Source organism: Hyla sarda (assembly GCF_029499605.1).
Source record: "Hyla sarda isolate aHylSar1 chromosome 1 unlocalized genomic scaffold, aHylSar1.hap1 SUPER_1_unloc_13, whole genome shotgun sequence".
NCBI classification, from domain to species: domain Eukaryota; kingdom Metazoa; phylum Chordata; class Amphibia; order Anura; family Hylidae; genus Hyla; species Hyla sarda.
The window spans coordinates 2019-74107 of NW_026607574.1; the positions used below are offsets into that span (position 1 = coordinate 2019).

The window sequence follows — 72089 nt, forward strand, 5'->3', positions numbered from 1 at the left end:
GTGACAAAAAAGCAGCAATTTTGGAATTTTTTGTTTTTTTTACGTTTACGCCGTTCACCTACAGGATAATTAACAATATATTTTGAGAGTTCAATTAACTTTTTTTTTTAATACACTTTACTAGTCTCTATTGGGAACTATTTATAGCAATCATTTCATTGCTAACGATGTTCAGTGCTATACATAGGGCATAGCACTGATCAGTGTTATCGGTCATCTTCTGCTCTGGTCTGTAGAAGACCCCGGGAGAAGGACGGAGCCAGGTGAGGGGACCTCCGGCTGCCATGTTGGATGATCGGATTCCCGCGGCAGCGCTGCGTGCGATCTGATCATCCATTTAAAGTACCTCACTGCCGCAGATGCCGTGATCTGTATTGATCACGGCATCTGAGGGGTTAATGGCGGACATACAAGCGATCGCGGATGTCTGCCATTACCGGTGGGTCCCTGGCTGCTGACAGCAGCCGGGACCTGCCGCGCATGACACGAGCACCGGTCCAGTGCTCGCGGTCATGGTGGAGCATAAATGTACATTATGGAGCGTTAAGTAGCACGGCACCATGATATACATTTATGTCCATTGTCATTAAGGGGTTAAATCCACTTCAAACAACAGGAAAATTTTGAAAATTGCTGCCATACTTTGAAGCCCTCTAATGTCTTCAAAAAGTAAAATCATGTCAACTTTATGATGGAAACATAAAAGTAGACATATTGTATTTGTGAATATCCATGTTCCTTACAAGCAGAGAGTCTCAAAGTTAGAAAAATGCTAAATTTTCAATATTTTCATGAAATTTCGTGATTTTTCCCCAAGAAAGGATGCAAGTAACAACAAAAATGTACCTCTATGTTAAAGTAGAATATGTCAGGAAAAAACTATCTCGGAATCAGAATAAAAGGTAAAAACATCAGAGTTATTAACCCCTTAAGGAGTGAGCGATTTCACGTTTTTGCATTTTCGTTTTTTCCTCCTTGCCTTTAAAAAATCATAACCCTTTCAATTTTACACCTAAAAATCTGTATTATGGCTTATTTTTTGCGCCACCAATTCTACTTTGCAGTGATATTAGTCATTTTACTGAAAAATCCACAGCAAAATGGAAAAAAATTCATTGTGCAACAAACATGAAGAAAAAATGCCATTTTGTACATTTTGGGGGCTTCCGTTTCTACGTAGTACATTTTTCGGTAAAAGTGACATCTTATCATTATTCTGTAGGTCCATAAGGTTAAAATGATCCCCTACTTATATAGGTTTGATTGTGCATTACTTCCGAAAAAAATCATGACTACATGCAGGAAAATGTATGCGTTTAAAATTGTCATTTTCTGACCCCTATAACTTTTTAATTTTTTGCGGCGTGATCTGTTTTTAGCGGTACCATTTTTGTTCTCATCAGACTTTTTGATCACTTTTTATTCACTTTTTTGTGGTATAAAAAGTGATCAAAAATGCGCTATTTTGGACCTTGGAATTTTTTTGCGCGTACGCCATTGAACATGCAGTTTAAAAAGTGGTATATTTTTATAATTCGGACATTTCCGCACGCGGTGATACCACATATGTTTATTTTTATTTACACTGTTTTATTTTGTTACTAGGAAATGCTGGGTGATTTAAACTATTAATTCAGAAGGGAATAACTGAAAGGGTTAACTTTTTGTTTACACTTTTTTTTTTGCAAGCTGATAGGTGCCATAGAGACCTATGAGCTTGCAATGGCTGATTTCATTCACAGACTGCTGCCTTGCCGTTGCATGGCAACAATCAGTGAAATCGGTGATTGATTGCTCCAGCCTGTAACTCAGGCTGGGAGTAATCAATCGGAGCCCGGACAACGCCGGAGAAGGTAAGAGACCTTCTTCTCTCCGGGTAGCTGATCGGGGCCTCGCGATTTTATCGCGATGACCCCGATCAGCCCGACTGAGCAGCCGGGAAGCATTTAGTTTCACTTTCGAGCTGAGTGCCGCATCGGAAGGGTTAATAGCGCATGGCCGAACGATCGCGGCTGTGAATAGGTGCCGGGACCATCCCGCTATGATGTGGGGTCCCGCCGGGACCCCGCGTTATAGACAGGGACCGCACTTAGGACGTTTATAAATGTCAATTTGCGGGAAGGGGTTAATAAAGTGACAGTGGTCAGAAATGCAACAAAGGGCTGAGTCCCTAAGGGGTTACATTATATATATATTTATTTATAAAATTTAACCCTTTAAGGACTGAGCCCTTTTTTGCACATCTGACCACTGTCACCCAATAACTCTGATGCTTTTACCGATTATTCTGATTCTGAGAATGTTTTTTCGTGACATATTCTACTTTATGTTAGTGGTAAATTTTCTTCGTTACTTGCATCATTTCTTTGTGAAAAATCACGAAATTTCATGAAAACTTTGCATTTTTCTAACTTTGAAACTCTCTGCTTGTAAGGAAAATGGATTTTCCAAATAAATGATATATTGATTCACAAATACTCTGGCCGACATTTATCAATGAGTTTACACCTTTTTTTCTCCGTACAAAAGGCGCTATTTTGGCGCACTGTATGTTATTTTGCGCCTTTTGGTGGTAGAATATTTTAGTCATTCCAGATGTTTTGGAGTAGCAGTACATGCTTTTCAATTCAGCGTATGCCGTGGACTGAAATTTATGAACTTTCTGTATAAAAAGTTTTTGTAAAAAGGCGCAAAAAAGGCGGCAAGCCACTGAAAAGTGTCTAAAACGACACCATCCCAGACCTGGCGTAGCTTTTTGGTGTATGTGAAGAGAGAAATACATGCATGCTGAGAGTTGTAGTTTTGCAACATCAGGAGGGCTACCATTTGGGCACCACTGTATAGTGGTGTCCAAACTGTGACCTCTAGATGTTGCAAAACTCCACTAGACCACTAGAAGGCAGCAGTAAATATCGCTTTCCTGCCACCTTCCTTGATGCTCCACGCCGTCGCCTCCCTACCTCCACCGCTGATCTCCAATGATGCCACCGATGATCGCCGGTCCCCACCGCATGAAAGTCCCCAGGTACCGGCCGCCATCTTCTCCCCCCGCTCTGCCCGACATCCAGGGGTGGGCAGAGCGGGGGATTTCCATGGTAACCCCCTGTCTTCAACTGCCACTGGTCAGTAGTCATTGCTGACTAATGGCAGGAGATAGGAGGGGGTGGCACCACTGCAACCGCGCTCCTATCCCTTAGGATGATCGGGGCTGTCACTGACAGCTCCGATCATCCCTATTTTCCGGGCGATCGGGTCATCAGAGACCTGATCAGCGGCAAATGGACAATCTGAATTGATCTGCCATTTGCCATGATCACTGACATGGGGGGGTGGTCTCAGGACCCCCCTGGGCAATATGCCGGGATGCCTGCTGAACGATATCAGCAGGCATCCCAGTCCGGTCCCCGCCCGGCGAGCGTCGGGGACCGGAATTCCCACGAGCGTATCTATACGCCCTCAGTCCTTAAGGACTTTAAAACGGGGGTGTATGGATACGCACTCAGTCCTTAAGAGGTTAATAGTCTGTGATGAAAATGGCTTCTTGCCTTTGTGAGTTCTTTGATGCCTAACAAGATCTGATTTCTTAGCAAAACATTTCCCACATTCTGGACATGAAAATGGCTTCTCCCCTGTGTGAGTTCTGTGATGTTCAACAAGATTTGATTTCTTAGTAAAACATTTTCCACATTCTGAACATGAAAAGGGCTTCTTCCTTGTGTGAGTTCTTTGATGTACTACAAGATGTGATTTCTTAGTAAAACATTTTCCACATTCTGTACATGAAAATGGCTTCCCTCCTGTGTGAGTTCTTTGATGCCTAACAAGATGTGGTTGCTGAGTAAAACATTTCCCACATTCTGAACATAAAAATGGCTTCTCCCCTGTGTGAGTTCTGTGATGTTCAACAAGATGTGATTTCTTATTAAAACATTTTCCACATTCTGAACATGAAAAGGGCTTCTTCCTTGTGTGAGTTCTTTGATGTACTATAAGATGTGATTTCTTAGTAAAACATTTTTCACATTCTGTACATGAAAATGGCTTCCATCCTGTGTGAGTTCTTTGATGCCTAAAAAGATGTGATTGCTGAGTAAAACATTTCCCACATTCTGAACATAAAAATGGCTTCTCTCCTGTGTGAGTTCTGTGATGTTCAACAAGATGTGATTTCTTATTAAAACATTTTCCACATTCTGAACATGAAAATGGCTTCTTTATTGTGTGAGTTCTGTGATGTATTACAAGATCTGATTTCTTAGTAAAACCTTTTCCACATTCTGTACATAAAAATGGCTTCTTGCCTTTGTGAGTTCTTTGATGCCTAACAAGATGTGATTTCGTAATAAAACATTTCCCACATTCTGGACATGAAAATGGCTTCTCCCCTGTGTGAGTTCTGTGATGTACTACAAGATCTGATTTCTTAGTAAAACATTTTCCACATTCTGAACATGAAAATGGCTTCTCTTCTGTGTGATATCTCTGATGTGTAACAATACCTGATTTCTGAGTAAAACATTTCCCACATTCTGAGCATGAATATGGTTTCTTTCCTGTATGAGCTCGGTGATGTCCAACACCCCTTCTGTGACCTTTATTTTGCTGAACATCCTGTGATGACTGAGAAGACAGGACCTGTATATAAGGATGAGATGACAGATCTTGGCTGTGAAGGGCTGAGGGTGTATCTGGGATAATGGAATGTTCTTCATATGTATCTTGTGTGATATCATCATCTGCTTTATAATCTGAAGATATAAGATTCTCCTCTGATCTCCTGGTACAAGAATCTGCAGAGAATAACACAGATTTTATTATCAGTATTAACCTCTTAACGACCCAGGACCTTTAAACTATTGCATTTGTCATTCTTCCTCCTCTCCTTAGAGCCATAACTCTTATTGTTCCGTATACAGAGCCGCTTGAGAACTTGTTTTTTGGAGGGACAAATCTTACTTTGTAATGACACTTTTTTATTGTACCCTAAAATGTACGACAGAACCAAAATATTACTATTTGTGAGGAAAATGGAAAACAAACACTTTTGCTATTTTTGTGTGGTTTTGTCTTAGAAATGACATCTCTTTATTATGTGGTAAATATGATAAGTTTTACTATTATACTTTTTACAAAATGAGTTATTCATAAAATTGCCGTATTCCGACCCCTATAACTCTTATTTTTCCGTATACGGGGATGGATGAGGAGGATTTTTTTGCGCTGTGATTTGTAGTTTTTATCAGGACCATTACCCATCATATATCTGACTTTTTGATAACTTTTTTCAGATACCGTATATACTCGAGTATAAGCCGAGTTTTTCAGGGATTTTTCGTGCTGAAAACGCCCCCCTCGGCTTATACTCGAGTGAACAAAAAAAACTTTCTGGCTTTAGCTGTGAGGGGATGGTGCGGCCCGTCCATCTCTGCCTGTCAATACCTTCTCAGTGGTCTTCAACCTGCGGACCTCCAGATGTTGCAAAACTACAACTCCCAGCATGCTGGGAGTTGTAGTTTTGTAACATCTGGAGGTCCGCAGGTCGAAGACCACTGAGGCCTTCATCATCATCCAGACCCCCCTTTAGTTTTCTACTCACCTCCCCTCGGTGGAAAAGAAGGGTGAGCTGGTCCGGGCCATCATCTGTGCTGCAGGGACCGTCTGGTGGGGAGGGTTAGTCGTTCCGGGCTGTCCATCTTCACCGGGAGGCCCTCGGGGGGGGGATGACGGGGGGGGGGGGATGATGACGGGGGCGATGATGACGGGGGCGATGATGACGGGGGCGATGATGACACGGGTGATAATGACAAGGGGTGATAATGACGGGGGGTGATAATGACGGGGGGTGATAATGACGGGGTGTTAATTACGGGGGGATGATGTATTGGATGATGACAGGGGGGGGGATGATGACATGGGGGGGGATGATGACAGGGGGGGGGGGGATGATGTATTTCCCACCCTAAGCTTATTTATTGTCGAGTCAATAACTTTTCCTGGGTTTTTGGGGTGAAATTAGGGGCCTCGGCTTATATTCAGGACGGCTTATACATATGATGGACCCAAAAATCCGCATTTTTGGTGTTTGGTAATGTTTTACATTTATGATGTTCATCATGCGGAATCATAAACATTATGGGGGAGATTTATTAAAACCTGTGCAGAGGAAAAGTTCCCCAGTTGCCCATAGCAACCAATCAGATCGCTGCTTTCATTTTGCAGAGGTTAAAAATGAAAGAAGCGATCTGATTGGTTGCCATGGGCAACTGGGTAACTTTTCCTCTGGACAGGTTTTAAAAAAAATCGCCCCCTATATTTGAATACATAAAAATAAAGGATTCACTTAACCCCTTAAGGACCGGGGGTTTTTCCGTTTTTGCATTTTCGTTTTTTGCTCCTTGCCTTTAAAAAATCATAACTCTTTCAATTTTGCACCTAAAAATCCATATGATGGCTTATCTTTTGCGCCACCAATTCTACTTTGTAATGACGTCAGTCATTTTGCCCAAAAATCTACGGTGAAACGGGAAAAAAAATCATTGTGCGACAAAATTGAAAAAAAAATGCTGTTTTGTAACTTTTGGGGGCTTCCGTTTCTACGTAGTACATTTATCGGTAAAAATGACACCTTCTCTTTATTCTGTAGGTCCATACGATTATAATGATCCCCTACTTATATAGGTGATTTTGTCAGACTTCTGGAAAAAATCATAACTACATGCAGGAAAATTAATACGTTTAAAATTCTCATCTTCTGACCCCTATAACTTTTTTATTTTTCCGTGTATGGGGCGGTATGAGGGCTCATTTTTTGCGCCGTGATCTGAAGTTTTTAACAGTACCATTTTTGCATTGATAGGACTTATTGATCGCTTTTTATTCATTTTTAAATGATCTAAAAAGTGACCAAAAATGCACTATTTTGGACTTTGGAATTTTTTTGCGAGCACGCCATTGACCGAGCGGTTAAATTAATGATATATTTTTATAATTCGGACATTTCCGCACACGGTGATACCATATATGTTTATTTTTATTTTTATTTACACTGTGGTTTTTTTTTATTGGAAAAGGGGGGTGATTCAAACTTTTAATAGGGGAGGAGTTAAATGATCTTTATTCACTTTTTTTTTGCAGTGTTATAGGTCCCATAGGGACCTATAACACTGCACACACTGATCATTATTATCCCATAGGGACCTATAACACTGCACACACTGATCATTATTATCCCATAGGGACCTATAACACTGCACACACTGATCTCCTATGCTGATCACTGGTTTCTCATAAGAAACCAGTGATCAACGATTCTGCCGCATGACTGCTCAGGCCTGGATCTCAGGCACTGAGCAGTCATTCGGCGATCGGACAGCGAGGAGGCAGGAAGGGGCCCTCCCGCTGTCCTGTCAGCTGTTCGGGATGCCGCGATTAGCCGCGGCTATCCCGAACAGCCCGACTGAGCTAGCCGGGAACTTTCACTTTTAGCCGCGCGGCTCAGCTCTGAGCGCGCGGCTGAAGGGTTAATAGCGCGCTGCGCCGCGATCGCCGCTGCGCGCTATTAGAGGCGGGTCCCGGCTTCACTATGACGCCGGGCCCGCCGTGATATGACGTGGGGTTACTGTGTAACCCCGCGTTATATCAGAAGAGCAGGACCAAGGACGTACCGGTACGTCCTTGGTCCTTAAGGGGTTAAACAACACAATGTAACTCCAAGTCACTGACACTTCTGTGAAATCCCACTGTCCACTCAGGAAGAACACTGACAATCAATTTCACATGGAACAGACAACAGGTGGAAAATTTAGGCAATTAGCAAGACACCCTCAATGAAGGAGTGGTTCTGCAGGTGGTGACCACAGACCACTTCTCCTTTCCTATGCTTTCTGGCTGATGTTTTGGTCACTTATAACTGTTTTGGCCACTTATGTAAAAAGCGCATAAAGCTTCTTCACTCAGGTACCATAATCCCTATAATATAAATCCCTCCTCCCCCAAACAAAAAATAGAAAAGAGCATAGTCTCTCAACGTCCTTGAAAAGTGCACTAAGGCATCTTAGGAGAAATTGACATTGATCACCGCGCAGTCATCATCTGGTAAGAAATAGGTGTCATCGATGGGGAGACAGAGTTACCAAATGCCTCCCCCGGCCCCAAACCATGTAGACAAGCATAAAGTGCAGCTCCTCGCTATGGGAGCCTCACTCGGACCCTGCTGGTGCTCCTCTGACTCCCAGGGCATCCAAACCGAGAGCCATAGTGCTCAATATAAATGGTCAGCCTGTATTCAGTATTATGTATCTGGTAAACTTAGCGCCCCTAGAGAACCTCTCAGAGATTCCACATTGTACCATGTGGTTGTATCTAAATGGTCGTACAATCTCAACGATCCCCCGAGATTCAAAGTGAGCAACAAGAAAGGATTTCCATTTTTAGAAAAAACGTTTAGTGCCAGTTTCTGAATGTCTCTCGGCATCTAAGTGATCTATGTCTAGAAACTATTTCAATTGGGCAATCAGCATAGGCAAATCTGGAGTGGTAGTATCTAACCATTTAGACAATGCATGGCAACTAAATGGACAAACCGAGGAAACCTCTCCTCCCCTTCCCCTCCTCCCTCCGGTGGGCGCAATTGGTGAAATAGGAGCGATTGTGGTATAAAAGGGACCCGCACCTTCCAATGATCCCATATGTACGATTGTATGAGACGCCAGTATATCGCTTAGTGTGAGCACTCCCAGATGCCATGATACATGTTTGTAAGTGGGGTACTTCATTTAGGGCAATGAGTGATCCTATCTGGTAAGTTATGGGAGGGCAAGATGTTGAAGCCAGATGGGAGGGCAAGATGTTGAAACCATATAGGGCAGCGTGAGCGACCTTGAAGTATAACTCAAAATTAATGATCACAAGGATCAATGACCCTAGTGAGGGGTGGACTAAACATATGTTTATTTATTAACCTCAACTCAGCCCAAAAGGACTGAGCAAAAAGTCTTTTTATCCCTCACTTTGATAAAACTTAACTTTTATTTTTAAATAGTTAAACAATAATGTGAATAAACAGAGCTATAGGTGATTTTAAAAAACCCAGCATTTTAAGCACCACATGTATTGATGTAACTTGTTGTCCCTAGGGACCAACTGGAATTATAGGATCTACTCAGCACATCTGCAGAATGTGCTGATTAAGGGTGCTATGCTGATATTTAAAATACTCTCACACTGTCCCTCCTAACATGTTTCGCCAGCAAAGTGACGTCTTCAGAGGTTAGGGAACAATGGTTCCCTAACCTCTGAAGACGTCACTTTGGTGGCGAAACATGTTAAAATGCTGTTTTTTTTTAAATCATCTATAGCTCTGTTTATTCACGACCTTGAAGTAGGTCTCCCTCCACCTCTCATAGATAACATTTTTTCGTACAGATGCCCACCCGCTCAACACTACATCAGTAATGCTTGTGTCCCCTGTCCATCTTTCCCACGTCCGAAATACATGTTTAGGATCAAGTTTTAGGAAGCGTTTACAGAAGGCTGCTTACAGGTCAGAGATCGACCTTCTCTGGGGTTCATTGCCTATAATGTCATCTAAAATGTTGTTTGGGGCTTCCTTCGAGAGATTCCGATATCTAGAAGAACAAAAGACGTTACCTGATTGGCATAAAGAGTGTGGGACAGGGGAGGTCAAACACACGGAGCATTTCTCCAGGGTTGAGCCATCTATGGTCATCACTACGAATCAGTTACCCCACCGTCCGAGCCCCTCTAGAAAGCCACAATTTCAACCACAGAGAAGATTTACCCTGCAGGAATTCTGGGTGGTCAAGCAAGGGCATCCTTTTGGATACCAGAAACGGAAGGCCAAAAACTTTTCGCACTTCCTTCCAGGTCACTATGGTATCTCGCAGTAGCACTGAGCCCCTGATCCCTACCGGAAGTATAGCTTATGAAGTGTGAAGCAGTGTCGGTAGAGACCATGGGGCGGCCAGCGCTGTTTCCACCGCTAGATTGGAGAAGTAGTCAGAGGAGTGAAGCCAATCAAGTGCTTGGCGAAACAAGCCAAATTATAGCCACTGATGTTTGGGAAATGAACACCCCCCTCAACCTTGCTAAGCATGAGCTTCTGTAAAGCTATGCGCGGGCACTTGCCCTGCCATAGGAAGGATTAAAAGGCTGCGTTGAGGTGTCAAATGTCATCATGCCGAAGTAGAAGTGGGAGAGTTTGCAAGGGGTACATCAAGCGGGGGAAACTAATCATTTTAACGAGATGGCATCTACCCAGGAAAGATAAGGGCAAGGGCTCCCAGCGCTTCATCTCCACAAAAATACGCTGAAAGAGGGGTGTGTAGTTGAGTGAATAGAGCATGTCAGGAGTCTTCCCTATGCGAATGCTTAGATACATTATCGAAGAAGAGGCCACTTTAGCACCCAAGGCATTCGCATCAAGAAGCCACCTGGGAGGAGTCGCACCCAAAGGCAGTAGCATACTCTTGGCGGCATTGACCCTGTAGCCCGTGAAGCTTCCGGTATAAGATAGAAAGTTCAGAATTTTAGGGACAGCCTCAATGGGGTGGTTGGGTAAAGTAATACATCATCAGCACACATGGACAATTTGATCTCCTGGGTGCCCACGGCTATACCCCTGTAGATATCAGAGGAGATCAAATAGCGGCGATAAAGGCGATAATGGACAACCCTGACGTGTTCCTTTCGCTAACTGGAGGGGAGTGGATAAGATGCCTGGGGTATGTACCCTAGCCCTGAGACCATCACATAGGCCGTCTATAAAGGAGCTAAATCGACCTACAATCCCAAATGTTGTCAGGACCAGCCGCAGCCAGTCAAACCGAACATTGTCAAAAGCTTTTTCAGCATCCAAAGCAAACAATGCGGGTTGGGTTGCTGTCTGGGACTGGCCCCAAACACTATCCAGTACTGCCAGTACCCTCCTAATGTTCATGACCGCTGAACGGGTTTTCACGAACCCCACTTGATGGTCAACAATAAGGGAAGGTAAAAATCTAGGCAGGCGATCTGCCAGGATCTTAGATAATAACTTCCCATCCTGGTTGATCAGAGCGATAAGAACCAGGTTCTAAAGGGTCCTTGTCAGGATTGGGGAGTACCTTAATATATGCTAGTTTTGCAGCCGGAGAGTGTACGCCTGTGCCATTTTGTTAAAATATGCCATAAGGGGGAAACAACCTGATCAATCAGGGGTTTGCAAAACTTGCCAGGATAGCCGTCTGGCCCTGGCGCTTTCCCATTTGCCAAAGCGCGTATACTAGTGACTACTTCTTCCATTGGAACATCGCGTTGAGCTCCTGCTGCTGCTCATCAGATAAAGATGGTAGGGGGAGCCCCTCCAGAAACCGCGCCCCTTCCTCAGAGCGGGGGGAGAAGAATAGAGAGCAGCATAGTAGGAGTCCAAGACGCCATTAACTGAGTGCGGCTCATGCATTACTTGCTCCAATGAGTCACACAACGTCAGTACATGCGCAGGCACGCGTGACTCCTTCACTATACGCGCTAGCAAACGTCCCGCCTTATTGCCCTGCCAAAACATAACTACTTCAAAGTGAGACCTATGGATTCTCTCTTTCCTATCCAACCAGAGTTAATACAAGTATTTTGCTGCCTGCCACTTGAGTTTATGATCTATGGTGGGGGACTCTAAAAAGCAGGAGTAAGCTTCCGCTAAGGCTGCGCTTGCCATTGCATGACCCTCCAGAGTATTCCTTTTGACAGAATTACTATAACACATAATTTTATCCCCAAGTACCACCTTAGCAGTTTCCCAGTACAGAGAGGGATTGTCAATGTGGGATGCATTGTCCGTTTGAAAATCCAGCTACCACCCCCTGAGAAGAGAAAAGATTAATCTTTCGTTAAATAAGACAAAAACCGCCACAAGATGTCAGAACCCTTTGTGCATGATGGCAGGAGCTCCAAGACCACCAATGCATGATCCGAAATGACCAGGTTCCGTATGTCCACCTCTCCCAAGCGAGAGCACACAAGGGGACTGACTAGGAAATGGTGAATGCATGAACCCTGTACGTGAGAAGTGCGTGTACTCACGACCGTCCGGGTGTAAATGCCGCTAAGAGTCTATCAACCCCGTCTGTGTCAGGAAAGGTGGGAGGACCCTGTCACTCTGATGTGGGATGGTAGATATGTGAGCTGAGCGTCTATTCACTGTATTTAAGTCCCCTCCCAGGATGGTGTGTGGTCCATTAGACCTATTGACTGTATCTGCTAAAGATGCAAAGAAGGAAGAGTTATCACCACTAGGAGAATAAACATTATAAACGTGATATGTGGTACCATTATGGACTAGATGAAAATGAGAAAAACACCCCTCGTCATCCCTTTCGTGTGAGAGGATGTGGTGCGAGACTTGTGAAGCAACGTTACAACTCCCGATTTGCCGTCCGCCGCTGCGCTGCCAAACACCTTGCCCACCCACAACTTCTGCATTCTCTGGAAATCCTGCTCCGTTAGATGTGTTTCCTGGAGAGGGACTATGTCCGGACGCAGGCGTTTCAAAAAGCGCAGAATTTTCATGCATTTTTGTAGGGAGCATAAACCCTTAACATTCCACGTCACCAACTTACACATGGTGCGCTAACGTCCCCCGGGGGGCAAGAGAATGCAGCAGGGAACATATACTGAGGAGACAATAGCTATGAGGGCGAGGAGAGCATGATGGACAAGAGGACCAAAGATAGGTGAAGGCGAGGAGGAAACATTGGATGGAACCAGAAATACAAGGAAGGTAAAACAGAAAAGGATCTGACATCATGAGAAGAACATGGGGGAGGGGGAGGCACAGAAACAAACAAAGACAACCCGAAAAAGGGCAAGAACAGAAAAATAAAAATCGACAGACAGACCAATCCACAGAATAGAATAGGGGCGGCCATAAATTGGGTAAAGGACTCCACTTTTTTCGGACATGTGGGTGGCTAGAACTCCCACCCCAGACCCCCGACATAAACCAATCAACTGGGCTTAAACGAAAGGGGAAGAATATACACGTAAAGAGGGGCCTCCAGGGGAATCCTACAGCAACTATAACTAGAAGGGTACCTATAGGAAGGGGATCCCTCAGTGAAACACGGGGAAACTCATGACCGGAGGAGATTACCCAACCACTACCCTTAAACAGCAAGAATAGTACAAAACCGGGCAATCCCTAGAAGGAACCGTAGAGGTGCGGTGTAACAGAACCATTGGCACAGAAGAACAACAAATGGCATTACATATGTTACAGTGAATAATAAATGACAATAAACCCCTAAACCACAGTGTAAAATGATCCCCTGGGACAGTTAAAGAGGTGCCTCATGGGCCAACAGGAATTAAAACGATTCAAGAGTGGCATATCCCCCACATTAAGTCTATGGGAGCGGGTGTGATGGCCTCGTACACATAGGGATATTTCTTCTCCATATTCCAGCTGTAGTATCATATTAGTTTGCATTTTGGCTAAATAGAAGAATATACAGAAGAGACAGGACAGAGAGATTAAAGAATTCTACACAATTATTACAGCAGAAGAATCTGTGACTCTGCTCTATATTAAGTTGTTACTACTCACCTGGGCGGTTACCTGTAGGAACGTCCTCCTTATACTGCTCATCACCACTCACATCTGTCTCTTCTTCTTCCTCCCTATCTGTAGCATTAATCTTGTTCAGATCTTTCCCTGTAGGAATGTCCTCCTTATACTGCTCATCACCGCTCACATCTGTCTCTTCTTCCTTCATATCTGTCGCATTAATATTGTTCAGATCTTTTCCTGTCAGAATGTCCTCCTTATACTGCTCATCACAGCTTACATATGTCTCTTCTTCCTTCATATCTGTAGCCTTAATATTGTTCAAATCTTTTCCTGTTGAAATGTCCTCCTTATACTGCTCATTACCGCTCACATCTGTCTCTTCTTCTTCCTTCATATCTGTAGCATTAATATTGTTCAGATCTTTTCCTGTCAGAATGTCCTCCTTATACTGCTCATCACAGCTCACATCTGTCTCTTCTTCCTTCATATCTGTAGCCTTAATATTGTTCAGATCTTTCCCTGTTGGAATGTCCTCCCTATACTGCTCATCCCCGCTCACATCTGTCTCTGGAGCATTAATATTGTTCAGATCTTCACCCTGATTCATAAGATGTGGAAGAAATATAGTAAACGTCATTAGACAGTAGGAGAAGTCACGTGGGATGTTATAGATGAGCAGGAGATGAGGAGTCATGGAGGGTGAGGGGACTGACCACAAGAGCTTCACAGCCCTTCTACAGATCATAGGGAATATCTCCATCTACCTGATCATCCTGTGGAAGAAGAGGACGGGGACACCTCTCTGGTGCTGTTCTCTTACTGGATCTGACTGTAGGGAACACATACAGAGACTGAATTCATTCTTTACATACAAATAATGAGAGGACGTGTGTATATAGTCATGTCTATTACCTGGTGATGTGAGGGGCTGCTGATCCTCCATCATGACCTGATCCTTGTACTGATCCTTGTGTCCTTCTACATACTCCCACTCCTCCATGGAGAAATAGACCGCCACGTCCTGACACCTTATAGGAACCTGACACATAATGATACAGTCATCACCCCGACCCCTCCAGTGGTGTTACTGTATAATGTCCCAGCATTCCCAGCAGTGTCACCTCTCCAGTCATCACCAGACCCCTCCATTCCTGTATAATGTCCCAGCATTCCCAGCAGTGTCACCTCTCCAGTCATCACCAGACCCCTCCATTACTGTATAATGTCCCAGCAGTGTCACCTCTCCAGTCATCACCAGACCCCTCCATTACTGTATAATGTCCCAGCAGTGTCACCTCTCCAGTCATCACCAGACCCCTCCATTACTGTATAATGTCCCAGCAGTGTCACCTCTCCAGTCATCACCAGACTCCTCCATTACTGTATAATGTCCCAGCAGTGTCACCTCTCCAGTCATCACCAGACCCCTCCATTACTGTATAATGTCCCAGCATTCCCAGCAGTGTCACCTCTCCAGTCATCACCAGACCCCTCCATTACTGTATAATGTCCCAGCAGTGTCACCTCTCCAGTCATCACCAGACCCCTCCATTACTGTATAATGTCCCAGCATTCCCAGCAGGGTCACCTCTCCAGTCATCACCAGAACCCTCCATTACTGTATAATGTCCCAGCAGTGTCACCTCTCCAGACATCACCAGACCCCTCCATTACTGTATAAAGTCCCAGCAGTGTCACCTCTCCAGTCATCACCAGACCCCTCCATTACTGTATAATGTCCCAGCAGTGTCACCTCTCCAGTCATCACCAGACCCCTCCATTACTGTATAATGTCCCAGCAGTGTCACCTCTCCAGTCATCACCAGACCCCTCCATTACTGTATAATGTCCCAGCAGTGTCACCTCTCCAGTCATCACCAGACCCCTCCATTACTGTATAATGTCCCAGCATTCCCAGCAGTGTCACCTCTCCAGTCATCACCAGACCCCTCCATTACTGTATAATGTCCCAGCAGTGTCACCTCTCCAATCATCACCAGACCCCTCCATTACTGTATAATGTCCCAGCATTCCCAGCAGTGTCACCTCTCCAGTCATCACCAGACCCCTCCATTACTGTATAATGTCCCAGCAGTGTCACCTCTCCAGTCATCACCAGACCCCTCCATTACTGTATAATGTCCCAGCAGGGTCACCTCTCCAGTCATCACCAGACCCCTCCATTACTGTATAATGTCCCAGCAGTGTCCTCTCCAGTCATCACCAGACCTCTCCATTACTATATAATGTCCCAGCAGTGTCACCTCTCCAGTCATCACCAGACCCCTCCATTACTGTATAATGTCCCAGCATTCCCAGCAGGGTCACCTCTCCAGTCATCCCCAGACCCCTCCATTACTGTATAATGTCCCAGCAGTGTCACCTCTCCAGTCATCCCCAGACCCCTCCATTACTGTATAATGTCCCAGCAGTGTCACCTCTCCAGTCATCACCAGACCCTACATTACTGTATAATGTCCCAGCAGTGTCACCTCTCCAGTCATCACCAGACCCCTCCATTACTATATAATGTCCCAGCAGGGTCACCTCTCCAGTCATCACCAGACCCCTCCATTACTGTATAATGTCCCAGCAGTGTCACCTCTCCAGTCATCACCAGACCCCTCCATTACTGTATAATGTCCCAGCAGTGTCACCTCTCCAGTCATCACCAGACCCCTCCATTACTGTATAATGTCCCAGCAGTGTCACCTCTCCAGTCATCACCAGACCCCTCCATTACTGTATAATGTCCCAGCAGTGTCACCTCTCCAGTCATCACCAGACCCCTCCATTACTGTATAATGTCCCAGCAGGGTCACCTCTCCAGTCATCACCAGACCCCTCCATTACTGTATAATGTCCCAGCAGGGTCACCTCTCCAGTCAGCAGCTCCATCATCTTGTTGATGAGTTCTAGGATCTTCTGTTCATCCATTTCCTCATGTATCAGGGAGTGAGGTGGGGGCCCCGGGATTGGGCTCAGGGTTCTTCCCCATCCTTCACACACAGGGGCCCGACAGCGCCCACTAGAGGACTTCTTCACTACTGTGTAATCCTGTGTATGGAGAGACACATTAATATCACTACATAAATTCCCAGAATCCCTCACCTCTCCAGTCATATCCATCTGTTATTACATAGATAAGAATGAGGTCATGTGACATCACTCCCAGAATCCCTCACCTCTCCAGTCATATCCATCTGTTATTACATAGATAAGAATGAGGTCATGTGACATCACTCCCAGAATCCCTCACCTCTCCAGTCATATCCATCTGTTATTACATAGATAAGAATGAGGTCATGTGACATCACTCCCAGAATCCCTCACCTCTCCAGTCATATCCATCTGTAATTACATAGATAAGAATGAGGTCATGTGACATCACTCCCAGAATCCCTCACCTCTCCAGTCATATCCATCTGTTATTCCATAGATAAGAATGAGGTCATGTGACATCACTCCCAGAATCCCTCACCTCTCCAGTCATATCCATCTGTTATTACATAGATAAGAATGAGGTCATGTGACATCACTCCCAGAATCCCTCACCTCTCCAGTCATATCCATCTGTTATTACATAGATAAGAATGAGGTCATGTGACATCACTCCCAGAATCCCTCACCTCTCCAGTCATATCCATCTGTTATTACATAGATAAGAATGAGGTCATGTGACATCACTCCCAGAATCCCTCACCTCTCCAGTCATATCCCTCTGTTATTACATAGATAAGAATGAGGTCATGTGACATCACTCCCAGAATCCCTCACCTCTCCAGTCATATCCATCTGTTATTACATAGATAAGAATGAGGTCATGTGACATCACTCCCAGCATCCCTCACCTCTCCAGTCATATCAATCTGTTATTACATAGATAAGAATGAGGTCATGTGACATCACTCCCAGAATCTCTAACCTCTCCAGTCATATCTGTTATTACATAGATAAGAATGAGGTCATGTGATATCACTCCCAGAATCCCTCACCTCTCCAGTAAGCCGGAAGAGTATCTGTAGGGTGAGGTTTATGATCCTGTCGGCCATCTTGTTCCTGTCTCTCTCCATGGTTGATGGGTCATCCAGGAGATTTCTCTTATATAGAAGATATCAGCAGAGGATCCTGGATTGGAGAAACCTAAAGGGAAGAAGAGGAGACGATGATAAACCGCACCAGATTCTATGGAGAAATAAAATCCATTTCCTGGAGATAATCTGGGGAAACATCTGAGGAGACATTATAGGAGTTTTCAGATTTCTCTATAAAACAAAATCCATTGTCCGAGGGCTGTAAAATAAGAGACTAGAGCGCACTCCCCTCTCCCGTCCAGTGGTGGCGCTCTGGTCCTCCAGGTCTTCTGAGGTCGCTCTCCCTGCTCTGCTGAAGACGTTGTGAATCCATTTCTCCTAATCTCTGAGGCTGCGGTGTATTCAGAACGTCTTCATCAGAGCAGGGAGAAGAATAGAGGGATCAATATGACATTGTCCAATGAAGAATAGTGAAATGTGTCCACTAGGGGGCACAATATACATCACAATTACATCAGGATTTTATGTGAATTGTGATATGTCCCCCGGAAGAACCTGCTATTACCTGCAGCAGAGGCCGAGCATCATATACCGTTACACCCGCAGGGTCTGGGCCACCACCGGAGTCAGTGTTTCCCAAGCAGGGTGCCTCCAGCTGTTACAGCATTTGGCTGTCAGGGCATGCTGGGAGTTGTAGTTTTACAACAGCTGGAGGCACGCTGGTTTGGAAACACTGTCTATAGTAATAATAGGGGAGCGGGAGAAACTTAAAAAACCTGATGCTTACATAGTCCTGTATGGAAGAAGTGGCTGATACCCGGAGAAAAGAGACTGACCAGGTGACAGGATGGGCGGGTAAGTGACCTGATACCTTCACCATCCAGACATCCCCTGGGGGGCAGTATAGGCAGGAAATCAGGCAAACAACCGCTGGTCGGCACGGCGCTCCCTAGAAAAACAACCGTACAGCGCCATGTCTAAGCCACGCCCACCTACATTATTTTATTACAGAAATGGGATATAAACTTATTAGGGGAGGGGCTTATATTACAAACCCTGAATAACGCTCTGCCATAGTGATCAGTGTTATCGGTGCTCGGCTTATACAGGCTGTGGAGGTGTCTGTATACTTAGAGCACCGATCTGATCACAGAGCACGGTAAGGGGCCCTCCGGCCGTCATCTCAGCTGATCTAGACTCCGCCCCCCAACAATTGCATTTTACTAATATTAGATCCTGCAATCGATGTTGATCATGGAATCTAACGGGTTAATGATGATGAGCGTCATTAGTGATGAGTCCTGGCTGCTTATAGCTCCTGAGCTCACCTCAAAGTCCCATATGGGGCACAGAATGTAAATATACATCGTGTCCTTAAGGGTTAATAATAAACATCCCCAATAATCCTGATCTGATGGTGACCGCACACACATACCTGTATCTGTAAAGGAGCCGTGTGCTTACAGGACCTGCGATGATGTCACCGTCATGTGATCAGTCACATGGAGGAGGAGGAGTCACATGATCGGGGCTGCTGCTCTGAGAGATCTCCACACACAACACAACAGCAGTGACTGCCCCACCAGGACCTGCTCTGTATCTGCTACATGCTGGAGGTGTAGGACCTGTGATGATGTCACAATCATGTGACCAGTACATTTTGGGGCGAAGTTTAGCAGTAGAGATGTGACTGTGGCTGAAGGACCTGTGGGGAGGATCATGTGACAGGAGTGGGCGGAGCTCAGCAGTGCAGGATAGAAGAGATTGTGAGTGAAGGACCTGTGACAATGGTCATGTGACAGCAGAGTCCTGCATACACTGAGCAGATGAGCCTAGAGCTGCAGCCCCTGATCATGTGACTCCTCCTCCTCCATGTGACTGATCACATGACGGTGACATCATGCAGGTCCTATAAGTGGCTCCTGTACAGCTCTGCAGGTGGAGGTATGTGTGTGGTCACATGTGGAGGCTGTCAGATGGGTTTTTGAACTATTAACCCCTTCAGGACTCGGTAGTTTTGAGTTTTAACCCCTTAAGGACACAGTGATTTCTCTTTTTAAATTTTTTTCCTTCTAATAGCCATAATGATTGCAAATTCCTCTTTACAAACCCATATGAGGCTTCTTGTTCTTGTTGTTTTTTTCACCACCGATTTGTACTTTGTAATGACATCACTCATTTTACCTCAAAATCTACAAGGGCCAAAAAAATATGAATTGTTGGGTGAAAGTAATTTTTTTAATTTGGGGTCTTCTGTTTGGACGCAGTGCACATTACGGTAATAATTCCCTTTATTCTTTAGGTCCAAACGATTACAATGATAAATGATTTATATAGGTTTTATTTTAACACTTTTAAAATATAAAAAAATTCGAACTTTTTGTACAATAATGAGTCTGTATCAGATTGTCCTACCTTGTCCCCTATAACTCTCTTATTATTCCGTATACGGGGATGTATGAAAGTCAATTTTTGCGCCGTGATCTGTAATTTTTATCGGAACCACTTTAATTTTGATGAGACTCTTTGATCGCTTTTTAAGAATTTTTTTCTGGTCCATGAAGTTGTATTTTTTTACGTTTACGCCATTGACCGTGCGGTTACACATATGTTTAGGTTTATTTTTGTTTACATTATTTTATTTTAAAACAAATTGGTAAATGGGGAAGATTAATAGTATATTAGGGGAGGGGCTTATTCACATTAAGTTAATGTTCTTTTTACCTTATTCCCAGTTTTTTAGTCCCTGTAGTAGACTATTACATGGAATCTATAGATTACATACACTGATCAATGCTGTGATGCTGAGGCTGCCTGCAGGATTGGAGCGTCGTTCAGACAGCATGGAGCGAGGTTAGGGACCTCCACCCGTTCTCTCAGCTGACCGGGACCCCGCTATTTCACTGTGGGTGTCCTTATCAGCTCCACTGAGCTACCGGAAATAGATTTTTGGCATTGGTGATGTCCGGCATTAGCAATGAGTCCCAGATGCTGATAGCAGGTAGGACCTAGGGACTATGAATCGTGCTGAATTCCTGACTGTGCGTCATAGACTGGCAGCAGCCTACCTCCCCTCCAAATCTTATCACTTTAATGACAGGAGTCCCTGCTCTGAAAGGGGTTTCCTGCACAAGAGCAGAAGATATGCCAGATTTGATGCGTCTCCTGCTCCGGAGCTGGACCCATGGCTATACATTATATACCTCCTGCCCAGTCAGCCATGAAGGAGTTAAATGGTGGTGATGCATTGCCACTTAACTTTTTTGGGGCCACACACTATACAGATAGCTGCTTATTGTCCCTTTACTCACTGGGATAAGAACAACCAGTCTATCTAGGGTTAAGTGGCGCACAGCACTGCCAATTCTATCCTTAGGGGCCAGACAGTAAGCAGCCATCTATATAGTCCCGGGGGAGGGGAGCAGTGATACTATGAAATATCACTTAAATGGGCTCTGTCATGAAAAAAATGTTTTATATGTTGTAGTACTTAAGTACTACAACATATCTCTAATATACTTTAATTTAAAAAAGTGATTTTAAACCAGTTTAAAATCACTTTTAAATTCGGCCACTAGGGGTCGCCCTCCTAGTGGCCGAATGCATTCGGCAGTGACATCACTACAGAATTTCGACTCATTTAATCCTGGCAATGAGTCGAAATTCAGTGCGGTGCTCGCTCCCGCCTGTCAATCAAACAGAGAGCGAGCACGCTGATAGCTGGGGCTGCGCGCATTGGCCAGCTCCACTGGCTTCGCGCGCAACCCCACACGCCCCCGTTACCCTGTCCGGAGGTAGCGCGCGCACTCATTGCTGCGCTGATCCTCCGGATGGGTAAGTCTGATCTGAGGTCTTATATTACTTTACAAACTTTACAAATTACGGCCGGAAATAGTTTTGTTTGGGATCTGGCATCAATTAAAATATTTACAAAGATTCTTCTTGTAGTTTGCCAACTACAACTCCCAGCATGCCATGATTGCCATTAGCTGTCAGGCCATGCTGAGAATTGTAGTTGTGAAACAGCTGGAGGCCCCCTATTAGATAACACTCATGCCAGATGTATATATAGTATATCATTACATACATACATATATATATATTTGGATATATTTGTATGTAATGATATACTATATATACATCTGGCATGAGTGTTATCTAATAGGGGGCCTCCAGCTGTTTCACAACTACAATTCTCAGCATGGCCTGACAGCTAATGGCAATCATGGCATGCTGGGAGTTGTAGTTGGGAAATATTAGGAAATGTATCATGGCAGGAATATATAGTAGAATACACATATATATATATATATGTATATATGCATGGGTGTTTGTATATATGTGTGTTTGTATGTCTATGTATTTTCCTATATATTATTGCCATTATATATTTCCTAATAGGACGCCTAATGATGTTTCCCAACTACAACTCCCAGCATTCAGGGATAGCCAATAGTTTAGCCAATGCAGAATTTTTTTTATTGTGAAACAGCTGGAGACACACTTTAAGTAAAACACTCTGGGCATAGATATAAAACATAGTATATATCCATGACATGAGTGTTTTCAAAACCGTGTGCCTCCAGCTGTTTGACATTACAACTTCATGCATGACATCACAGCTTTTGTCTATCACCGAATGCTGGGAGTTGTAGTTGTGAAACAGCCTTAGGCGCAGTATTAGGAAATATATAATGGCAGGTATACCTAGAAGAATATATATATATACGCACACAATAATATACTATATATAATAGACATTATTGTTTTCTGTACAGGATGCCTACATCTGTTTGTTCATGTATGCTTTTTTAAAATCAAAAATAAATAGTGTAAAAACAACCTGACCTACAAGGCTACACCCTTTAATGTCTGGATGTCTAGTGAAGACTCTGCTGACCTAATGATAATTTATGGCAAGAAACATTACAGACTACTTTCTTATCTCGACTTGTCAAAGAATGATGAATTAGGGTCTAGTTAAAAATTCCAACTTGCTTACGTAGTATTTTTTTCAAAAGGAATTTACTTTAGTCCGCTATTTATTAACTGTGACAGTCGCAACTGCGCAATAAAAAGTCGGAACTACCTTAAAAAATTGACTAAATTTACTCCACCATTTTACTAACCCATTTTTCATGGTTTTTATTTTCTTCTCATTTCAGATCTGTGTATCCTGTGGACTTGTTCGGATTCGGTGGACTACTTCGATGAACAGCATTTATCTTTGTTAGATTTTAATAAAATGGTTAACGAGGGCTTGTGGGGGGGAGTGTTTTTTTGTAATAAATTTTTTAAACCTGTTGTGTTTTTTTCTTACTTTACTTTACAGCTTTGCAGTGGAAGCTGTCTTATAGACGGAGTCCATTACTAACCCAGGCTTAGCGTTAGCCACAAAAACAGCTAGCGCTAACCCCCAATTATTACCCTGGTACCCAACGCCACAGGGGTGCTGGGAAGAGCCGGTACCAACAGGCCCGGAGCATCAAAAATGGCGCTCCTGGGCCTAGGCAGTAACAGGGTCCCCCCTATTTTTATTCTTAGCCAAATACCAACCAAACAGTAACAGCCTGACGTTACCAGGGTGGGCGAGGACCATTGTTACTGGCCCTCCCCAGCCTAAATAACGCCAGCATGTTATCGCCTAGTCCCAGGAGCGCAAATTTTGACGCTACGGGCCTGTTGGTACCGGCTCTTCCCGGCACCCCTGTGGCGTTGGGTGCCGGGGTAATAATTGGGGGTTAGCGCTAGCTGTTTTTGTGCCTAACGCTAAGCCCCGGCTTAGTAATGGACTCCGTCTATAAGACAGCTTCCCCTACAAAGCCTGTAAAGTAACATTTTAAAAAACAACAGGTTTAAAAAAAAAAAATTATTACAAAAAAACACTCCCCCCGCAAGCCCTCGTTAACCATTTTATTAACATCAAGCAAAGAAAAACGCCGGTCTTCAAAAGTAGTCCACCGAAGGAGTCCACAGGATACACGCATCTGAAATAAGAAGTAAAAAAAAAAAATTTAAATAAGTACATTTATGGAGAAAAAACAGTGTTAAAAATAATGTATTAAACACACACACACATGAATATATATATATATATATATATATATATATATATATATATATATATATCCAAAAATGAGAAATCCAGCAGCACACCAATATAGTGAAAAACTGTTTGTGAAGTTTATTCACCCATAGTAAGACTATATTGGTGTGCTGCTGGATTTCAAATTTTTGGATATCCGTACCAAAAAGCCTGTACCGGCTTGCATCTGGCATCTCTGAGTTGTGCGGCTTCTTCCCTTTTGTTTTGTGTGTGTGTGTATATATATATATATATATATATATATATATATATATATATAGCACTTTTTTTTTAAAAAAGATTCAAAGTGGTGTTCTGTAGTCATTAATTGGTTTTTGCTTATCACCCCCTGTGATAGTATGATAAATGTCATACATAAGCAAAAGCAAGAAAAAAATGACTACAGAACTCACTTATCAAAGCAACGATGATAAATGTCCCCGAATGAGTTTATAAATGCGGTCCACCCACAGTTCTGTAAGCCAAGCCAGTGCTGGTTTAGATTTGCGCATATGTTGCCAAAGTAGCGCCAAAAGGTGCGACTAACTGACATGATAAAGTCTCACATGATAAATTCATGACCACTGCATTATATCAATTGTAACCATGACTTGGTATGATCCATGTGAAAACCCTTATAAAGCAAACGTTGCGATGACTAGTCTAAAAACAGCAACTGAGACAAACTCTGAGACAAATGTATGCTACAAAACCAGGGAAATTAAAATTCCTAACTTACCCCATATTTACAATGTCTAGTAACTTATCATATCAGTGCTGCAAATTGTGTATTATTATTATTATTTTATTATATTATATTTCATAGTATCTTTGAAAAATAATTTTTCTGTGTTGGATTTAGAGAAAGATCAACACCTTATTTATTCAGGTAAGTTTTCAAAAACCTATAATTAATTTTTTTAATAAATACCGAGAGAAACAGAGAGACAGATAAAAACATGTACATATATATTTATATTTGTTATTCAATTTTTTCAGGTTAATATTGACTTGGATTTTGCTGTTTGGTTCTTGACGACCACAGATCTATACAGGTTGGTTTGCATACAAATACTAAATATATATATAAACTATATTTGAGTTGCCCTATTAGTTCAGTGATGCAAAATTCACAATCATGTAGCAGTATCTTGTAATACCTTTTTATTGGACTATCATAATTTAGGAAAAACAAGTCTAGACCATTTCAGAACACACAATAAGGCTGGGTTCACATATGTCCGGCAATCTCGACACAACTTATACCACAACTGATGACAACTTGTCATCATCTGTGTGGCATCCGGTATACATTGATTCTGGGCAATGAACAGGGGAACGCAGCAAGCTGTGTTCCCATGTCCAGTGTCCTCAGGCGTGTACAACTATCTGGCGTCAATATTGAGACGCCGGATGATTGTGAACAGTCCCATATAAAATAATGGGATCAGTTCTAGCATCACTTTCCCTCCTGACACCTGATATATGTGATTGAACCCTTAGACAGTTCACAATCATCTGGCATCTCAATTTTTAAGCAGGATATTTGGACACACCAGAGGGCACTGGACATGGGAACGCAGCTTTCTGCATTCTCCTGTTCATTGGCCATAATCAATGGATGCCGGATGCCACACAAATGATGACAAGTTGTCACCTGTTCTGGCATCAATTGTGTTGAGATTTAGGCTGAGTTACCCTATTCTGGACATATGTGAACCCAGCTTTAGTTGGTGATACAGCAGGAGTGACAGAAAACAATACGGACAATTTTTTTTCTCTTGTGTGATCAAAAATAGTTCATGTCATGATTAATTATTTCCCCCTCTTGGTATAAATTTATCTGTGATAAGTCACGAGTCCGTTCTGAGATTATTAAGTCCGGATCATTATGCTGGGTTAATATCTGACGTATTGGATAAGTTATTGGAACTGTTTCTCTCCAGTGCGCGCTAGAGGGAAACAGTGATGTCCAACAATGATATGTGAACCCAGCCTTACCTAAAAATAATAAATGTACACAGTGACCTCACCAGCAGAATAGTGAGTACAGCTCTGGGGTATAATACAGGATATAACTCAGGATCAGTACAGGATAAGTAATGTAATGTATGTACACAGTGATCTCACCAGCAGAATAGTGAGTACAGCTCTGGAGTATAATACAGGATATAACTCAGGATCAGTACAGGGTAAGTAATGTAATGTATGTACATAGTGACCTCACCAGCAGAATAGTGAGTACAGCTCTGGAGTATAATACAGGATATAACTCAGGATCAGTACAGGATAAGTAATGTAATGTATGTACACAGTGACCTCACCAGCAGAATAGTGAGTACAGCTCTGAAGTATAATACAGGATATAACTCAGGATCAGTACAGGATAAGTAATGTAATGTATGTACACAGTGACCTCACCAGCAGAATAGTGAGTACAGCTCTGAAGTATAATACAGGATATAACTCAGGATCAGTACAGGATATCTAATGTAATGTATGTACACAGTGACCTCACCAGCAGAATAGTGAGTACAGCTCTGGAGTATAATACAGGATATAACTCAGGATCAGTACAGGATAAGTAATGTAATGTATGTACACAGTGACCTCACCAGCAGAATAGTGAGTACAGCTCTGGAGTATAATACAGGATATAACTCAGGATCAGTACAGGATATCTAATGTAATGTATGTACACAGTGACCTCACCAGCAGAATAGTGAGTACAGCTCTGGAGTGCTGACCAATTAGTTGCGGGTGTGGTCGTGCTTCAGCTGTGCTGTGTGTCTGCTGTGTCTCCTGAGCTCCAGGGATTTCCACCTGTTCCACCTGGGGCCTGCTTCCTCCTCCCCAGGGAGGGAGTGGGTTTCCAGGCATGAGTGAGGGAGGCGAGGCCCAGGCTTCTGCTCCTCGGAATAGGCCGCAGGGGAGCAGTAGAAGCCAGCAAGCGGCCGGAACATCGGAGGATTTGGGGGTGAGGCGTTCCACCAGGAGTCGCAGCAATGCTGCTCCAACTCCCCCCACAGAGGTGAGGAGCTCCAAGGCTGGATCCACCTCGGGAAAGCTGGGTGTTTCCAGCAGAAAGCTGGGTTCATCAGGAAGGAGGCAGAGTACTCACGGAGGTGAAGCCGACCTCAGTGAGGAAGGCTGGGGAGTGCTGAGGACCCGGGAGTCTATTTCCACCTATATGTCCCGGGTAAAAAGTCACCTCCGTGAGTATGAAGACGCCTGTAAGGCCATCAGGAGGCTCGGAGAGGGACTTCGCTGTGCCCGTGCCAGAGCCAAGGTAACTCCTAAGAGGAAAAAGGCAGAGATCCAGGCAGAGATAAAAAGACTTATGGCTGAAATACAAGCTTTGGAGGAGAGGAGAGCAGAATTACTGGCGAAGAGTGGTCCATTTAAAGAAAAATTGGAAAATGGAGAAAGATTCAAGGTAATGGAGGAAAAGGAAAATAAAAGGTTGATGGGGCTGCAACCTGAGAGCCAGGTGGATGATGCGGAGGAGATGGAGGAAGAACAACAGCCAGATCCACCTGGTGGCCTGCGGCAACAGCAGCAGGCCCCGTACAGTGGGCCCCCTGCACAGCAACCAGCAGTATCACCTGCCGACTCAGGGGAGGACAGTGACAGCAGCTACCAGGGAGGGGCGCTAATGGCCCAGATACGTATGCTGGAATCCCCAGTGTGTCCTCAGAATCTGGTGTTTGGAGAGGAGCTCCCAAATGAGGCACCTGGGGGTAAGAAGAAGAAGACCAAGCCAAAGCAGCAAGAAGTGGTGAGTTACATCTACACCCCCCTCCCTGTAAACCCTGAGTCGGCCGCAGGGTCAGCTCATTGTGCAAGCCCCGTTACCCAGCCCAGCCCGTGTTCTGTGGTGGACTCGGTGCAAAGGTGCGGGGAGAGTACAGATACTAAAAGGGCGCAGAGCTCCGTGCCTGTTTGCAGTAGCAGGGATGGAGCAGAGAAGGCATCGGCCGCAAGGCCGTACAGTGAGGGCGGCCCAGCGGTGGGCATAGAGGCAGACTCCGGTGCTGTAGTTCGCTCCCCTGTGGGAGAGGGGGGTGACTCAGTGCCGGAGGTAGTCGTGGTGGCTAAGGGAAAAATAGATTCTCCCAAAAGTAGAAAAAAACTTTTGTTTTGCATTGGCGCCGCTGATCCAGATCAGCGGCGCCCAGGAGCTGGACATTCTAGTACGGATGAGGCGGAGGGTACCGGTAAAAACAGGGCTGGGGCCGCTAATAAACAGGCTAGGCAGGCTTCCCGGTCCTTGTATAAGGGACCGGTGACCTGTCCTGTGGTGATGGCTCCAGCCCTGGTACCCAGTGATGCTGACAGTACAAAATCTGCGCCAGAACGCACCGGTCCAGCCAGTATGAATGTGGAGGTTAATGTTGGAGTGACTGAGGGTGTGAAAGAGGGGAATAATTCATCTGTTACTAAAAATCTGTCTGGGGCTTTGAATAGTGGTTTGGGCTGTAGCACGGGTGGAGGTATGGGGGGCACATCAGCTAAAATAGGGGTCAATGGTTTGGGTATGGATTATGTGGAGGAGGGTGGTGAAGGGGCACAGATTAGTGGTGGGAATGTAGGGCCTGGTCCAGTTGCACCCCCAGCGGTGGCAGCACCCGTCCGCAGCTACGCGAATGTCACCGCTGGGTTAAGGGGGGCAGCTTCCTCGTCCTCTGGCTCTGGGGAGAACAGTTTGCAGCAGCGTCTCCTGGGGGCCTTAAGGAGAGGGGAGAGATCGATCAATGTAGAGGGTAGGGAGGTTGATCTATCCTTCTGGATAGAGAGACATGGTCTTTCAGCCTTCCGAGAGGAAAGAGGGGGGGATAATGTGTGGTCCCTCCCTACAGCCGGGCCAGGTGGTCTCCGTAGGAATGTGGTCCGGCTGAGGTGGAGAGGCAGTGATACATGTCCTCCAAGATCTAAAGTTGTTGAGCTTCTGCTGAAGTTGGGCTTTAAGGCAGCTGACATCTATGCCTTGATACATCCTTATGGTACCCCTGAGTTCGATATCAGCTTTGTTCGGCCGGAGGGGCTTGAGCTCTTCTGGTCGAATTATGAGTTGGTAAAGAATGAGCCCGGCTGGCGAGACTTTGCCATTCAGGCAGTGTCTCGCCAAAATAATGTCAAGAAGGTGACCGTTTTAACCCGTAATGAATCGCTTTCTTGTATTGACATCATGACGTGGCTAGGTCGGTATGGTGAGGTGGTGGAGGTCCCAAAAAAGAACAGGGATGAATATGGCATCTGGTCAGGGGCCTGGACGTTTATGGTCAAGCTTAGGCGTTCAGGAAACACCGTTACCCATATACCATCTGCGACCTTCCTCGGAAGGGATCGTATCCAGATCTTCTACCAGGGTCAGCCGAAGCTCTGTCACAGATGTGGTGACCCCACACATTTTAGTGCCAATTGCACTGTGCAGAAGTGCACTCTGTGTGGGGAAATAGGCCATCTCGCTACATCTTGTGCAGAGATTAGGTGTCACCTGGGTGGTGACTTAGGTCACCCATTCAGTCGCTGCCCTCGTTCCTTTGTCAACGCGGTTGTTGCCCCGGTGGGAGTAAGCCGTGAGGTGGATTCTGCTGGGGGGATGGCTGTCGGGGATGAAGGGGTGCAGGGGCCAGGGAAGAAAAGTAAGCAGAAGACGCCTGCCCAACTGAGGCGTCTCGAGAAGCGTCAAAGGGACAGGGAGATTCAGGACTCACAGGAGCATCAACCAACTGGGGTGACTCCTGATCCTGTCCCTGCGGCCAGTCTTACTGCTGAGGCCCTGGGGGATAGTGAACTGGATGAGGAGACTGGAAGGATCCACAAAGAGGGGGATGCCGTCTCCTCACTGTCCTCCCATGGTGGGAGCGCGGATGAGGACAGTGGGGGATGGGCAGAAACAAAGCGGGGTACTCGGAAGAATAAGAAAAGGAGAGATGTAAGATCTTCTCCCACCTGCCAGATGCCAAAGGAAGGTACAACTGATCTCCCTCTGATTGGTCTCTCCAACCGGTTCCGAGCCCTCCGCGACATTTCCTCTTCGGAGGAGGGGGTGGCTGGGGGTGAGGTTCCGGATGTTGCGGTGGGGCTCACAGGAGACGCTGAGTCCTCTCTCCCTGGGGAATCTATGTCTTCAGGGGGGGAGACAGGCCCAGAGTCAGGGGACGAGGAAAATGTATATAAAGGGAAAATGGACACATCTATTTCACTTAAAAGGGGTAAACCATCATCTGATGAGGAGGGTGGTGGGGTGGATGGGAAGGATGGTGGGAAAAAGAAAGCTGTCTAACTCAATCACCCTTGATGGCGGCACCCTCTCCGTTGACCCTGGCATCCATTAATGTTGCCAGCATAAAGTCAGATACGGCTCGATTTGCGGCCTATGATTTTTTTGCCCATATTAATGCTGATATTTTATTTTTGCAGGAGACCAGGCTAACAGATATGTCATCTATCTACAAGGCTAAAAGAGAGTGGAGGAATGGGCCCTCCTACTGGTCTCTTGGGGCCGAGCCGTATAGCGGAGTGGCGGTCCTTTTTACCGCAGCGGTAGAATGCCGACGGGTTATCGAGTTAGAAATGGGGAGGTGCCTGATCTTAGATGTCCTCATGAAGGGACAAGAACTTCGCCTTATTAACATCTACGGCCCACAGTCTAAGTGGGACCGGAAGTGTCTCTTTATGAGGATCAAGCCCTATCTTTTTACAAGTCGGCAGGTGGTCTTTGGAGGGGACTTTAATGCTGTCACGAGGCCCCAAGACAGGGGAGGTGCCAGAGACAAGCTGACTTATGATAGCGCCGCCCTTAATAGCATAGCGAGTGAGGCTCGCCTGGTGGATGTCCACATCCGGTACACCCCAGGCCACGCGGGATTCACCTATCATAGGGGTAGTTGTAGGTCTAGGATAGACAGGTTTTATTTAAAGGAGGAGGCCGTCTCTTCAGCAGTATCTGTTGTTGAGGTGGAGTTCTCCGATCACTGTTTAATTTTGTTTTCTCTGAATGTCGCAGAGACCCCCCGGATGGGCAGAGGCTATTGGAAGCTGAATTCGTCTCTCTTGGAAGAAGCGGAGATAAGACAGTCCTTTGAGGATTTTCTTCAGAGCCAGGTACCATTGCTGGGCCTTTGTAGCAGTAAGTCAGAGTGGTGGGAGATCTTCAAGGAAAGGGTTGCGAGATTCTTCCGCCAGCTCTCGGGCCTCAGAAGCCTAAACAGGTACCGTTTGTACCAGGGCCTGAGGAAGAAACTTGAGAACCTTGTCTCGACTGGAGGTAGCCGAGAGGATATCTCCAGAGTGAAATCCTTGCTGATGAGGTGTCAGTACGATAGGCACGCATCTTTGGTTTTTGAGAGGGATTACGGGAAGTACCGCTCGCCTGACCCTTACAGAAACTGCAAGATGTCAGTGAATAGTAAAATAGTCTCAGGACTGATTGATAGTACGGGATCCTTGAAAAGGTCCAGATCAGGGATCTTGGAGGTCGTCAGATCCTTCTACTCGCACCTCTTGGGAAGGAAGGACCTAGATCGAGATAAGGTATCAGCTTTCTTGGCTGAAACCGTCCCTGAACCAGGAGTAGACCCCTCTCTTGACGTTTTGACAGAGATGATCCGGGAAGAGGAAGTCAGGATGGCTATTGATGGGCTTGCCCTCAAGAAGTCACCCGGTCCGGATGGCTTAACATCTGAGTTCTATAAGACCTTTAAGGACACTTTGGTTCCCCTCTTGACTGCGGTTTTTAATGAGTGTCTATCCTCGGGCACTCTGCCAAAGTCAATGAGGAGGTCAGCGCTGATCATCCTGTCAAAGGGTAAAGACCCGTTCCACATTGAGAATTGGCGTCCCATAGCGCTTCTCAATGTGGACCGAAAGATTCTGGCAAAAGTGCTGTTTAACCGGCTGGTGGAGTTTGCACCCCGGCTCCTTTCGGGGGCTCAGAATTGCTCTGTTCCGGGCCGCAGTACATTTAGTGCTGTGCTCAGTGTCCGAGAGGCTGTGGAGCAGGGTAGGGCTGGCCACTGGAAGGGGTACTTGCTGTCCTTGGATCAGGCAAAAGCGTTTGATCGGGTTAACCATGAGTACCTCTGGTCTGTTCTTCTGAGATATGGCCTGCCGGGGGGGTTTGTTGATTGGCTTAAGATCTTGTACGCAGGGGCAGAGAGTTTCCCGCTTGTGAATGGTTGGATTGGCCGCTCTTTTGAGGTTGGGTCTGGCGTCCGTCAGGGTTGTCCTTTGAGCCCGTTGCTGTACGTGTTTGCAATTGATCCTTTCCTTAGGAGGATTGATTGTGGACCGTTGGCGGGGGTGAGAATGGACCTGGCGGTGCCGGATTTGGCTCTGAGGGCGGTAGCGTATGCTGATGATGTCACCGTGTTTGTCTCCTCACAAGAGGAAGGCCAATGGGTGATGTCAGAGGTGGACCGCTACTCGGAGGCATCCGGGTCCAAGATCAACCGGGATAAGTGCGAGAGTCTCTGGCTGGGAGGGGGAGATCCTAGTTTTGATCTCCCGGACGCCCTTCCAGGGCCCCAGGAATCTGCAAAAGTTCTCGGCATCGAATTTGGCCAAGGGGATTACCCCAAACAAAACTGGGACAGCAGGCTTAAGATCGCCGCTCAGAAGGTGGATCAGTGGAAGGGTTGGTCTTTGACCCTCCGGGAAAGGGTTAACCTGATCAAAACATTCCTGCTCCCTTTACTGATATACCTGGGCAGTGTATGCATGTTGCCAGAACCTCTTTGGACCCGGGTCTACAGTGTGTTCTTCCAGATGTTATGGGGGAACAGACTGAACCTAGTGAAGAGGGAGGTTACTTACCGTACGAGGAGACTAGGGGGGTTGTGTATGGTCAACCCTGTGGTGTTCCTAGTGAATACCTTTCTTAAGACCAATATAGCAAACCTCTGGTCAGAGAGGGCTCCTCCATGGGTATCCTCCTGTAGGGGATGGTTTCAGCCTTTCTTCCAGGAATGGGAGACAGGAGGGCAAGTGAAGGATCTTCGCACACCACACGGGCAGCTCCCGGCTTATGCTACCCCGGTTCTGAAGGTTATTCGTCGGTGGGGTCTGGGGATGTGGGAGATTAGGACTCTGTCGAGGAAATTTCTTGACAAGAGGGTCCTGTCTTCTCATTTCCAGAGGCCATTGGCGCTCAAGGACTGCCCAAGTCGGGATCTGGAGGTGGGTTTCGAGCTTTTGAATTCTATCAGGATCCCCTTGAAGTTTTGGGACTTGACTTGGCGCTGCTTCCATGGGAAACTGTGTGTGAGGGACAATCTGAAGTGCAGGAGCTCTGATGACCGGGGATGTCCCCGCGAAGAGTGTGGAGGCATGCTGGAAAGCATGGAGCATTTTCTGCTTCATTGTCCCTTTAACACAGAGGTTTACACCAGGGTGGGCGCTTCCATTGGTTGGCCTCGGCTGGCCAGTCTATCCTATGCGGAATGGGCCTATGGGGCATTCAGAAACCTTGGAGGCTGGGACCGGTGCACTTTATTCCTAGTCAGCTCAGTGGTTAGGTACTACACGTGGAACGCACGGTGTTTAGTGTCGACGCAGCGTAAAATCCTCCCTGTGGATGTGGTGGTTAGGAACATTCTCGGTGACCTGGTGAAGGTGCGTTCTCTGGAGTACGAGAGGCTGGGTGCTGGCAGGGCCTCTCGTCTATGGAGGGGCTCTGCCTTTAAAGTGCCTTAGCCTGTTGTCCCCCCCTGGTGGTGGGCTGATGCTGGCACATTAGTCTTTTTGTTTTGAGCAGTTGGTTTATGGTAATATAGGGCTTGCAGGCACTGAACTTGAGCTTTAGGGGTTTGTTGTTTGGCTTATAGTGTTATATGTATTTGTTATTGTATTTATTGTTGTAGTCTATTTGTATACTTATGTATTGTATATATTGTTAGTCTGTGTATATTTTATGTAATGTATGTATATATTGTATATATTGTGTGATGCCACCTGGGGTTTGGGTTTAGTTTAGGTTGGGTGGTGGGTTAAAAAGGGGGGAGGGGGTTTGTATGGGACTTTTATATATACAGAAAATCCTGGACTGGTTCATGGACGTCTGGTAACATGTACTGGGGGCATGGGATGCGGGACCAGCTCAGGGCCAAAAAAAAAAAAAAAAAAAAAAAAAAAAAGTGGTGTTATTTTGTTTGTGTTGGGTTTTATTATTTTGTATATATTATTATTATTGTTGTTGTTGTTATTCTTTTTGGTATATTACTGGTATTGGGTTTTTGGTTTTGCAACTGGGCCAGGAAATTCACATTTAGTATTAGTGTATATAGTTTATTAGTATGGTATGGGTATTATGGGTATTATAGGAATATGTCTTTTGTAAATATTGTATATATTTGTTTGTGTGCAGGAATGAGTGTGGGGTGGACCGGTGTTGTATTTTATGCTATTGTGTTGGTTTTATGATCATTATATTGAAATGTTCTGTCGGATATGATATGTTTATGTTTTGTAATTTTTTTATTGTTATGTTTGAAATTTTAATAAAAGATCTACAGGATATAACTCAGGATCAGTACAGGATAAGTAATGTAATGTATGTACACAGTGACCTCACCAGCAGAATAGTGAGTACAGCTCTGGAGTATAATACAGGATATAACTCAGGATCAGTGCAGGATATCTAATGTAATGTTTCACATACAATTGATAATGTCTATAATGTTGACTGATACAAGTTGTTTTTTGCAAACCATTATAAAGATATAATTCTAATTTGCCTATTTCCCATAGAGAATGCCTGCCTGTATTGTTACGGGATGTACTCCACGGTGCAGAGAAGGAGAAGAGGAATTTGCTCTCCATTCATTTACAAAAGCAAAGGATCGCATAAAGTTATGGCTGCTAGCCACCGGGCAAGATTTTGGAAATATCGACAAATTAGTGGATACTATATTCGAATCAAAAACCAGTGCATATCGTCTCTGCTCCTTGCATTTTTCAACATCATGTTACATTCGGAATCCTAAAACCGGAAAGAGGAGACTGTTACCAACAGCTGTACCAAGTATTTTTACAAGGCATGCTGCACCATCGAGCAAGAGGAAAAGATTAGATGAGGACGGTGCATCATCTAGTCAATTTAATCCTGGAGAAATGTGTCCAACCTGCAATCAAGTGGTACCACATATAAATCCAACCCAACCTGAACAAGCAGCCACTCGTTTCAGTACCACAGATTCAGCTACAAACTTTGACCGTTTCTGGGCAACATTTAATGAAGGCATTCAAGTAACCCCTAAAACAACATCAAGAAAAATTCAGTGTTCCCGACTAATGGACAGAAAAAAGGTTAATACAATCCAAAAGTAGGCCACAATTTGTTTTTGGACCAGTGACTTCTGTACCAGTCCATGGACCCAAGATTTATACATCTACACCACAAAAAATGATACCAACAGGAAAAGGATCTTTGGCCTGTTCTAGTAATGCTCCTGAAACGCATAAAGCAACAGATCCTCCCAATTTACAAACAACTTTACTGACAGAATTATAAATATCACCAATTCGGCCCATTCAATCTACTCCACCCATGGTGAGAAAAAAAAATTACATTGCAACTATAATAGAAGAAAGAAGAAGAAGAACCAATTTTTTCCTCTATCACAACGGTTGAAGATGAGGAAGACTCTACTTTTCATGTGTCCAGGGAAGAGAGTCCTTCAAGCAGTGATGAAGGGTACTCACTGTGTTCATCCGATGATGATGAAGAAGAGGAGATGGTCAGTGACACAGAGACTGATCTAAATGTACAAAAACATCCATCTGAAGAAAGAAAATTTCTAGTATATGAAAGCTGCTTGGACAATCTAATTAAAATGCTTCCTTGTCCTGCCTATGCAAATTGTTCAGCAAGTATAGAAAGAATTATAAAAAAACAAATGGGTTCTTATGTAACTGTATATGTGGAATGCAAAAAAATCATTATAGGCGACTATGGCAGAGCCAGCCGCGCCTGCAGAAAAAGCCTTTAGGTAACATCCAACTTGCTACAGCAATAATCACAAGTGGCAATACCTTTGCCAAAATAAACCAGTTTTTTTAAATTTTGGATTTGGCTGGTATTTCTGAGTCTACATATTATCGCATACAGAACCAATATATATTTCCTTCTATTAATAATGTTGGGATAAACCATCAACAAGAAGAGTTAATAAAAGTTTCCAAATGATCAATCTGTCTTGCAGGAGATGGCCAGTGTGACTCTCCTGGGCACAATGCGAAATATTGCATTTATACATTGATGGATGTAGAAACAAATAACATTTTATCATTTGACACTCAACAAATTGGCTCCGGGGTGTCCTCTGTTGGACTAGAGAAAATTGTTTGTAGAAATGCTCTTGATTATTTTTTATCAAATGATGTCAAAATATTCATGATTTGTATGGATCGTCATGTTGCTATCCGCAAAATGCTACGGGAGGAATACTCGGATATAAAACATGAATTTGATGTGTGGCACCTGGTGAAATCTATTGGGAAAACATTACTTGCAGCCAGTAAACGCAAACAATGTAAAGATTTAACAGAGTGGATTTCCCCAATTAAAAATCATATTTGGTGGAGCGGAAATACATGCAAGAAATATCCAGACGAACTATTGGTACGGTTGAATTCGGTTCTGAACCATGTGAGAGACATCTACACTTGGGAGGATGACAATTCACAATACACCAGTTGTAAGCATGCTGTTCTGGATGAAGAGGTAGAGACCCCCAAAAAAATGGCTGGACGAAGAAGGTGCAAGTTTGAGGCTCTAAAAAAAATGATAAAAGAGAATAGGCTACAAAAGGACCTACGCCAAATAAGCTATTTTTGTCATACTGGAGACTTGGAAGTATTCCACAGCGCACTGACTAAGTACACACCAAAAAGGCTTCATTTCAGTGCGAATGGAATGATAGCAAGGACACAGCTTGCAGCTCTGGACCATAATTTTACTGTGAACAGATCACAAGCGGTGGTAAAGAAGCAAAGTGAAAGTAGTGGACCGGTTGGCACTCAGCGATACAACGTCGCTTACTCAAAAGCTAGAAAGGAATGGTTCCTCCGTTCTATCTATGAGCCCACAAAACAGGATTTTATTTCCACAATAATGAAAAAAGTTTTTGATGCTGCAGCTGGGAACCTTCCATTAGAATAGACTGATAAAAGATCCTCCTTACCATCAAATATTGCACCAGTTGCTAAACCAGACAAGAAAGAAATGATTGCTAGGCACCGTTCTAGATTTTAGATACAGTTTTGTTTTATATATAAAATATCTTTGACGTATTATTATCTTTGTTCCAGATATTATTGTTTAATATATTTTGTAATGTTGGTAGAGTACAGAACATGTAATACCACTCTGTACTGTAGGGGGTGATACCAGACACCAGTCAGTGCATACACTTCAGTAATACAGGTAAAGAGTACAGAACATGTAATACCACTCTGTACTGTAGGGGGTGATACCAGACACCAGTCAGTGCATACACTTCAGTAATACTGGTAAAGAGTACAGAACATGTAATACCTCCCTGTACTGTAGGGGGTGATACCAGACACCAGTCAGTGCATACACTTCAATAATACAAGTAGAGTACAGAACATGTAATACCACTCTGTACTGTAGGGGGCGCTACTAGACACTCTCAGTGCATACACTTCAGTAATACAGGTAAAGAGTACAGAACATGTAATACCACTCTGTACTGTAGGGGGTGCTAACAGACAACAGTCACTGCATACGCCTCAGTTAGGGCTCGTTCACATATTTCAGCCGTCCGGCACTGTTTACCTCCGTCGTGCATCGGAAGGAAACTGCTGCTAGAACTCATCCCATTCATTTGAATGGGACAGTTCACAATCATCTAGCGTCTATAATTTTACGCCGGATGGTTGGACACGCTGGAGGGGACCTGACAGGGGAACGCAGCTTGCTGGGTTCCCCTGTCCGTTGCCCATAAACAATGGATGCCAGATGCCATACAACTGATGGCAAGATTTTGGCTGAATTCACCTATGCCGGATGCCGAACATATGTGAACACAGCCTAATACAGGTGTTTTAACCCCTTAATGACCAGGCCCATTTTCACCTCAAGGACCAGGCCAATTTTATTTTTGTGTTTTCGTTTTTTCCTCCTCGCCTTCTAAAATCCATAACTCCTTTATATTTCCATCTACAGACCCATATAAGGGCTTGTTTTTTGCGTGACCAATTGTACTTTGTAATGAAACCTCTCATTTTCCCATAAAATGTACGGCGAACCCCCCCAAAAAAATTTTTTTAGGGAGAAAATTTAAATGAAAACCCAAATTTTGCACATTTTGGAGGGTTTTGTTTTCACGCTGTACACTTTACGGTAAAAATTATAGGTGTTCTTTATTCTGTGGGTCAATACGATTAAAATGATACCCATGACTAGATACTTTTTATATTTTTGTACCGCTTAAAAAAAATCTAAAACTTTTTGTACAAAATCAGTAATCTAAAATCGCCCTATTTTGACCACCTATAACTTTTTCATTTTTCCGTATAAAGGGTGGTATGGGGGCTCATTTTTTGCGCCGTCATCTGTACTTTTTTTTAGATACCACATTTGCATATATAAAACTTTTAGATCATTTTTTATTAATTTTTTTAAAATAAAATGTGAAAAAAAGCTGCATTTGTGGACTTTTTAAATTTTTTACGTTTACGCCATTCACCGTACGGGATCATTAACATTATATATATATTTTTTTAAATATATTTTTATTAACATTTCAAGATAATACAGAAAAGAACTTGAGAACATGAGATTGTCACTGTCAGCACAATCTAACATTATATTTTGATAGTTCAGACATTTACGCACGCGGCGATACCAAATATATTTATTTAAAAATGTACGCTTTTTGGGGGTAAAATGGGAAAAACGGGCAATTTTCATTTTTATTGGGGGAGGGGATTTTTCACTTTTTTATTTATTTATTATTTTTACATTTTTCAACAATTTTTTTTTTACACTTTTTATGTCCCCATAGGGGACTATCTATAGCAATCGTTTGATTGCTAATACTGTGCAGTGCTATGCATAGGACACAGCACTGCTCAGTATTATCGGTAATCTTCTGCTCGATCGCAGACTGGAGCAGAAGACCCCGGGAGACGGCCGGAGCCAGGTGAGGGGACCTCCGGCTGTCATGCTGGATGATCGGATCCCCGCGGCAGCACTGCGGGCGATCCGATCATCCAATCAAAGTTCCGCAATGCTGTGATCTGTATTGATTACGGCATCGGAGGGGTTAATGGCAGACATCCGCGTGATCGCGGATGTTGGCCATTACCGGCGGGTCCCCGGCTGCTGCTAGCAGCCGCAACCTACCGTGTATGACGCGAGCACCCTTCCGATGCTCGCGGTCATACACAGGACGTAAATGTACATCCTGGTGTGGGAAGTCCCGCCAAACCAGGACGTACATTTACGTCCATGGTCGTTAAGGGGTTAAAGGGGTTGTGCGCTGCCCTGCCTTTCGGAGCTCCGCTCACAGCGTCCGGAAGTTCATTACTCCAAACGATGTGTGCAGTCTTCCGTGTTTGCGGCCGCCGGGCGTGACGTCACGCCCGGCCCCTCGTGAAGTCTAGCTCGCCCCCTCGTGACGTCTCGCCCACCCCCTCAATGAAAGTCTATGGGAAGGGGGCTTATTATTAGTAAATAAATATTGTGTCTAACAACAAAAATTTTTAATCAGACGTCGGACGCCATGTCACAGGCTGCATATTCCCCCGCATATCGAAAACCTATATAAAATCCGTCCGGGTCAGGAAACTCTACTGATGTATTTTACCACACAAGACGGTATTGGGTTTTCTTCTCCGTGGTCCAAGAACATGCAAAACATGAGAAGGAACGGTATGCCGCTTTTCTTATGACCCTTAAAAAATTTTTTAATAAAAATTACAAGAAATAAAGATTAGTTACAATACAGTTATATACATAGTTTATTACATTTTTTATTAAAAACAAAGCTTCAATAATACATAGATAGATAATTAGAAATAATAAACATAGCCCAAAAAAATAATTTCTTCTACCTGTTGCGATTTGCTAACATTTCTTTCCTTGTAATTCTTCCAGCGAATTCTGCCATCATTTCTAGTATTTTTTCATTGAGTCTAAGATGAACTAATTCTTCGTGTTCTAAGATGCACTTCAGACCTTTATCAAATTGTTGATTTAGTGCATCTTCTTCTTGGCAGCAGAAGCTTTCATCCCGGGTCTTCATGACTTTACAATTAGAACACTTGCACCAATTTGTGTTACCTATTCTGGGATGATTGGGATTGTTGTCCCGAGGTATATCCTGCAGGCTCGGCCATTCAGGATCCTTTTGAAAACAATCCTCTTCTAGCTCTCCATGTTGCTTTCAGGCGTAAACGTTCCATGAGAGCTTGTACTTCCTAATTTTAAAAAAACATGTACATGTGCTAAATATTGTTAAAGGAGTCCTCCGGAGCGCTGGTACTTAAAAAAAAGTTTACCTAATCTGATAGCTCTTTCAAAGACCTTTCCAACGATACCTCATTTGTCAAATTTGGCCCAGCCATTCTCTTGTAGTTGCCACCTGTAGCAGTAAGCAGCCATATCATAAAGACTACATTTCCCATGACTCCCTGCACCAGCTTCCTGTTAGCTGCTGCTCTCTCCCCCTCCTCCCCCCCCCCCAGGAAATGATAATAAATTATAGTAAAGTGACGCCCACAGCTACTTCCCTTGTGTTTATCTCCTCCCATCCTCCCCCTCCCAGCTCATCAGCCCTCTCCACCCTCACCTCATGTACTGATAGGCTGCGGCCACAAGGAGGCCTCCCATGTCACAAGAATGCCTCCCATGTCACAAGAATGCCTCCCATGTCACAAGAATGCCTCCCATCGCTACCATACCCGCTAGCGGGATCCATGTGCCCACTAGTGGTAGCGATTGCGGGAGGCATTCTTGTGACACCATCAGGGACCCTGCTAGCGGTGTCAAAAGAATGCAGAGCGCGGCTCTGTTCCCCATCCCTGTCAGCTCTCAGGGTACAAGCCTTGCACGCGGCTAATGTAGTACTGCGCAGGTGCAGCACTACACAAATATCGTAGGGCTAACGTAGGCAGCGATAGGAGCCTAGCGTTAGCCCTACGCTATTTGCGTAGTACTGCACATGCGCAGAATAAATTAACTTTGGTGGAGTAGCCGACTCCGGGCTGGGAGGCCGGCACAGCCCGCAAAGACTCATGGGAGCGATGAGTCACCGGGAAAAGATGGCGCCGGATCGTGAGGAAGACGCAGTCGAGCGTCATCAAAAGACCCAGCTTCCGGCCAGATGGAAAAGCGAGGAGAAGACCAGGAAGAAGCCGACATGGACAACGTGAGTATATTACAATGTTATATAACTTTGATTCATGCTTCATTTCCCCCCTAATAGGTTATCATCGGAGTACTCCTTTAACTCCCTGGAATAATTATGACATTGCATGGACTGTAGATTCATCAGGGAGACAGAGAGTGGCGTTAGAATGTAGTTTAGCAGAATATGACGCTTGCTTGTCAGGGTTAGAAATATATAAAACTACCGTATATGACGGCATATAAGACGACGGGGCGTATAAGACGACCCCCAACTATTACAGATCAATTAGAGTTTTTGGATATACTCGCCGTATAAGACTACGCCTCCTACCGCGATGTACAGTACACTGTAGTCCCCCTACATTAGGTAGGCAGTATAGTTCCCCCCATATTGGTAAGTAGTATGTTCCACCACATTAGGTTGTAGTTTCCCCACATTAGGTTGTAGTTTAACAAAATTAGATTGTAGTTCCCCCACGTTAGGTCAGAAGGTCCTCCACATTAGTAGACAGCTCCCCCACATTAGGTGAGCAGCTACCCGACATTAGTAGACAGCTACCCCAACAGACATACAGCCTCCAGCCATATACAGTATACGGCTGTATGTCTGTGTGCTGCCCCCACAGTGATCCGATCCGATCTGGCCCGGAGTCACAATCTACTGCTAAGGCCTATGGACCATAACAGTAGGTACCGGGCCTGTAGGAGCGTTGACCGGAGCACTGAAGATAGCGCGGCCGGTCACTCACCAGGCCCCGGACGGCATGCGTCCTCCTGCGCTCCTCCGCCGACATCACTGATGTCCCGTGCGTACAACCATAGAGGCGGAGGTTTGCAGGAAGATGCGTGATGGCAATGGAACGGTGAGTGACCGGCGGACATCCTTATGTCCGGAAAAGATTTTTCGGGACACAGGGATGTCCGGGATAGGAAAATCGATGATTATCTGTCCAGGCCGTCTCCTCTGTGCGTCTGCAGGCGGGGGCCGGCCAGAGCAGGTAAAAACTAATTACTGTATACTAAAAACCTGCGTGCCTCCAGCTGTTGTGAAAATACAACTCCCAGCATGCCCGGATTTCCACTTTTTTATTATACATTTTATAGTTATTATAGTATTATAAACTGTTACGCCGAGCGCTCCGGGTCCCCGCTCCTCCCCGGAGCGCTCGCTACACTCTCGCTTCTGCAGCGCTCCGGTCAGATCCACTGACCCGGTGCGCTGCGATACCGCCTCCAGCCGGGATGCGATTCGCGATGCGGGTGGCGCCCGCTCGCGATGCGCACCCCGGCTCCCGTACCTGACTCGCTCTCCGTCGGTCCTGTCCCGGCGCGCGCGGCCCCGCTCCCTAGGGCGCGCGCGCGCCGGGTCTCTGCGATTTAAAGGGCCACTGCGCCGCTGATTGGCGCAAGTGGTTCTAATTAGTGTGTTCACCTGTGCACTCCCTATGTATACCTCACTTCCCCTGCACTCCCTCGCCGGATCTTGTTGCCATTGTGCCAGTGAAAGCGTTTCCTTGTGTGTTCCTAGCCTGTGTTCCAGACCTCCTGCCGTTGCCCCTGACTACGATCCTTGCTGCCTGCCCCGACCTTCTGCTACGTCCGACCTTGCTTCTGTCTACTCCCTTGTACCGCGCCTATCTTCAGCAGTCAGAGAGGTTGAGCCGTTGCTAGTGGATACGACCTGGTCACTACCGCCGCAGCAAGACCATCCCGCTTTGCGGCGGGCTCTGGTGAAAACCAGTAGTGACTTAGAACCGGTCCACTAGCACGGTCCACGCCAATCCCTCTCTGGCACAGAGGATCCACCTCCTGCCAGCCGGCATCGTGACAGTAGATCCGGCCATGGATCCCGCTGAAGTCCCTCTGCCAGTTGTCGCCGACCTCACCACGGTGGTCGCCCAGCAGTCACAACAGATAGCGCAACAAGGCCACCAGCTGTCTCAACTGACCGTGATGCTACAGCAGCTACTACCACAGCTTCAGCAATCATCTCCTCCGCCAGCTCCTGCACCTCCTCCGCAGCGACTGGCCGCTTCAGGCCTACGACTATCCTTGCCGGATAAATTTGATGGGGACTCTAAATTTTGCCGTGGCTTTCTTTCTCAATGTTCCCTGCACTTGGAGATGATGTCGGACCAGTTTCCTACTGAAAGGTCTAAGGTGGCTTTCGTAGTCAGCCTTCTGTCTGGAAAAGCTCTGTCATGGGCCACACCGCTCTGGGACCGCAATGACCCCGTCACTGCCTCTGTACACTCCTTCTTCTCGGAAATTCGAAGTGTCTTTGAGGAACCTGCCCGAGCCTCTTCTGCTGAGACTGCCCTGTTGAACCTGGTCCAGGGTAATTCTTCCGTTGGCGAGTACGCCGTACAATTCCGTACTCTTGCTTCTGAACTATCCTGGAATAATGAGGCCCTCTGCGCGACCTTTAAAAAAGGCCTATCCAGCAACATTAAAGATGTTCTGGCCGCACGAGAAATCCCTGCTAACCTACATGAACTCATTCATCTAGCCACTCGCATTGACATGCGTTTTTCCGAAAGGCGTCAGGAGCTCCGCCAGGATATGGACTTTGTTCGCACGAGGCGTTTTTTCTCCCCGGCTCCTCTCTCCTCTGGTCCCCTGCAATCCGTTCCTGTGCCTCCCGCCGTGGAGGCTATGCAGGTCGACCGGTCTCGCCTGACACCTCAAGAGAGGACACGACGCCGCATGGAGAATCTCTGCCTGTACTGTGCCGGTACCGAACACTTCCTGAAGGATTGTCCTATCCGTCCTCCCCGCCTGGAAAGACGTACGCTAACTCCGCACAAAGGTGAGACAGTCCTTGATGTCAACTCTGCTTCTCCACGTCTTACTGTGCCTGTGCGGATATCTGCCTCTACCTTCTCCTTCTCTACTATGGCCTTCTTGGATTTCGGATCTGCAGGAAATTTTATTTTGGCCTCTCTCATCAACAGGTTCAACATCCCGGTGACCAGTCTCGCCAGACCCCTCTACATCAATTGTGTTAACAATGAAAGATTGGACTGTACCGTGCGTTACCGCACGGAGCCCCTCCTAATGTGCATCGGACCTCATCACGAGAAAATTGAGTTTTTGGTCCTCCCCAGTTGCACTTCCGAAATTCTCCTCGGACTACCCTGGCTTCAACACCATTCCCCAACCCTGGATTGGTCCACTGGGGAGATCAAGAGTTGGGGTTCCTCTTGTTTCAAGGACTGCCTTAAACCGGTTCCCAGTTCTCCTTGCCGTGACCCTGTGGTTCCCCCTGTAACCGGTCTCCCTAAGGCCTATATGGACTTTGCGGATGTTTTTTGCAAAAAACAAGCTGAGACTCTACCTCCTCACAGGCCTTATGACTGTCCTATTGACCTCCTCCCGAGCACTACTCCACCCCGGGGCAGAATTTATCCTCTCTCGGCCCCAGAGACTCTTGCTATGTCTGAGTACATCCAGGAAAATTTAAAAAAGGGCTTTATCCGCAAATCCTCCTCTCCTGCCGGAGCCGGATTTTTCTTTGTGTCCAAAAAAGATGGCTCCCTACGTCCTTGCATTGACTACCGCGGTCTTAATAAAATCACGGTAAAGAACCGCTACCCCCTACCTCTCATCTCTGAACTCTTTGATCGCCTCCAAGGTGCCCACATCTTTACCAAACTGGACTTAAGAGGTGCTTATAATCTCATCCGCATCAGAGAGGGGGATGAATGGAAAACGGCATTTAACACTAGAGATGGACACTTTGAGTATCTGGTCATGCCCTTTGGCCTGTGCAACGCCCCTGCCGTCTTCCAAGACTTTGTTAATGAAATTTTTCGTGATCTCTTATATTCCTGTGTTGTTGTGTATCTGGACGATATCCTGATTTTTTCTGCCAACCTAGAAGAACACCGCCAGCATGTCCGCATGGTTCTTCAGAGACTTCGTGACAATCAACTTTATGCCAAAATGGAGAAATGTCTGTTTGAATGTCAATCTCTTCCTTTCCTAGGATACTTGGTCTCTGGCCAGGGACTACAAATGGATCCAGACAAACTCTCTGCCGTCTTAGATTGGCCACGCCCCTCCGGACTCCGTGCTATCCAACGTTTTTTGGGGTTCGCCAATTATTACAGACAATTTATTCCACATTTTTCTACCATTGTGGCTCCTATCGTGGCTTTAACCAAAAAGAATGCCAATCCTAAGTCATGGCCTCCTCAAGCGGAAGACGCCTTTAAACAGCTCAAGTCTGCCTTTTCTTCGGCTCCCGTGCTCTCCAGACCTGACCCATCTAAACCCTTCCTATTGGAGGTTGATGCCTCCTCAGTAGGAGCTGGAGCGGTCCTTCTACAAAAAAATTCTTCCGGGCATGCTGTTACTTGTGGGTTTTTTTCTAGGACCTTATCTCCGGCGGAGAGGAACTACTCCATCGGGGATCGAGAGCTACTAGCCATTAAATTAGCACTTGAGGAATGGAGGCATCTGCTGGAGGGATCAAGATTTCCAGTTATTATTTACACCGATCACAAGAACCTCTCCTATCTCCAGTCTGCCCAACGGCTGAATCCTCGCCAGGCCAGGTGGTCTCTGTTCTTTGCCCGATTTAATTTTGAAATTCACTTTCGGCCTGCCGATAAGAACATTAGGGCCGATGCTCTCTCTCGTTCCTCGGATGCCTCGGAAGTAGAGCTCTCTCCGCAACACATCATTCCTCCTGACTGCCTGATCTCCACTTCTCCAGCCTCCATCAGGCAAACTCCTCCAGGGAAGACCTTCGTCTCTCCACGCCAACGCCTCGGAATCCTCAAATGGGGTCACTCCTCCCATCTCGCAGGTCATGCGGGCATCAAGAAATCCGTGCAACTCATCTCTCGTTTCTATTGGTGGCCGACTCTGGAGACGGATGTTGTGGATTTTGTGCGAGCCTGCACTGTCTGTGCCCGGGATAAGACTCCTCGCCAGAAGCCCGCTGGTCTTCTTCATCCTCTGCCTGTCCCCGAACAGCCTTGGTCTCTGATTGGTATGGACTTTATTACAGACTTACCCCCATCCCGTGGCAACACTGTTGTTTGGGTGGTCGTTGATCGATTCTCCAAGATGGCACATTTCATCCCTCTTCCTGGTCTTCCTTCAGCGCCTCAGTTGGCAAAACAATTTTTTGTACACATTTTTCGTCTTCACGGGTTGCCCACGCAGATCGTCTCGGACAGAGGCGTCCAATTCGTGTCAAAATTCTGGAGGGCTCTCTGTAAACAACTCAAGATTAAATTAAACTTTTCTTCTGCCTATCATCCTCAATCCAATGGGCAAGTAGAAAGAATTAACCAGGTCCTGGGTGATTATTTACGGCATTTTGTTTCCTCCCGCCAGGATGACTGGGCAGATCTTCTACCATGGGCCGAATTCTCGTATAACTTCAGAGTCTCTGAATCTTCCTCCAAATCCCCATTTTTCGTGGTGTACGGCCGTCACCCTCTTCCCCCCCTCCCTACTCCCTTGCCCTCTGGTTTGCCCGCTGTGGATGAAATATCTCGTGATCTTTCCACCATATGGAAAGAGACCCAAAATTCTCTCTTACAGACTTCATCACGCATGAAGAAGTTTGCTGATAAGAAAAGAAGAGCTCCCCCCATTTTTTCTCCTGGAGACAAGGTATGGCTCTCCGCTAAATATGTCCGCTTCCGTGTCCCTAGCTACAAATTGGGACCACGCTATCTTGGTCCTTTCAAAATTTTGTGCCAGATTAATCCTGTCTCTTACAAACTTCTTCTTCCTCCTTCTCTTCGTATTCCTAATGCCTTTCACGTTTCTCTTCTTAAACCACTCATCATCAACCGTTTCTCTCCCAAACTTGTTTCTCCCACTCCTGTTTCCGGCTCCTCGGACATCTTCTCCGTAAAGGAGATACTGGCCTCCAAGAAGGTCAGAGGGAAAACTTTTTTTTTGGTCGATTGGGAGGGTTGTGGTCCTGAAGAGAGATCCTGGGAACCTGAGGACAATATCCTAGACAAAAGTCTGCTCCTCAGGTTCTCAGGCTCTAAGAAGAGGGGGAGACCCAAGGGGGGGGGTACTGTTACGCCGAGCGCTCCGGGTCCCCGCTCCTCCCCAGAGCGCTCGCTACACTCTCGCTTCTGCAGCGCTCCGGTCAGATCCACTGACCCGGTGCGCTGCGATACCGCCTCCAGCCGGGATGCGATTCGCGATGCGGGTGGCGCCCGCTCGCGATGCGCACCCCGGCTCCCGTACCTGACTCGCTCTCCGTCGGTCCTGTCCCGGCGCGCGCGGCCCCGCTCCCTAGGGCGCGCGCGCGCCGGGTCTCTGCGATTTAAAGGGCCACTGCGCCGCTGATTGGCGCAAGTGGTTCTAATTAGTGTGTTCACCTGTGCACTCCCTATGTATACCTCACTTCCCCTGCACTCCCTCGCCGGATCTTGTTGCCATTGTGCCAGTGAAAGCGTTTCCTTGTGTGTTCCTAGCCTGTGTTCCAGACCTCCTGCCGTTGCCCCTGACTACGATCCTTGCTGCCTGCCCCGACCTTCTGCTACGTCCGACCTTGCTTCTGTCTACTCCCTTGTACCGCGCCTATCTTCAGCAGTCAGAGAGGTTGAGCCGTTGCTAGTGGATACGACCTGGTCACTACCGCCGCAGCAAGACCATCCCGCTTTGCGGCGGGCTCTGGTGAAAACCAGTAGTGACTTAGAACCGGTCCACTAGCACGGTCCACGCCAATCCCTCTCTGGCACAGAGAATCCACCTCCTGCCAGCCGGCATCGTGACATAAACTTTATATATATAAATACATTTAAAAAAATGATAGTGAATATTAGATGTTAATGTATAATTATATAACTTACCGGGGTTTCTTCTCTTGTGGGAGTAGTTGAGGAAGTAGTTGTTTCTTCCTCACTATCCTCAGTGTCAGTACCAGAATGAGGATTGTAGTCCTAAAAAAAAAATATATATATATATATATATATATATATATATACATACAGTGACCCCCCGACCTACGATGGCCCCGACATATGATGAAATCGACATACGATGCTTTTTTATGTCAGGGCCATCGCATTAAGTGCTATCCGGCAGCGCAAAATGCTTAAGCTGCTGCCGGATAGCAGCTTAATGTTCCCCGTGTGGTGCGGTAAGTATTACTTACCCCTCCACGATGCTCCGGGTGCCCTCCGGGTCCAGCGCTGGTCTTCAGGTGTCTTCTCGGCCCTCTCCGATGACGTCAATACGCTGCTGCGCACGTCATCCAATAGGAATGGCGTACGCAGCGGCGGAATGACGTCGCTACACAGGCCCAGTTATGCCTTGCGGAAGACAGCAGAGGACCGGAGAAGACAGCAGAGGACCGGAGAAGACAGAAGAGGACCGGAGAAGACAGCGGAGGACCGGAGAAGACCAGGAGAGCCCAGCGGAGGCCCGGCGTCACCATCGGGAGCGGCGGGGAAACCATCCGAGCGGCGGGGACAGGCGAGTACAGCTTCCTATACTTTACATTGCACGAATCCCTCAACATACGATGGATTCGCAGAACGATGGCTCGTTTGGAACGAATTACCATCGTATGTTGAGGGACCACTGTATATATATATATATATGTTATTACGTTACAATTCAAGCTATTTTTTGTAATTTTTTAAATCTAATTATAGAGTATTACCTCATCTGAAGAATCGCTGACATGGTAGAATTCTCCTTGATTCTCTCTTGATTACCAGAAGCCTTTTTTTTAGAATAAATCATTAGACATAATAAATAAAATATAGTAAATTTGTTATATATCAATTATTATTATATTTTTATAGAATGATGTAGTGGGATGTTACTTGATGTTATAAGGTTATAGGACAGAATCCTGTACCGTACTATAATAAAACGTATTTATTTCTCCATGATATTCATCCCCAACATGATATGGAAGGTGTAGATCTACTATAGAGTTCGCTTTCTCAGCATCTGATATTATTATCAAACATATTGGGAGATTTATCAGAGCCTGTGCAGAGGAAAAGTTGCCCAGTTGCCCATAGCAACCAATCAGATGGCTTCTTTCTTTTTTACCAAGGCCTCTGCAAAATGAAAGCAGTGATCTGATTGGTTGCTATGGGCAACTGGGCAACTTTTCCTCTGCACAGGCTCTGATAAATCTCCCCCATTGTGTGTTATTTATGATATAATCACCAGCTGACCATTACCAGTGAAAGAGGTGCCTAAAAATTACCTTTTATTTCCATTCTTAAAATTAATAAAAGCAACATATATGTGAATATTGTGCTTGTATTATGTCAGAAAGTACCAAAATAAGGAAAAGAGAGCTGTTAAGATATATCAAGGGAGTGCTATATTGCTGAGACATAAGCACCTCCCCTTCTTTTATTTGAGTATGATAGTTACAACTCAAATAATAGGAATTACTCCCTTAGTCATCCATTACTGGTGACTAGTTCACCCAACGCGTTTCTGTCGCCTATTTAAACGACGTCATCAGGGGAGTTTAACAGAACATCGAGTTACTTAAAAATAGTGTATATGCCAGAGTCCAATGACCCATCAGACAGTCAGAGATTATTTATAATTCTTCTCCACTACTGCCACATATGCTCTCAATACAGGGGATATAATAAACCAAATGGGTATGCCCCTTTAAGAATTGAAGTCCTCAGCCAGCGGGGGTCTAACCTGCAAAAGATAAAAAATAACAGCCAACAAGACGTGCAGCAATCATGTATATGTGCCCCCTTCCAGGTAGTATCATCAGCACAGATTTGCTCACTCACTTATAACCCTCCAGCTGGTATCCCTGCAAAACAAAAACCATATCCCTTCTCAGTATTCAAATCCTCAGGGAGGTTCCTGCAGAGAAACAAACAATCTCAAAACCAAAGTTACTTACAGTTCTGAGTCTTCATATAGAATATGTCGGCAGCGCGCACTCTCGCAGTGGCGAAGAGACCGGCTGACTTCCAGCCCAGCGCGCTGCCGGGGAAGACGGCGTCTGACGTCTTATGCAGCGGGACCGCTACGTCACGTCCGATGCGCCCGCCCTGCTTCCCTAGGCGACGCGTCCCTGGGCGGTGCATAGTAACCAGCACACGCCGGGCGTGTATTAACTATTAGCGGTCCATGCAGAAGGTCAGTAGATACATTAGTCTGGTCAATTAGATATGTTTATTGGCTTCTATGTATTATTATGGAGAAACTGATAGGTCTAACAGTCAAAGCACTTATTATGCAACATTTAAGTTGAAATCAAGGAAAATACAAATGCTGCCCGCAGAGAATTTTAAAACTATTTATATATATATATATATATATATATATATATATATATATATGCATACACATACACATATATATACATACATACACACACACTCATATACACTTATACCTTAGATGGTACAGGAACAATCCATAGATAGATATATTTAGTTAAGGGTGGATTATATGGTTAGAGTAGCTAATGCACAGGACCCGGTTGACATATATATATATATATATATATACATATATATAGACAATTCAATGGAGGTGATATACATACACATATAGACCTTAAGCATATGTATAAATAAATAGGTGCAAACATTATTTCAGGGTGGAATTGTTGTAACCGGGCAATCCATCCCTATTTAGGGAGATGAATAATATAAATCGGGGCCCTAGGTGAATATTATGGACGCCCTAATATACCCTATCAGATGATCCCTATTCCTAGGCGGCTTCATCCATAAGGGATGGCCCCGCTCTGGAACCTCCTATATGCCCTAAACAACCCTAACTTACCTGTTGGAGGTCTATCTCATGAGGCCCACTAGGGTCTTCCCTGTCTGCCTATATCCTCCAACCAAATCTCACCCCAACAATAATCATGCACCTATAGAAAACACGAGAAGTTAAGTTGTTCATTTAGTCCATGGGGAGTATATGTTTTAAGCTTATAAATCCACTTGCACTCCTTTTGGAGTAGCAAGCGGTCAAGATCCCCCCCCCCCCCCTAGGAGACCGGGGTATAACTTCAATACCTCTAAATCTTATGCTGTATAACCGATCCCTATGGAACTCCGTCATATGCCTTGCTATTGTAGTGTCTCTCTGATTTCGAATATCCCCTATATGCTCAAGGACTCTTTTACGCAATTCCCGTATGGTTTTTCCTACGTAATACCTGGGACACGGGCAGTAGGCAATATAAATCACTGTTTTTGAACTGCAGTTAATGAACTGTTTAATTTTTAGATTATCACCTCTCGTGTCATCCATCACTCTCCAAGACTTGTGGACAAGTCTTGGAGAGTTTTTGTTTGTTGCTGTGGTAGACGGGTTTTTGGTAGATTTTTTTGTAGTGGTCATGGATTTTTGAAAATGATACTTTTTATAAAGTCACATACGCAACCCAACAAAATGGGCGCTAACCCCCACCAAATAAAAGAGCACTTACAACTAACTGTGGACAGTAAGTCGCATAATTGTCACAAAAAAAGTCACGAAAAAACACCAAAGTGGAGAACTGATGTAATGTGATCAGCGACAGATTTATCACACGCCCTGCACCAGGTCATAAATTAAGTGCAGGTACACAGTTCCCACCACATGAATGAATGGAGTAAAAAGACGTTCACCTACTCCACTTTCCTACCCAAGAACGGCCATCCCTAAACAATGCTGTGAGAAATGCAGATGGATGCGGCGTACGTGAGACATTGCCGCTTCATAAACGGAGGGTGAAGTTTGGTCATTGCCATGGACTGTATATATATATATATATATATATGTTCTATTATAAAGTGTTTTACTCTTTATATATTGAAGTGTAGTGTTTGTCGGCTACATTGATATGGACGTTACGTCAATGAGACTTTCCCGCTTTGATATTGCGCCGCATTGAAAAATTAGCAATAGCTCAATATCCAAACTTGTAAATCAATGTGATGCATAATGTATCCTGTATATTTATGTGTGGGGGATGGGAGCACATCTATACATTATCTATACTCAGAGATATCACTGTTATCTGTGGTGTTACATAGGACTGCAGGTCACATCTATACATTATCTATACTCAGAGAGTTATCACTGTGTTATCTGTGGTGTTACATAGGACTGCAGGTCACATCTATACATTATCTGTACTCAGAGATATCACTGTTATCTGTGGTGTTACATAGGACTGCAGGTCACATCTATACATTATCTGTACTCAGAGATATCACCGTGTTATCTGTGGTGTTACATAGGACTGCAGGTCACATCTATACATTATCTGTACTCAGAGATATCACTGTTATCTGTGGTGTTACATAGGACTGCAGGTCACATCTATACATTATCTGTACTCTGAGATATCACTGTGTTATCTGTGGTGTTACATAGGACTGCAGGTGACATCTACTACATTATCTGTACTCAGAGTTATCACTGTTATCTGTGGTGTTACATAGTGTCACGATGCCGGCTGGCAGGAGGTGGATCCTCTGTGCCAGAGAGGGATTGGCGTGGACCGTGCTAGTGGACCGGTTCTAAGTCACTACTGGTTTTCACCAGAGCCCGCCGCAAAGCGGGATGGTCTTGCTGCGGCGGTAGTAACCAGGTCGTATCCACTAGCAACGGCTCAACCTCTCTGACTGCTGAAGATAGGCGCGGTACAAGGGAGTAGACAAAAGCAAGGTCGGACGTAGCAGAAGGTCGGGGCAGGCAGCAAGGATCGTAGTCAGGGGCAACGGCAGGAGGTCTGGAACACAGGCTAGGAACACACAAGGGAACGCTTTCACTAGGCACAAGGGCAACAAGATCCGGTGAGGGAGTGCAGGGGAAGTGAGGTATACATAGGGAGTGCACAGGTGAAGACACTAATTGGAACCACTGCGCCAATCAGTGGCGCAGTGGCCCTTTAAATCGCAGAGACCCGGCGCGCGCGCGCCCTAGGGAGCGGGGCCGCGCGCGCCGGGACAGGACCGAGGGAGAGCGAGTCAGGTACGGAAGCCGGGATGCGCATCGCAAGCGGGCGCCACCCGCATCGCGAATCGCATCCCGGCTGGAGGCGGTATCGCAGCGCACCCGGTCAGTGGATCTGACCGGGGCGCTGCCGTAGCGAGGATGTTGCGAGCGCTCCGGGGAGGAGCGGGGACCCGGAGCGCTCGGCGTAACAGTACCCCCCCCCTTGGGTCTCCCCCTCTTCTTAGAGCCTGAGAACCTGAGGACCAGACTTTTATCTAGGATATTGTCCTCAGGTTCCCAGGATCTCTCTTCAGGACCACAGCCCTCCCAGTCCACTAAAAAAAAAGTTTTTCCTCTGACCTTTTTGGAGGCCAGTATCTCCTTTACGGTGAAGATGTCTGAAGAACCGGAGACAGGAGTAGGAGAAATAAGTTTGGGAGAGAAACGGTTGATGATGAGTGGTTTAAGAAGAGAAACGTGAAAGGCATTAGGGATACGAAGAGAAGGAGGAAGAAGAAGTTTGTAAGAGACAGGATTAATTTGGCACAAGATTTTGAAAGGACCAACATAGCGTGGTCCCAATTTGTAGCTGGGAACACGGAAGCGGACATATTTAGCGGAGAGCCATACCTTGTCTCGGGGAGAAAAAATGGGGGGAGCTCTTCTTTTCTTATCAGCAAACTTCTTCATGCGTGATGAAGCCTGTAAGAGAGAATTTTGGGTCTCTTTCCATATGGTGGAAAGATCACGAGTTATTTCATCCACAGCGGGCAAACCAGAGGGCAAGGGAGTAGGGAGGGGGGGAAGAGGGTGACGGCCGTACACCACGAAAAATGGGGATTTGGAAGAAGATTCAGAGACTCTGAAGTTGTACGAGAATTCGGCCCATGGAAGAAGATCTGCCCAGTCATCCTGGCGGGAGGAAACAAAATGCCGTAAATAATCACCCAGGACCTGGTTAATTCTTTCTACTTGCCCATTGGATTGAGGATGATAAGCAGAAGAAAAGTTTAATTTAATCTTGAGTTGTTTACAGAGAGCCCTCCAGAATTTTGACACGAATTGGACGCCTCTATCCGAGACGATCTGCGCGGGCAACCCGTGAAGACGAAAAATGTGTACAAAAAATTGTTTTGCCAACTGAGGCGCTGAAGAAAGACCAGGAAGAGGAATAAAATGTGCCATCTTGGAAAATCGATCAACGACCACCCAAACAACAGTGTTGCCACGGGATGGGGGTAAGTCTGTAATAAAGTCCATACCAATCAGAGACCAAGGCTGTTCGGGGACAGGCAGAGGATGAAGAAGACCAGCAGGCTTCTGGCGAGGAGTCTTATCCCGGGCACAGACAGTGCAGGCCCGCACAAAATCAACAACATCCGTTTCCAGAGTCGGCCACCAATAGAAACGAGAGATAAGTTGCAAGGATTTCTTGATGCCCGCATGGCCTGCGAGATGGGAGGAGTGACCCCATTTGAGGATTCCGAGGCGTTGGCGTGGAGAGACGAAGGTCTTCCCTGGAGGAGTTTGCCTGATGGAGGCTGGAGAAGTGGAGATCAGGCAGTCAGGAGGAATGATGTGTTGCGGAGAGAGCTCTACTTCTGAGGCATCCGAGGAACGAGAGAGAGCATCGGCCCTAATGTTCTTATCGGCAGGGCGAAAGTGAATTTCAAAATTAAACCGGGCAAAGAACAGAGACCACCTGGCCTGGCGAGGGTTCAGCCGTTGGGCAGACTGGAGATAGGAGAGATTCTTGTGATCGGTGTAAATAATAACTGGAAATTTTGATCCCTCCAGCAGATGCCTCCATTCCTCAAGTGCTAATTTAATGGTCAGTAGCTCTCGATCCCCGATGGAGTAGTTCCTCTCCGCCGGAGAGAAGGTCCTAGAAAAAAAACCCACAAGTAACAGCATGCCCAGAAGAATTTTTTTGTAGAAGAACCGCTCCAGCTCCTACTGAGGAGGCATCAACCTCCAATAGGAAGGGTTTAGATGGGTCAGGTCTGGAGAGCACGGGAGCAGAAGAAAAGGCAGACTTGAGCCGTTTAAAGGAGTCTTCCGCTTGAGGAGGCCATGACTTAGGATTGGCATTCTTCTTGGTTAAAGCCACGATAGGAGCCACAATGGTGGAAAAATGTGGAATAAATTGTCTGTAATAATTGGCGAACCCCAAAAAACGTTGGATAGCACGGAGTCCGGAGGGGCGTGGCCAATCTAAGACGGCAGAGAGTTTGTCTGGGTCCATTTGTAGTCCCTGGCCAGAGACCAAGTATCCTAGGAAAGGAAGAGATTGACATTCAAACAGACATTTCTCCATTTTGGCATAAAGTTGATTGTCTCGAAGTCTCTGAAGAACCATGCGGACATGCTGGCGGTGTTCTTCTAGGTTGGCAGAAAAATCAGAATATCGTCCAGATACACAACAACACAGGAATATAAGAGATCACGAAAAATTTCATTAACAAAGTCTTGGAAGACGGCAGGGGCGTTGCACAGGCCAAAGGGCATGACCAGATACTCAAAGTGTCCATCTCTAGTGTTAAATGCCGTTTTCCATTCGTCCCCCTCCCTGATGCGGATGAGATTATAAGCACCTCTTAAGTCCAGTTTGGTAAAGATGTGGGCACCTTGGAGGCGATCAAAGAGTTCAGAGATAAGAGGTAGAGGGTAGCGGTTCTTTACCGTAATTTTATTAAGTCCGCGGTAGTCAATGCAAGGACGTAGGGAGCCATCTTTTTTGGACACAAAGAAAAATCCAGCTCCGGCAGGAGAGGAGGATTTGCGGATAAACCCCTTTTTTAAATTTTCCTGGATGTACTCGGACATGGCAAGAGTCTCTGGGGCGGACAGAGGATAAATTCTGCCCCGGGGTGGAGTAGTGCCCGGGAGGAGGTCAATAGGACAGTCATAAGGCCTGTGAGGAGGTAGAGTCTCAGCTTGTTTCTTGCAAAATACGTCAGCATAGTCCATATAGGCCTTAGGGAGACCGGTTACAGGGGGAACCACAGGGTCACGGCAGGGAGTACTGGGAACCGGTTTAAGGCAGTCCTTGAAACAAGAGGTACCCCAGCTCTTGATCTCCCCTGTGGACCAATCCAGGGTTGGGGAATGGCGTTGAAGCCACGGTAGTCCAAGGAGAATTTCGGAAGTGCAATTGGGGAGGACCAAAAACTCAATTTTTTCATGATGAGGTCCGATGCACATTAGGAGGGTCTCCGTGCGGTAACGTATGGTACAGTCCAATCTTTCATTGTTAACACAATTGATGTATAGGGGTCTGGCGAGACTGGTCACTGGGATGTTGAACCTGTTGATGAGAAAGTTTCCTGCAGATCCGGAATCCAAGAAGGCCATAGTAGAGAAGGAGAAGGTAGAGGCAGATATCCGCACAGGCACAGTAAGACGTGGAGAAGCAGAGTTGACATCAAGGACTGTCTCACCTTTGTGCGGAGTCAGCGTGCGTCTTTCCAGGCGGGGAGGACGGATAGGACAATCCTTCAGGAAGTGTTCGGTACCGGCACAGTACAGGCAGAGATTCTCCATGCGGCGTCGTGTCCTCTCTTGAGGTGTCAGGCGAGACCGGTCAACTTGCATAGCCTCCACGGCGGGAGGCACAGGAACGGATTGCAGAGGACCAGAGGAGAGAGGAGCCGGGGAGAAAAAACGCCTCGTGCGAACAAAGTCCATATCCTGGCGGATACTCGCTGCGGCCACTCGCTGCGGAGGAGGTGCAGGAGCTGGCGGAGGAGATGATTGCTGAAGCTGTGGTAGTAGCTGCTGTAGCATCACGGTCAGTTGAGACAGCTGGTGGCCTTGTTGCTCTATCTGTTGTGACTGCTGGGCGACCACCGTGGTGAGGTCGGCGACAACTGGCAGAGGTACTTCAGCGGGATCCATGGCCGGATCTACTGTCACGATGCCGGCTGGCAGGAGGTGGATCCTCTGTGCCAGAGAGGGATTGGCGTGGACCGTGCTAGTGGACCGGTTCTAAGTTACTACTGGTGTTCACCAGAGCCCGCCGCAAAGCGGGATGGTCTTGCTGCGGCGGTAGTAACCAGGTCGTATCCACTAGCAACGGCTCAACCTCTCTGACTGCTGAAGATAGGCGCGGTACAAGGGAGTAGACAGAAGCAAGGTCGGACGTAGCAGAAGGTCGGGGCAGGCAGCAAGGATCGTAGTCAGGGGCAACGGCAGGAGGTCTGGAACACAGGCTAGGAACACACAAGGGAACGCTTTCACTAGGCACAAGGGCAACAAGATCCGGCGAGGGAGTGCAGGGGAAGTGAGGTATACATAGGGAGTGCACAGGTGAAGGCACTAATTGGAACCACTGCGCCAATCAGTGGCGCAGTGGCCTTTTAAATCGCAGAGACCCGGCGCGCGCGCGCCCTAGGGAGCGGGGCCGCGTGCGCCGGGACAGGACCGAGGGAGAGCGAGTCAGGTACGGAAGCCGGGATGCGCATCGCGAGCGGGCGCCACCCGCATCGCGAATCGCATCCCGGCTGGAGGCGGTATCGCAGCGCACCCGGTCAGTGGATCTGACCGGGGCGCTGCCGTAGCGAGGATGTTGCGAGCGCTCCGGGGAGGAGCGGGGACCCGGAGCGCTCGGCGTAACACATAGGACTGCAGGTCACATCTACTACATTATCTGTACTCTGAGATATCACTGTGTTATCTGTGGTGTTACATAGGACTGCAGGTCACATCTACTACATTATCTGTACTCAGAGAGTTATCACTGTGTTATCTGTGGTGTTACATAGGACTGCAGGTCACATCTATACATTATCTGTACTCAGAGAGTTATCACTGTTATCTGTGGTGTTACATTGGACTGCAGGTCACATCTATACATTATTTGTACTCAGAGAGTTATCACTGTTATCTGTGGTGTTACATAGGACTGCAGGTCACATCTATACATTATCTGTACTCAGAGAGTTATCACTGTTATCTGTGGTGTTACATTGGACTGCAGGACACATCTATACATTATCTGTACTCAGAGAGTTATCACTGTGTTATCTGTGGTGTTACATAGGACTGCAGGTCACATCTATACATTATCTGTACTCAGAGAGTTATCACTGTTATCTGTGGTGTTACATAGGACTGCAGGTCACATCTATACATTATCTGTACTCAGAGAGTTATCACTGTTATCTGTGGTGTTACATAGGACTGCAGGTCACATCTACTACATTATCTGTACTCAGAGAGTTATCACTGTATTATCTGTGGTGTTACATAGGACTGCAGGTCACATCTATACATTATCTGTACTCAGAGATATCACTGTTATCTGTGGTGTTACATAGGACTGCAGGTCACATCTATACATTATCTGTACTCAGAGAGTTATCACTGTTATCTGTGGTGTTACATAGGACTGCAGGTTACATCTACTACATTATCTGTACTCAGAGAGTTATCACTGTGTTTTCTGTGGTGTTACATAGGACTGCAGGTCACATCTACTACATTATCTGTACTCAGAGAGTTATCACTGTGTTATCTGTGGTGTTACATAGGACTGCAGGTCACATCTATACATTATCTGTACTCAGAGAGTTATCATTGTGTTATCTGTGGTGTTACATAGGACTGCAGGTCACATCTATACATTATCTGTACTCTGAGATATCACTGTGTTATCTGTGGTGTTACATAGGACTGCAGGTCACATCTACTACATTATCTGTACTCAGAGAGTTATCACTGTGTTATCTGTGGTGTTACATAGGACTGCAGGTCACATCTATACATTATCTGTACTCAGAGAGTTATCACTGTTATCTGTGGTGTTACATAGGACTGCAGGTCACCTCTATACATTATCTGTACTCAGAGAGTTATCCCTGTGTTATCTGTGGTGTTACATAGGACTGCAGGTCACATCTACTACATTATCTATACTCAGAGTTATCACTGTGTTATCTGTGGTGTTACATAGGACTGCAGGTCACATCTATACATTATCTGTACTCAGAGAGTTATCCCTGTGTTATCTGTGGTGTTACATAGGACTGCAGGTCACATCTACTACATTAACTGTACTCAGAGAGTTATCCCTGTGTTATTTGTGGTGTTACATAGGACTGCAGGTCACATCTACTACATTATCTGTACTCAGAGAGTTATCACTGTGTTATCTGTGGTGTTACATAGGACTGCAGGTCATATCTATACATTATCTGTACTCAGAGAGTTATCACTGTGTTATCTGTGGTGTTACATAGGACTGTAGGAAACATCTATACATTATCAGTACTCAGAGAGTTATCCCTGTGTTATCTGTGGTGTTACATAGGACTGCAGGTCACATCTATACATTATCTGTACTCAGAGAGTTATCACTGTGTTATCTGTGGTGTTACATAGGACTGCAGGTCACATCTATACATTATCTGTACTCAGAGAGTTATCACTGTGTTATCTGTGGTGTTACATAGGACTGCAGGTCACATCTATACATTATCTGTACTCAGAGAGTTATCACTGTGTTATCTGTGGTGTTACATAGGACTGCAGGTCACATCTATACATTATCTGTGCTCAGAGAGTTATCACTGTGTTATCTGTGGTGTTACATAGGACTGCAGGTCACATCTATACATTATCTGTACTCAGAGAGTTATCACTGTGTTATCTGTGGTGTTACATAGGACTGCAGGTCCCATCTACTACATTATCTGTACTCAGAGAGATATCACTGTTATCTGTGGTGTTACATAGGACTGCAGGTCACATCTATACATTATCTGTACTCAGAGTTATCACTGTGTTATCTGTGGTGTTACATAGGACTGCAGGTCACATCTATACATTATCTGTGCTCAGAGAGTTATCACTGTGTTATCTGTGGTGTTACATAGGACTGCAGGTCACATCTATACATTATCTGTACTCAGAGAGATATCACTGTTATCTGTGGTGTTACATAGGACTGCAGGTCACATCTATACATTATCTGTACTCAGAGTTATCACTGTTATCTGTGGTGTTACATAGGACTGCAGGTCACATCTATACATTATCTGTGCTCAGAGAGTTATCACTGTGTTATCTGTGGTGTTACATAGGACTGCAGGTCACATCTATACATTATCTGTACTCAGAGAGTTATCACTGTTATCTGTGGTGTTACATAGGACTGCAGGTCACATCTATACATTATCTGTACTCAGAGTTATCACTGTTATCTGTGGTGTTACATAGGACTGCAGGTCACATCTATACATTATCTGTACTCAGAGAGTTATCACTGTTATCTGTGGTGTTACATAGGACTGCAGGTCACATCTACTACATTATCTGTACTCAGAGAGTTATCACTGTTATCTGTGATGTTACATAGGACTGCAGGTCACATCTATACATTATCTGTACTCAGAGAGTTATCACTGTTATCTGTGGTGTTACATAGGACTGCAGGTCACATCTATACATTATCTGTACTCAGAGAGTTATCACTGTTATCTGTGGTGTTACATAGGACTGCAGGTCACATCTATACATTATCTGTACTCAGAGAGTTATCAATGTGTTATCTGTGGTGTTACATAGGACTGCAGGTCACATCTATACATTATCTGTACTCAGAGAGTTATCAATGTGTTATCTGTGGTGTTACATAGGACTGCAGGTCACATCTATACATTATCTGTACTCAGAGAGTTATCACTGTGTTATCTGTGGTGTTACATAGGACTGCAGGTCACATCTACTACATTATCTGTACTCAGAGAGTTATCACTGTTATCTGTGGTGTTACATAGGACTGCAGGTCACATCTATACATTATCTGTACTCAGAGTTATCACTGTTATCTGTGGTGTTACATAGGACTGCAGGTCACATCTATACATTATCTGTACTCAGAGAGTTATCACTGTGTTATCTGTGGTGTTACATAGGACTGCAGGTCACATCTACTCCATCATATGTGTTTTGGCTGGAAGTATAGGTGTGTGACTGGTCGCGTGTGGGAGCTCTGGGGGATGGGGGGGATGTTGTCGAGTTGGGGGGGGGGTTGTGCCAAAATGGAGCTTCACTTGTGTAGGCAGAAATCCTTGCACCGGCCCTGGCTGTAGGCACACAGATAAACACTCATGTGCAATCATCAAGGTGCCTCCAGCTGTTGCAAAACTACAACTGCAAGCATGCCCGTCCAGCCAGCAGCTTTCAGGGCATGATGGGAGTTGTAGATTTGCAGCAGCTGGAGGCGCACTGTTTGAGAAAGTGTCATGTGCAATCAAGAGGGCGACTCCAGATGGTGCAAAACTACAACTCCCAGAATGCCGTGAAAGCTGATTGCTGTACTGACATGCTGGGAGTTGTAGTTTTGCTGCAGCTGGAGGCACCATGAAAATGATACATGAGTGTTTCTCAGTGTGCGTACAGTTGTTGAAGAACTACAACTCCCAGTATGCCCATACAGCTGTCAGGTCATGCTTGCTGTTGTAGTTTTTCAGCAGCTGGAGGCACACTGTTTGAGAAACACTCGTGTAATTATTAAGGTGGGTGACTCCATCTAACGCAAAACTACAACTCCCAGCATGACCATACAGTCATCAGCTTTCAGGGCATGCTGGGAGTTGTAGTTTTGCAGCAGCTGTAGGCACCCTGATTACACATGAGTGTTTCTCAAACAGTGTGCCTCCAGCTGCTGAAAAACTACAACAGCAAGCATGACCTGACAGCTGTATGGGCATACTGGGAGTTGTAGTTTTTCAACAGCTGTAGGCACATTTATTTTAGAAATACTGATGAATAATCAGGGTGCCTCCAGCTGTTGCAAAACTACTACTACAAGCATGCCCTGACAGCTAACAGCTGTCTGTGCATGCTGGTAGTTGTAGTTTAGAAACAATATAAAAGAGTTGGAGAGGCTCTTGTCTGACTACCCACCAAATAAACCCGGGCTACCTAATTAGACACTTATACCCAAGGTGTCAGATTGTAGTTTGTCTGTAGAAATATATATATTAGGGCTCAGGGTTTGAGACAACTGGACAGGTTGTGTTTAAAGTAATATTTCAATTTATTGATTGTATATAATGTGACAATTGAATATTAGATAAAATGTAAATAGCAGCAACTGGGTCTCACAGGGCCCTTGTGTAGGCGCAGCACCAACTATTAAGAACTATAGCATATGTATAGTACAGTATATAAAATATAAAAATATACTTGTAAAAAATTATAAAAGATATAAAATAAGAATATAGAGACCACCATAAACATATATATAGAGAGGGATCTGGATGGGAGAGTCTTAGTCCATCCTCTATGGTAAATAATCTCCTCTCATAAAAAAGTCCTGCTCATATAGACCGATTCTGGTATTGTGGTAACCAATGGCAACCTTAGGGATTTTATACCCCGGGGAGGACAAAGAAAAGGACAAGAATTACACCGATGTTTACTGAACCCGGGGGACGCTGAGATATTGACGACTTCTCATATAGAAAAATGGATTTTATGATCTGAGACCGAAAATAGACGGGAAACGCTGGTCTAGGGTTTGTGATAAATAAAAGTATCTGCAGCGTCTTATGTTCAGAAGAGACGATCTTCAAGGGAGACGCGCGGATCCTGTCTGATGCCTTGAATTAAAGTCTCTATAATCATAATGAGAAGGGGGCGGGGACAACACTGACGCGTTACATTCCCTATATACAACGTCAGTGTCAGGATTCGGCAGGCTGGAGGTGGATCCTCTGTGTCAGAGAGGGATTGGCGTGGACCGTGTCGGTGGACCGGTTCTAAGTTGCTACTGGTATTCATCAGAGCCCACCGCAAAGCGGGTAGCAACCAGGTCGTATCCACCGGCAACGGCTCAACCTCTCTGACTGCTGAGATAGGCGCGGTACAAAAGGAGTAGACAAGAGCAAGGTCGGACGTAGCAGAAGGTCAGGGCAGGCAGCAAGGATCGTAGTCAGGGGCAACAGCAAGAGGTCTAGAACACAGGCTAGGAACACACAAGGAAACGCTTTCACTGGCACAATGGCAACAAGATCCGGCAAGGAAGTGCAGGGGAAGTGAGGTATAAATAGGGAAGTGCACAGGTGAAGATACTGATTAAAACCCATGCGCCAATCAGTGGCGCACCGGTCCTTTAAATCGCAAAGACCCGGCGCGCGCGCACCCTAGGGAGCGGGGCCGCGTGAGCTGGGACAGCACAGACGGGGAACGAGTCTGGTAAGCGGGTCGGGATGCGCATCGCGAGCGGGTCTGACCCGGGCGCTGTGAACAGGAGAACGCTGTGAGTGCTCCGGGGAGGAGCGGGGACCCGGAGCGATCGGCGTAACAGTCAGGGACAATATTACATTTATTATAAGTCCAGTGTGCGGAGATGAATATAAGAATAATAAATAATATAATATAGAGAACTTCTTAAAAATTGATAACAAGTTTGGAGATGAAGCATATATTATATAAATATATATAAGTATGTATGTGTCAACTATCCTATGTACTTGGTTAATATATAGATGTGTGAGTTCTTTTATGTTTAACAAGATGTGATTGCTGAGTAAAACATTTCCCACGTTTAGAACATGAAAATGGCTTCTCCCCTGTGTGAGTTCTTTGATGTTTAACAAGATTTGATTTCACAGTATAACATTTCCGACATTCTGCACATGAAAATGGCTTCTCCCGGGGGGCGTGGCCTGGCTGCCTTGTTGTATGGTCGCGCATTAGCTGAGCTCCTGCTTCATCTTGCTCAGTAAAGCGGCTACACTGCATCCACAGACACCTATCCACCACATTCAGATGTGGGAACACCTGGAGAACATGCGAGGGAAGAAAAAGAGGCAAGCTCTCCAAGGAACGCTCTGCAAATTCTATTTCTCCCGAGCGCCGGCCACCGATGAAACCTGCGACTGGGAACACGCGCACTCTCTCCCTGCTGCGCAGGCCCCGGCCTTACCTCTCAGACGTGCTTCCTCAGACCTGATGCTGCGAGACTACGGCTCCCAACACCTCCGTACAGGTCAGCAGACGCGCCATCGCAGGAGAAGGGTGTCCCGCCAACCGACCACCAAACCCGTGAGTACATACCTGCCACTTGCGGTCCTCCCTCCACTGGCTTTCCGCCCTCGCCATCCGGAAGTCCTCTGAAGCAGAGGCCCCGTTACTCCTCGCCTGCAGCGAACTCCCCGAACTCGGAGTGGGGATTGGATACCACGCTTCCCCTAGAGGATACTGAGGCACTGAGCTCCTTGCCGGTACATAATGAATCTCTCACGGACACTGCTATGAGAGACATGCTGTTGGTGCTCCAGAGGTCCTTCAGGAAGGATATGCAGGCCATGATATCTCCTCTCTCAGCTACGGTGGATAATTTGGGCAGCAGAGTAAACCACATTGAACACAAGTTCGGCGAATTTGCTGATTCTCATAATACGCTTATTTATCTACAAACTACGGCGGAGGAGGAAATTGAGGCCCTCAAAGCCAAAGTAGCCGATCTGGAGGACCGCAGCCGCAGGAACAATGTGAAAATCAGGGGTATCCCTGAATCTGTCCCGCCTGCGGGCATCATGCAATAAGTCCGCACTCTGCTGGAAACGGTGTAACCCTCCTGCTCACCCACAAAATTGGAGATTGATCGGGCTCACCGGGTACCGAAGCCATATCATTTAGATGATTTCGTGCCCCGGAATGTGCTGGCCCGGATCCATTTTTTCTCTACTAAAGAACGCCTCATGGAGCTAGCCCGCAAAAATGATGGCTTGCCAGCCCCGTACCACCATCTCTCCTTATATGCGGACTTGTCTGCTGCTACTCTACAACTACGTGGGAACCTGCTCCCGATTACCTCTGCCCTCAGACAAGAGAAGATCCAGTATAGATGGGGATTCCCGGTATGCCTTCTCATCTGCAAGGACAACCAGGTCTCGGTGGTCTGGAATCTGGAGGAAGGTAAAGACCTTCTGCACCGCTGGAGCATCCCCATGGAAAGACCACGGAACTCCCCACAAGGAACTTCCCACAAATCCCAAGAAGATTGGGACACAGTAAGGTGACTTTTGTGCTAATTACATCTCCGTTGCACACCTGAGCTGATGTTCTTCCTACTTGTTTGGCTTCGGCATGACAATTCGCCCCACCCGTGCCTTGTGGCTGGTGCCACGATTATTCCTTTATTTATTTTGTTACTATTTCCCTTACTTTGATTTGTGTCAATTTTTTGTTGTTTGTCCTGTTACCTGTTCTTCTAGGTGGAAATACTACCAAGTGTCCATTAGGTGTTGCCCCTTTAATATGTGACCTGTGCGTGCTGGCTGGGAGACGCATCAGGTCCTCCAACTTTCTGACGTATAGCTATGTTATATCTTCCATGGCACTGATTTATGGTTCTTAAAATACTTAGTCTGAATGTAAACGGTCTTAACAGTCCGCAAAAAAAGAGCCTTCCTTTGGAAAGAATCCTTGGCCTTGGGGGGAGACATTATATGCGCACATGAGATGCATCTTCTTAGTACAGACGCACATAGGCTGAAACACAAAGCATTCCCTAATGTGTTCCACTCACACTTTACATCGAAGTCCCGAGGGGTCCTAATTGCGGTCAGAAACACAGTAGCCTTTTCCACTACTAATGTTATTACTGACCCTGCTGGTAGATATGTACTCCTTACGTGCTCCATTAACAATGTACCTTAAACCATTTTAGCGCTATATGCCCCCAACGTTGGTCAACAGCGCTTTTTGAGGCGTACCCTTAAACTAGACTTTAAACAAAGTTGGACATATGATTGTTTGTGGGGACTTTAACTTAGTTGCTGACCCATCTTTGGACACCACTACCTCACATCGCCTTTCAGTTTCACCTCTGGCTCCACTAATGGGCTCATCAGACCTGTATGATGCGTGGCGGGTACTGCATTCCAATGAAAGGGATTATACTCACAACTCCATCACCCACAACACATACTTGAGACTGGACATGTTTTGGATAGACCGGACTGAATTAGATTCTCTGAGTAGATCTACTATAGAGCTGATCAAATGTTCGCATCATGCCGTTATCACTATCTCCCTAAGTGAAACCTTTTCCCAGGCTCCCGCATACTTGTGGAGAGCGAGTCCTTACTTTCTCATCCGAAACATGTCCAGTCTTTGAAAAAGGATCTAACGAATTACTTTCTGGCTAATGCCTCCCCAGACATGGAACCAGCCAAAATCTGGAACTGACATAAGGCCTATATGAGATTCTTTATAAAATATGGTGCAATTTGTAAGCGAGAGAGAGACAAACAGCTCTCAGATGTGTTGTCCAGATTAAAAAGTCTGGAGCAATTTAACAAGACAGCCCCCTCCCCCTCTACATCTGCCCAACTGGTCTCTGCTAGACAGGAACTCAGGAGTTTATTGCTATTCTCTTATGAGAAAAATCTTAGGGGCATCAAAGTGCAATATTATTCACAAAATGATAAAGCGGGGGCCTTGCTGGCCAATAGACTAAAAGTTACTCATGCTCGCTCCCGTATTGCCCAGCTCGTTCACCCTTCCTCTGTTAAATCCCTCTATACTCCCAAAGACATAGCTAACGGCTTCCAGGACTTCTATTCCTCACTATATAACCTGGGTGACAACTCCTGACCCTCTCAATCTCCCTGACGCTATCCATTCTTTCCTCTCTTCTCTCAACCTCCCACACCTCACTGACCAACACTTGTTAACATTAAACAGCGCCATTACCCCTGATGAGATTCAAAAAGTGATTCTCTCTTCCCCCTCACAAAAGGCCCCGGGCCCTGACGGGTTTCTCAACCTCTATTATAAAACATTCAAAGATGCTCTGATTCCCCATTTGCAACTGTTCTATGATTCAGCTATGCTCAAAGGCTCTTTTCCCAAGGAAAATGTTCAGGCCCTGATTATCGCCCTTCCTAAACCGGGCAAATCACCATTGGCCCCTCAAAATTACAGGCCAATATCATTACTTATTCAGAACGAAGATGAAGAAAAGGGAGCACATACCAGAGATGTTGAAATGCAGTATTCGGCTTTATTTCATCTTGCTGGGGTCAAAACTGTGCAGGGTAGAAGGGAGGGCGGACGAGTTCAGGGGGAACTACAGGCAATGTCATGGTATATAACAAATTAAAAACAGATCCCACTTTAACGATTATGAACAAATTATGAGATCACATCTGCAAAAATATACAAGAAATTTCAAATCGACCGAAAAAACAGCAGAAAAACGTATTCCATCTGATCCGATCCCAAAAAAAAAAAAAAATGGTATTACCAAAAGTCAACAAAGGCATTGTCCCTCCTCCCTGTCGTCCCATAGTGGCGGGTATTGGGGCCCCTACCCAGTTCCTGTCTAGCTATGTGGACTGGTTGATTTCTCCTTTACTAAAACTTACCCCTACTTACCTCTGTGACACTGGTGATCTTATTACTTCCCTTCGCGATTTCTGTTGGCAAGAGGGTTTTTCTCTGGCATTCATAGACGTTGAGAGCCTGTACACCCGTATCCCACATGATGCGGGTGTGCAGGCTCTCAGGGAATTCTTGGATTGCTCAGACAAATCCAGTGAATTTATCGATTTTGTATTGGAATCTGCAAAATTAATTTTGAAGAACTACTTCCAATATGAAGGTCAATGGTATGCCAAAACGCAAGGAACGGCGATGGGTACACCCATCTCTTGTTCCTATGCAAACATCTTTTTAGCGATGCTGGAAAAAGATAAAATTTTCACTGTTAATAATCCGTTTGTGTCAAAAATAAAATTGCTGTTGGGATTTGTCGATGACATTTTTGTTATCTGGGATGATTCCCAGGAAAATTTTTCTTTATTTGTCGACTATCTCAACAGCAATAATAAAGGTGAACATGTGGTTGTCTTTTCAGTTCGGAGGTTTATCACTTGAATTTTTGGATACCAAAATCAAAATAAAAAATACTACCATTCACACTTCTGGGTACAGGAAACCTAATTCAAAAAATTAAATTCTTCATTATCATTCATCTCACCCTAAAACTGTTAAAGATAGCATGCCAGTTAATCAGATTAAAACGCATAAATACAGATCGAACAGCAAGCTCAAGAACTGGGTGAACGATTAATTGATAGAGGCTACTCACCTGTAATTATATCTAATGCAATGAAAAAAGTGAATAAAATTCCTCGTAACAATTTACTCAGAAAAGTAAAAAAGAAAAACTTAATATGACAGTATTCACATTTAAAAATTCACCAATTAACAACATTGTAAAAAACGCTATTTTCAAAAATTCGCCAATGTTACAACGTGACCAAGATTTGAAAAATTTTACAGAAATTAAACCGATTGTAAATTACAGAAAAAATTGAACCATTCATGATTATTTGAAAAGAAGAAAAAACAAAGGCAGAATTCAAAAAGATTGGTTATCTACATCAAAACCTAAAGGTCTGTTCACATGTGGAAATTGTTCGGTTTGCGATTTTAACTAAAAATTTAATTAAATGAATTTGGGAGGCACAAGGGTTAAATTCAAACAGTTTGCCACATGTAAAACATCCTATGTGGTATATGCCCTCATATGTTTATGTGGGAGATACTACATAGGAAAAACAAAAAGACCTTTGTATCAAAGAATTAGAGAACACATACGGTCCCTAATAACCAAAAAAGGCTGTACTAGATTCATTCAACACGTGTTCTGAACATGAGAATAACCCAAGAGCTTTCAAATTTATGGTTCTGGAGAGAATTGAACACTCTCCAAATGGCGGAGACATGCATCAACGTTTATTATTACAGGAATCCAGATGGATTTTCCGTACTAATGCAACGGGCCCTTTGGGCCTTAATGAGTACAACGAAATGGGAGTTTTCATATAGAAAGATATTATGTTGCATTGTACGATACTCGCAGACACAATGTTTTGTTTTTATCATCACTTTGTTTTTGTATTCTTACCTTTTGTTTTTCATTGTATCCCTCCCGATCCTGATCCATGTAAACGTCACTGTTTGTCCATGTTACCTCCCGTGATGTATAAAACACTCCCTCTAGTTCAGTGACGTAGGGCCTGATGAAGTGCAGACCAGCGTGACACGGACCGTTGCCTGTAGTTCCCCCTCAACTCGTCCGCCCTCCCTTCTACCCTGCACCGTTTTGACACCAGCAAGATGAAATAAAGCCGAATACTGCATTTCAACATCTCTGGTATGTGCTCCCTTTTCTTCATCTTCGTTCCGAATGATTGCTTTGTTCTCATACTTTGTGGAGTGAGCACTACTGAAGTTGAAGTCTTTCAAGGGGTTTAATTGTCCAGGTGTGCTGAGCATACAGATTGAGTCCTTGCCGGGATCTCACTGCAGTTAAAGTGGTGCCGATATACATTTTGCTAGTACATTGACAATATCATTACTTAACCAAGACCTAAAGATTTTTGCAAAACTCATAGCCAACAGGCTCACCAAATTACTCCCCAGTTTGATCCACCCTGATCAAGCGGGGTTTGTCCCGGGCTGTCAAGCTTCGGACAATACCCGCCACCTTCTACATGTTTTACACCATGTTGAAACCCATAAAACCTCTGCTTTGATCCTAGCTCTTGATGCCGAGAAGGCATTCGACCAGCTCCGCTGGCTGTTCGTCGTCTCGGTCCACCGGCACCTGAGATTTAGTGGAACCATTTATAGTGCGATCACATCGCTGTATACCGAACCCTCTGCCAAGGTCTTTGTGAACGGCATCCTTGCGGAAGCCTTTGATATCACCAATGGAACCAGATAGGGGTGCCCCCTTTCACCCATTATATTCATTCTATGTCGGGAGCCATTGGCGCAGGCGCTGAGGCAGGGAGACTCCAAATCTCTGCAGTCTCCATTGCAGGACAACATCACCTCATCTCATTATATGCAGATGATATTATTTTATCACTTACTGATCCCTCTGTATCTGTGCCGGCTGCCATGACCTCCATACTTCACTTTTGTCAGCTTTCCTATTACCACCTTAATGCCACTAAAACTCAGGCCCTTCCTCTAAACCTTCACCCCGCCCTGGTAGATACCCTTAAAAACGTGCATCCCTTTGATTGGCAAACCACTAGTGTTAAATATCTAGGAATCAAACTAACATACCCTCATAACCTACTATACTCCAATAACTATGAACCTTTCCTACAGACCATCGGCGTTGAAGTGGACAGACTAAGCTCTATCGACATATCTTGGACAGGCAGAGTAGCAGCCTTTAAAATGCTTCTTCTACCCGCTTCCTCCATCTCTTTAGAACCCTCCCGATTGCTGTTCCTAAATCCTTCTTTTCTAAGGCCAAAGCCATTTTGTCATCCTTTGTGTGGTCAGGCAACAGGCCCAGATTGGCCGCATCCATATTGACTAAGTACAGAGACATGGGAGGACTTGGAGCACCAGATTTGTGGTGTTATCTTGCCGCCCTGGTGGGGATGTTGAGAGGTTGGTGCAAGGAAGATTTGACTACTGCTTGGGTCCATATAGAAAACTCCTTGGTTTCCCCATACTTACTTAAAGACGTTCTTTTTCTGCCATACTGGTCTCCACACACCGCCCCCTCTTCCAACGCTATTGTGGCGGCCTCATTTAAGGCATGGGTAACAAACCTCTCTCTAGTGGACACAACCACGGACAAAACTCTCATTCCCATATCTCTTATACAAAGCATGAGCCCTGACATATGGCTGGTCCCATGGATTCACAGTGGGCTAACACATCTCCACCAACTTTATTTATCTGAAACCCTACTACCCTTTTCAGAATTGCACTCTACCTTTTCTATTTCTCACTCTGACGTCTACAAGTTTCTGCGCTTGCGTCATTTCTTACTTCACACTCCACCATCTTCCATCCAGTTACATAAACCCTCTTACATTTTTCTCTCTAGCAACCTAAAGGGCCTTCGCCCCTTATATTCTAATGTATCCCATACTTCCCAATTTCGCAAATCACACCCCTTTCGTTCCTGGGAAAACGAGCTGGGCAAATCTATCTTTGAATCCCAATGGTGAGCGGCTTTCCAGAATATACATAGAGCCTTTCAATGTGTTTCACATGTTGAATCTGCTATGAAGACCATATTGAGGTGGTACTACACTCCTGAGCCCCTGTCCCACATCTACTCAGAAATGACTGGACTATGTTGGCGTGATTGTGGACAGAGGGGCACATTGTTACACATTTTGTGGGAATATCCCTCCATTAAAGCCTACTGGCTCGCCTGCAAACAGCTCTTGAATGAGGTTTTAGGGGAGGAGAGGGCCTGGACCCCACAACAGATTTTATTGTTTCTCGATTTATCTGATATACCTAGACCCGAGAGAGACTTAATATGTATTATCCTAATTGTGATGAAAATTTCACTTACCAGCATGTGGAAATCACCCAACACCCCATCTATAGACATGGTCATTAATAAAGTAAATACCACCTACACATATGAACGCATCATCGCCTATGGTAACGGCTCATATTTCACAAGCGATGGAATAGGTGGTCTTCCACAACACAGGCTACTAATACTATATAACCTGCTGGGATCACTTACATTCCCTTTGCGGTCCCTTTTCTACGATCCTCCACCCCCCCCCCCCCTTCTCCTACCTGCCTATCCTTTCAACACCTTCTCCTGACTCCTTACACCTCTTACCCCTACACCCTCCTACCCCTACCTGTTCCTCTATTACCCTCCATTACCGCTCCCATAATTTCCTACTGAGATAGATATCAGGATATAGACTGTTTACATGCCACGCAGAGTAACTAAACTCTTGACACTCAAACCCTGTAGTGGGTCAACGCTAGCTATTACTATATGACTAGCCCATTAGAGTTCAAAGACACATTGCCATATATTCTTGCAATTGTACAAGTCAACTTATTGTTACGCCGAGCGCTCCGGGTCCCCGCTCCTCCCCGGAGCGCTCGCTTCACTCCCTCCGCTGCAGCGCTCCGGTCACGTCCTCTGACCCGGGGCGCTGCGATCCTGCTGCCAGCCGGGATGCGATTCGCGATGCGGGTAGCGCCCGCTCGCGATGCGCTCCCCGGCTCCCCTACCTGACTCGCTCCCCGTCTGTTCTGTCCCGGCGCGCGCGGCCC

General features: G+C 45.5%; 2 protein-coding genes across 4 annotated transcripts; one reads left to right on the forward strand and one right to left on the reverse strand.

The window, feature by feature from the left end:
- Positions 1-2415: 2415 nt before the first annotated feature.
- LOC130297984 (zinc finger protein 436-like) lies at positions 2416-19014 on the reverse strand. The gene is made up of 7 exons (XM_056550859.1): positions 18927-19014; positions 17560-17707; positions 16442-16621; positions 14477-14603; positions 14329-14393; positions 13601-14162; positions 2416-4790 (listed from the first exon to the last, which is right to left on the reverse strand). The coding sequence occupies exons 2-7, from the start codon at positions 17635-17637 to the stop codon at positions 3457-3459; spliced, it is 2346 nt and encodes a 781-aa protein (XP_056406834.1). The 5' UTR covers positions 17638-17707; positions 18927-19014; the 3' UTR covers positions 2416-3456.
- A 499-nt stretch (positions 19015-19513) lies between these two features.
- LOC130297972 (uncharacterized) lies at positions 19514-36952 on the forward strand. Of its 3 annotated transcripts, none has more exons than XM_056550846.1 (3): positions 19514-19542; positions 24683-24738; positions 34436-36952. In XM_056550846.1, exon 3 carries the CDS (start codon positions 35946-35948, stop codon positions 36846-36848), a length of 903 nt encoding a protein of 300 aa, XP_056406821.1. In that variant the 5' UTR covers positions 19514-19542; positions 24683-24738; positions 34436-35945; the 3' UTR covers positions 36849-36952. The 3 variants fall into 3 exon arrangements, with proteins under 3 accessions (XP_056406821.1, XP_056406820.1, XP_056406822.1); XM_056550845.1 differs by lacking the exon at positions 19514-19542 and adding an exon at positions 24508-24572; XM_056550847.1 differs by lacking the exon at positions 19514-19542 and having other exon boundaries at positions 24679-24738; positions 34193-36952.
- The last annotated feature ends 35137 nt before the right edge of the window (positions 36953-72089 follow it).

Bases quoted from the DNA above. Each gene is read 5' to 3' on its own strand.
- LOC130297972 (XM_056550846.1), top strand. From the start codon at position 35,946: ATGGATGTAGAAACAAATAACATTTTATCATTTGACACTCAACAAATT.
- LOC130297984 (XM_056550859.1), bottom strand. From the start codon at position 17,637: ATGGAGAGAGACAGGAACAAGATGGCCGACAGGATCATAAACCTCACC. The intron at 16,622-17,559 runs GTGAGGGATTCT...CTCCATACACAG, and splicing joins TCTTCCGGCTTACTGGAGAG to GATTACACAGTAGTGAAGAA. The intron at 4,791-13,600 runs GTGAGTAGTAAC...TATTCTCTGCAG, and splicing joins TCCTACAGGTAACCGCCCAG to ATTCTTGTACCAGGAGATCA.